The following is a 71,887-nucleotide window of genomic DNA, read 5'->3' as shown; positions in this document are numbered from 1 at the left end:
TCATATTTTAAGGAAAGACAGAAAATCTCTGAAATGCACACATTCATTCCTTAGGGTGGCTGTTGTGCTGGACAGTGCAGCTTGGGCTAAAAAGTGAAGCAATTCAGAGCTGACATAATTAAACTGATGAGTATAATTAATCCCCCTCCCACCCCCCCCACCCCTTGATTACCCTAAAGGAGAAGCATTAATAGATGTAAATATGATGAATTCAAAATGCGAGTGGAAAAAGTAAGAGGGTCGGCCCATAGCAGAATTATTTTTCTGGTGTGATGAAGAGGTCAGGACCACCACGCTGGACTCCCAGGCCGATGCTCCAGGAAGGCTGCTCGGACCGCAATGGCCCTGCAGAGCTGTAGGGCGAGAGCTGAGCTTTGCATTGGTGTGCATGCTTTAGGGTGAGTGTGGGGGTTTAGCGTAAACGTATTTTTGCAGTAAGTGTATCTAGGTTTAAAAACAGCTTACAGGTCCAGAATCTTGCATTTGAATTTAAGACTGAGTATTTAACCAGGAAAAACTCTTCCTAGGGTCTATTAAGCGTGATGCCATTTAGCAATATTCTGCTTCCAGCTAAACTGCAAGAAGAGTTAGGTGACATTGGCATCTCCTATGTTTCAAAGTCTAGGCCACAAAAAGAAAAGAAAAAAAAAAAAAGGTGTCTTCAGTTCTTCCATACGAGTATTGTTATGGGGGGAACAACCAGTGTACTCAGCAGATTTTCCTTCAGCATGAGTAGCTGTTTAAATTAATATTACTTTGTAAGTGTTCACAATACTCTTCCCTGTGCTCTCTCACCCATGTTATATTTGTTTGCAGTTTCTGCAGTCAGTGTATTCTCTCCTGTGGATACATCCCACCAGCATTAGCCGGAGCAGCAGCCCCTCAGCGCCCTATCCCGCACCCACGGATGGCAGGGACACGCTGTAAGGCAGCAGGGCTGTCGTTTGGGATTGAGAAACCACCCAAACCCTGCCCTGCTCTACCTGAGGCAAGGCATAACGGATAACACGTTGGCTCCGTTACTACAGCAGTAAGATTTACTTATTTCCATATTGCATAATTCCAGGTGAAAAAAAAAAAGAAAAAAAAAGAGGATTAAAAGAATTGCACAGAAGAAACTTATTGACCTCAAGTGTTGGGGCACAGACATGTCCTGAGTAGCCGGTGCTGGGCAATCCCAGGGTAGACAGGGGAATATCCCCCCAAATTGTCAGCCCCTTCCAGAAACGCTTCTGGTTACAGTCACCGTGGGCAGCCTGCTAGGAGAGGGAGGGAGAAACCATCTACTATTCGTAATGAAGACGTGTCAATATTAATAAGGTGTGTATGTGTCTCTGTGTGATTTTAGCATATACTGTATGGAGGAATGCCAGCTGCTTAAACATCAAGTTACGTGGCATGCACAGAACATGCCCCCTTGTCCCTAAATGTGAGATTTGCGAATATCAGATGGCAAAAACCATAAACAAAGGAGCACAAAATATACTGATAGCTAATTCGACTGGTTATATTCTTTATTATGCTGTCTTTCTTAATGTAATGTGTCTCAGCTGCCATCGGGCAGGAATCCATTGTGAATAAGCTGTCAAGTTTAATTGGGCTATACTGTGAAAATACATAAATAAATCCTTTAATAAATAAATAAACCCACCTCTCTCTGAGGCAAAAGGCAGTGGAATGTGCACACACAGAATCCAAGTCTGTTAAAAAAAAAAAAGTTTAAAAAGGTTGGAAAAAAAAAATTCTGCCAGGAACTATTTTAGAGGAAAAACAAAGAAACGTAGTGTTTTATGTGGATTTACAAAATCTGCTTTGGGATGCAGCCTTGCATAAGGTTTCTGCATCTCTTGTTTCAGACACGGTTATTAGTGATGCGCAGGGACGTTTCTCTCATCTGCGAGTCGGGTGTTGCTGTAGCGTGTGTCCGTGCCTGAGCCGTTGCTCAGAGCAGAGAGGTCAGGTCTGATTTCATTGATGTTGCCATGAAGCCATGAGATCTAGATTTAAAGAATGAACTTTTCCTTTGAAAGCTATTACTTCATCAATTAGAAATGTTAGCCCTGCAAAACATTTCCACTCTGCCACGTTCCATTTTCTAGGACGTGACGGTCCGTATTCCCTGGCCCGTGCTCCTACCGATGGCAGCAGGAGCAGTGGTGGCTCTGTTCGGCCGGTGCCCACGCGGGTGGTCGTCACCACCGTCCGTTCCGCTCCTTTCCGTGCGCTACTGGAAGGAATTTGTCAGTGGGACAATATCAATAGGCTACAAATTTTGCGGGAAGCGTGAAAAATGACCTGGAAGGGGATTAAAAACTTTCCGTGGCCTCGGAGGCGACACGCTCTCAGGCCACATTCCTCCTCTTCTCCCTCGCTTCCCAGCTCCCCGGCGCCCATCCTGGACGCGAAGTCTCGGAGCGGGGGCTGCAGCCCAGCGCCCACCTTTCGCCCCCGAGTCTGCCCGTCCCCATCCCCTCTGCGGGGTCTGCCTGCTCCGGGGCTGGCCGCTGCCGAGGGCTGCAGCAACCGAATACGTGCGTGCAAACCCGAATTCTGTTAACTTAAGTGCTTTTTACTGGCAACGTGCTCCGAGACGGCAGCAGCCGCCCCGGAGCTGTATGTGCCGTGAGCGGCATCTGCAGAGAGGTCCTCAGCTTTGGCAGGGCTCTGCACGGACCAGCCCAGGAAAAAAGCCCAGCGGGTGCTGCAAAACCAGAGGCAACCTATTGCTCTTTTCTGTGTTTTACCTACAGAGTCAATGAGAAGTTGCACGACTACAGGGCAATCTTCGTGTGACACGACACGTGTACGACGCAAAACCTCAAACTCCCACATCGCTCTTCTCAATCGCAGAACTTTCAGGAGGCAGAAGCCCTGCAGCAAAACTTCCAATGAATTATTGAAAAGGGCTGAGAAGTGCTTTGTACAGGCAAAAAGCAAAATAAGGACCATATAAGTCTTTAAGTCTATTAACATACAAACGCAAAATAAACAAATCTGTGCGGAGGTATTTTGTACAAAATAATTGTTTCCTCGCTTTAACAAGGTCAAATAAAATAGAAAGATATAAACTTTCTGATGCGCTTCAGTTCACGTTGTTATGCATTCATCAATAGGCCTGTAAACATGATGCATTCATCAATAGGTCTGTAAATAAACTTTTAATAGCACGCTGAGTGTATCCAGAAGAAAACAGTAGTGACCATAATCAGCATAAACAAGATTTGATGAAGATAGAAGGAGAGATCAAAAGGAAAAATTATAGGCTGATTGGGGTGAAATGGGACTGGAGTCATGTGTTTAAACTAGAGGAAGAAGAAAGGCAGGTAAGGTGAGATTGTGGATAGCTTTGGAAAAAGGAAGGAGAGTAAAGCCTCATTTTCCTGGGTAATATTGAAATCTGCTGCTGAAACCAGCTCCAGGAAGAGTGGCTACTACCAGATCATGGTAGCTGATAGTAATAATGTCTGTGCAAACTAGGAAATTAAGAAGATGAACTCTTGAACTATGTGTTTGCAGTCTTTAATAAATTGGAGCAATGACGAAGTTGTAAGTGAGCAACTTCTGAGATGTGGTTAGAAGAGGAACTAGGAAAATGTTTCTGAATTTCAGGATTTGGGCATAGGGATTGCTGAGAAATGAGTAAGTATCGCAGCAGGTGAGATATTCTTTGACATGTGTGTCTTCTTCCTTGACCTACTGTATTATCCCTTAGCCCGTACTGCATCTACAATTCAAAGACCCAAGACATCCTTTTTATAACATTATTGCGTAGAGGATTTTTTGTTTACTTCATTTTTTGCTTTGGTGTGTGCACATTTTTGCGTATGGAAATCTAACTTTTTACTATTATTTGTGGGGTTTTTTGATTTTCCAGTGATCAGCACCACCAACCTGCTATTTATGGACTGCCTCAGTGCGCTTAGGAAATGTGATCTGGTTTACCTTGAAAATCAGTGGGCTTTGGATATCTACCTCCTCAATGTTTTCCATTTGACCTTCTTTAACCTGACCTGGATTTTTTTTTTTTTTTACTGTAGAAATCACATGCACATGTGCGTCTTTATCTAACATGTTATTGAAATGTGATTCATTTAAGCTTTAACTGACGTATTAACTTCCTTTTGCAAAACTGAAACAACCGTCATCGTTTGTATCAAGTACACTGAATTTGTGCTTTGTCACTGTTTTCTTTTTCTAAGCAAACGTGACTTTGGATACAAGAAAGCGAATTGCTGCCTAGACCACTGCAACCAGCGCTCTTGCTGGTGGAGCCAGAACTCACCTTTCCCTTGGCAGGGCTGGATTAATCACCGGTTACCCAACTCACAGACACGGGAAGACAAACACACACAGAGCATCTGAAATGCTCCCTCTCAAACAGCCCTGTACTCTTTGAAATCTCTGTGTGGGGGAAATCAAAGCGCAGAACAAACACTGTTTTGATACGGCTTTGAAGATGATAACAGCATCTAACAGAGGAAAAGAAGGCTTTGGGTCTGCAAAAAAGCAGTGATTGACATGACGCACAGCCCAAGAAAAGTTTACCTCTTAATGAGCAGCAGGAACCTCTCCGAGACTGTTTTACAGGACTGAAGCTTTCCTGTCCTCTTGTGCAGCTCCCCCCTCTTCAAAGCAAAACCATCATTTGAGGCAAATGAGCACCTGTTTGGATCAAGATCCCGACAGGAGGAATCTCCGTTTGCTGAAGGTTTGTAACTTGTTCGCCCTTGTACGAAGCTTTCTAGGAAGTTGCTGTGATGCTCAGCTCCGGTGGCAAAGCCTGTCTGGGAGCTCTGGGAAGTGCTCCAGGAGGGAGGGGGTCAGGGACAGCCCTGTGGTTCAGCAGGGGCTTCCTCAGGGGCTGCAGCCCAGATAAAAGCTCAGGAAGAGCTTTTGGATGCACAGAAGGTGTGGCATCGATGGGGTAACTGGCTGACTTTAAACCTAAATGTAGCAGCAGGCAGGGAGATGAGATCTTCAGATCTCAACTAACTCTGCACTGTCTCTGGTACTCAGCGTTTGTAAAGTACAGTAAGTATGAAAAATGGACACATCATGGTATTCTGATTTTCACTGGTAGAGACAAGACATTAAAAAGATCCCTGGGCTGAAATACATTGTCCACCTTGCTGCTATTGGGCTGCCCTTGTCAGAAAAGGTTTTTTAGACCCTTAGATTGAAAATGCATCATCCTTACGTGGGATGCTGCGACGTGGTTAGTCCACGTGTAAGGGCAGCCCGGCTCTTTGTAGACCTTTTGACCATCCATGAAATCACACCATTTCTCGGCGGGACAGGCAGAGACATGGGGACGGTGTCTCCTGGGGCTGTCCCACCTCCAGCTCCTGCCAGTGCCCGACACAAGGTAATAAGCAAGTCCATTTGGTATTGCAACAAAACACACAGGTAGATTTATAATGATGTTTCAAAAATGAAGCCTTCATTAAGCATCTATACTGCTGTCCACAGCAGCTTCTCATGTCTGAGGAGGTGTCAGAAATGCTGCAAATTTCCTCTCTGGTGTACCTAACAACAGCTGAGGATGATCAAATGTCTTTAAGTACCAGCTCCGTTGTATCTTTTTTCTCTATTTAAATCCTGGAAATGAAAGTAGCAGCACTGGGGCTTTGCTGCCGAGTGCTGCTCCCAGTATGCAAGTCAATTTTGTACTTGCAGAATTTCCTTTTATTTCACCAGTCCCCTCAGCCTGTGGACCGAGAGGGATCATACGCTCTTTGAAACACGCATCGACATTTGGCACTGAGCGCTGTGCTTGCCCTTAGAGGGGAGAGCAAGGAGTACAACGGCAACAGGCAGAACCGAATAATTTTTCGGTTCCCCATCACAGGCTTCTGTCTTTCTTCAGCCACCTTCTTCCCTACAAATGTATCTGGTTATGCAATGGGAAAATCTAACTTGGCTTTTTCAGTCCCATTAATGTTGCACAAGTTTCAGGGAAAATAAATCCAGGTTCAGTTTTCTGAATATAAGGCAGTTTCGCCAAACATCTTCTGTTGCATATTACAAATTTTACCTTCTAAATTTATTGAAATAGCCAGTTTTAAGACTTTCAGAGAAATAGTTCTGACTTTAAATTGCACTTTAAACTATAGTTCGTACCACTTTAATTAAAGTACTTAAAATAGCAACGCATTATTTAAACTTCATGAAACAACGCAAAATCTCCTTCTCTGGTCTATAGGCTTCATGCTTGGGTTCCTCACATCGTGATGAAATACTGTCAGAGTCCAGGACTGCTTTTTAGTATGTGGACACGGTTAGAAATCTGAAATGGTTTCCTCTTGCTGCAGATCTTTAACCCTCCTGCCAAGCTCTGCTCACCCCAGGCCTCTGGATCTGTGGGGTCCAACATGAATCACGTTAAATAGCAGAAAAATCACAAGTTGAAGCCGCTTCCCCACATTGGCAAAGCTCTGCAGTGGCAGCGGGTGTGCCGCATCCTCCTGCTGGGCATCGACTCTATCCTCTGCTCCAGCTGCTACAGCGGAGTCTTAGCAATGGCAAAAAACGGTTAGGTTTTTGGTGGAGGGAAACTGTGTCCTGCCTTTTCTGCTATGGGTTTTGCTCGTTCGTTTGCTTGTTTGCAAAATAAGCAGAGCCTGAGATAAGAAACTTCTTTTTTAGCTCTTTAGAAAGAAAAAAATCCCAACAAAATTTAAAATTATTTTGGTTGTTCTAAAATCTAATAAAAATAATTTCCTTCATTTTTTTTCTTTCATTCATACACTGAACTATCCATCACTAGTGATCTGTCAGATTTAGCTCTTTTGTCTGTTCACAAACTATCAACACAATTGATCATTCTTCATAATTGTTTGAGTGCTTCACATGGCCATACCTGAAGCAGTAGAAGTTGTGCAATCCTTTTTAAACACGGGCATTGCATGTTTGATGTTTCAAACTACATTGTTTTGATTGGTGCAAATGGTCACCCAAGTGGCGATGTGCCAACTGGCTTTAATTTTAGAGTTGAGAGACTGGCCCAAGCGGATCGGGGACCATTGTACATCCTGGGGAGAGAGGAAGGAAAGACCATGTGTATGGCACGAACTGGAATTTTGGCCACAAAATGAGCACTGGAAATCACTGCAACAAAGGTATTGTATTCCTTCAAGGAGAGATTATTGGAGTAATAAAAGTAAAAGATTCTTAAAGTATCAGTGTCATTCCTACATGCATTTTACTTGCTGATTTTAATGATAACCAGCCCCTTTAGCATGAAGCAGAGGAAATACGTGTTTTCATGCACTATGGAAAAAAGAATGATATGATATGATATATGAAAGGGAGAGGAGATGGGGAAAATGAAGGAAAGGAAGTCAAAAGTAGAATGGGAGAGAGGAACAAACCTTTAGTAAAATGAAGAGTTGTTGATATCTTACCAAAGGGAAAAAGAAAAAGAGAGAAAATTGAAGGGCCTGAGAAAAAAACAAACAAACTATGGAACATCAGAAATAGCTCCAGCTCCAGATCTGCTTATTCACCATGTTCTCGGTTGGAGGCAGTGATCTGTAGACCAGAAAAAGAGCTTTTACAAATATTAATATTTGACATTTCTTTTGCCATGGCACCCAAACTCCAGTGAGACAAATATGCTTTGTTACAAAATATATGAAAAAAATTCGGGTCCTATCTACAAATTTTCCATCTGTTCAGCTCTTCTCCACATGTAGGACTGAACATTGTTATCTCTGCCCACAGAAGTCTGATATCTAATCTGTATCATAATTGCTCCTCCATAACTGACTTTTCCAAATCCTTGCAGGCCTGAAGGGGTTGGCGAGAGGAGGACCAAGCAATGTGGTAAAGCCATTAATACTAAAAAGAGATACCCTGGCATATTACATGCCCTAAGCCTGGAAAAGTTGTCCAAAGGCATCCAAAAGCGTCCAGATGAGAAATGAAAGGCTACTGGCCTGGTTGGACGTTTTTCTGAACATCCCACCATGGTTAGGTTTCCATCCTTTGGAGGTGTAGAGAAGATCCAACATATTGATGTTTTTGCAGGAAATGACCCTCCCAAATAGGCTGTCCTGGGCAGTACCTGAAGACAGTTTCTGAGGGCTTCAGCTCTTTTCCCTCCTGTTTCAGACGCTCCAGCACACATACAGTTTTATTTTACTTTCTCTCTTTTGCTTTTACAATCTTCTTCCTCACAGTCTGGGCATGACAGCTATGTCAGGAGGTAAAAGACAGACGCCGTAATTTAAACTGATGTCTTCTGCTTGATAGTGTAAGCCACTAAAGCAGATGCTGATAATCAAGATAATCAAATCAAGATACTAAGATCTGAGGGTTTCAGACACGCAGACACACTGAACTAGATGAGCAGCCCTGGCATTTATTTTGCTAACTTCAGGCTGGCTAGATTTTACGACCTTTTCCAGACACATTATTTTGGGACTAGGGAAAAAATTGCTGTGAATAGTAATGCTGATCCTTAAGAGGGGCCTAAGCTACCCTTGAGCTGGTTTATCTTCTTTGATGTGGCTCAGTGGAGGCAGAGATTCATTTCAACATCTTCCTCGTAAGTGCTGGGAAAAAGAAGATACTCTTGACAGTGGCTAAAAGTACAAGGTATTATGGGTCCTGTGGTGTCCCTGGAGCATCCTGCCCAGGACGCTGCCATCAAAGAGACTTTGCATTATGAACTGGCAACTTCTGGGAACAACTTTCTTGTTCCCAGGAGCTCAGCAATGTCCATCACACCTGTAGCAGTGGAGCTGCTGAGCAAGAGCTGCAGACTCTGCTCTCTAGAGGTGAATGCAAAATCCCCCAAGTCCCCAGTCACCCACCAGGCAGGAGCTGAGCAGGTCTTGGGGCTGCTTATGGCCATCGCTCCCAGCCCTGGCTGCAGAAACACTGCCTTTGGGGAGCTCAGCGGCACGAGCAGTGCTTGTGAGACCTAGGACCTTTATGGGGTTTCAGTTCCTCCCAAGAGAGAGTTGTTGGTTTGTTTTTTTTTTTTTTTCCATTTGTCTTGCAGGGTATAAGAAATGCAGGCCTCTGAATTTAAAAGTATCGATGGTGCACGTCGGGCGTGTAGTGCCATGGCTGCTGCTGCGCAGTGCCACAACACGTTTGCACAGAGTCTGGGAGAGACCTGGTTGTCCCCTTGCAAGCATGAGCACCAGGGAATGCAAAACTATTGCATTTCATGCATTGAGACAGTTTCTATTTTCAGTTTTTATCCGGAGCCTTAAACGTTCCTTGCTTACATTGCTAGCATGATATTAAAGAGTTGCTAACCTTGCAAGCACCACAAAGCACAAAACCCTTCCACTTTTTCATAGGACTCCTCCTCCAGCCAAGCACGACTCCTCCCAACCCAACGCGCAGCAGCTGGAAGAAACAAAACACTAAAAGTGCTTTCTACACTGTCAGAAACAGTACATATTTTGGCCTTATCAGTGAATTACAGCCAGTTCTCCGGCTTGATTAGTCTAGCACTTTGCCCATGTATCCATCAAAAATGTTCCTTTTTGCTGATGAGGTTTACTGCCATGGCCCTGCTGAAGTACAGGGTGGTATGTCTCTGCATCCAAAGCAATATTGCACAGTACACTTTGAGATCAAGATTTCAGCCCCCAAAAGTTAATATCCTGAGTCCAGCCACTTCTAGCCCCTGGTTCCCTTCTCATACCTGTGCACACACAACCAAGTATGGGTGGAGATGAAATCTTGAGTCAGGCCAAAGTCTTGACACACATTTTCATTCAGGTGAATCTCCAGGACTTGTTTTTCATCAGTAGTGTAATCTCATTATTTCATGCTTTGTAAATTGTAAGTTGCAAATAATAAGTGAACAAATAGTCTGCCTTGTTTACTTGTTCAGCGTACAGGTAGCCAGGATAGTTTGTACGAGGGGAAAAGTGTGTAATGTGGGAAATAAGGCACATCCACGAACACAGCAAATGAGTAAGGATCTGCTTTGTTCACTGATTTGCCGAGAATACCCTGGTATTATTATTTATAGCTGTTCAGCATATACCAGGAAACATTCTTTTCTATGTCCTGATGAAATAATGAAGTTTTACTAATATGTGAACTCACTAGAGGAGTCTGCGTTAGCTCCTGAGAAGGGGCACAGGCAGCTGTGGACTGTGCATCAGCCAAGCCGAGCGGAGGACTCAGCCTGGCAGAGCTCCCTCTGCGGTGATATCAGGGGAGACAGGCAGAAAGGCTGGATGCTCTCCTGGTGCGGACTAGAGTCCTTCCACAACCTTCAGCAATTCAACTCAAACCAGCCAAAGAACTGGCTACAGGTCTGGTTTACATTTTACCACTCTTCCATTTTATGTGCAAATTCAGAGACCTTTCGTGCTCTGCCTGGTGGAGTCCCTTCTCCCAACATGGATTGGCAGAGACAGTGTTGTCATCTTAGTTGCATGACATCATACCAAATATAGAGGAAGTAATTAATTTGGGATCCTAAAGCTTGAAAAACAAACAGACACACACCCCCCAATAGTGAATAGTGTTGCAGATGTCCTTCTTATCCCTGTTTTTATTTTTTAAAAACAACATTATAAGATGGGGTTAGGAGAGTTTGTGTTAGATGAACTTTGTGGCTGGACCTATAAAACAAAATTTCCTGTGTCTATAAAGAATCGCAACTAATGAGAAATAAAATAAAAGCAATCAGAGGTCTTCAGATCTTAAGCTGCTCTTTTTATCTCTCCAGAGTTTCCCACTGGGGTGAGCAGATAGACAATGAGATGCACCTGCCCATCACTGATTTGGGGATAGATCAATGCAGGGCAACCAACCAGATCTCTGCTTTGCCATCTGGTGGGCTGCCAGGTGCACTATAAATGTTATAGACCCAATATCCTGGGTAGTCAAAATGAGATTTCTTCTTCTGGCATTTGTCCTAGTGCTGGATGAAAGGTACTGCGTTGGTTTCATTCCCATGGTAGTTGTGGGTGGCTGGGAATGACCTGACCTTTACCATATGAGCTTTTTAATATATCCAGATAGGAGATTTTATGTGAGTTCTGCCCTTGCTGTTTAATAGTGCATTTCTGTGCTGGTTTGAAAGCAGAAAACAGGGTTGGGATGACTTGAAAGCTGTTGTTTCTGAACCCTGATCTTACTTTGGAAATACATTAGGTTTCAGTGGTAGTTGTGTCTTGCGACTTTCCACTTGGCTGTGAGTCAAAATGGACTAAGAGGTGTTACCACTGACACCTTCAGAGAGTCAGAAGTTTGTTTCTCCTAGGTGGCTCCGTAATTTTGGTGCAGTTTGTGCTTTTTCTTCCCACAGACCCAATCCCATATGACGAGCAATGAAAGAGCTGCATAAGAGTAATCTCAAGCACCCCATTACTCTTCTCTTGAATGTAGACAAGTGGTACATGAAAGATATTTAACAATTTCTCAGTCCTGGCAAAAACCCAAGATAAACATATGTAATGATTTTCAAGAGGAATATCTGACATGCTAGGCCAAATCAAAGCATGATATTTCATTTCTTGTAAGTAACATGCTGCTTTTTTCATATCTCTGATATTATCTACTGTCTGAAGGTAACTAGGACACTTTTTTGACTTAAGTGAAGTTTATGATGTTTTGTGCTTTTGAGACAAACTAAATGTATGCATAAGGTTGTACCCTGAACAGGGACATTGCTGTGAATTGATGTCTGCCTGGAGCCCCACTTTGGTGGTTTAGGCTCGGTGTTTCAAGAGATTGGACAAGATTTTGCAACATTTGTTTATTACTGCCTGAAGTAAATTGACAGAGTCAAGGTATCCAAGTAGAGAAAAATTCCGCATTTTTACTAGGGTAAATAAATAGGCGTTTCACTTAGTTTTTTAGTCTTTATAATCTTTCCTTGAATTGTGATTGAACTTGAAATGACGAATATAAACCTGCAGTAGGCTTCAGCAGGCTGGAGGTCACTTCCAGCTCTTCAGCTGAGATACTGAAATCTGTAGATACTGAAGATACTGGCTCTTCCTTTTCTCTTCAGTACTTCTGAAATAAGGCCCACAAACTTGGAATAAGTTGGCAAGAGTGGCTTATTTGAAATAAATAAATAAGCACGCCACCCTCTTGCCTGTGGACAGAGTGAACTTTGACCTGAAGTTTGCTGGGAAACACCAAATGGGAGATGATGGGTTTTTACTTTGCAGGGCTGTTCTTTAGGTGGAAGGCTGAATTTTAATGGGAACAAATCTTATGCAGTGACTTGGAAATTCTATAAATCCCTTTAAGGTGGTATTCATTGGTCATGGTTAGTACTGAAGTGCATTAGCTGGACGTTGACCTTCTGTCCATGCAGCAGGTGTGGTGTTGGCGTTGATGAGAAAAACAAGCTTGCAGTGCTCTTTAGCTCATGAAATCTGCCCAGGAGAGATGTGGGGTTTGGTCAGGACAGCGGGCTCCCATGGCGTTTATCGTCATGTGCCTTCCACCCCTTTCTCAAAATGAGTTGACCATGTTGTATTGAGGCTGGTGTGAAAAGTTGTCCTGACTTACTAGGCTTGGAATTAGGAAGTTCTCGTGCTCAGAAGTCAATCTGTAAGCCAAAAAGATCTATAACCATGAAGACTGACAGCCGTAAATGTTGTATATTCAAAACTTGTGAGTTCATAAATATTTACACATTTGCATGATCACTACTGGCAGCAGTTTGCCTTTGCTAGCTTAGAAGAGGCTAAAGCAGCTCAGCTGCTGGGACGTGAGTAGATTAGCATGGCTGTGAGCGAGGAAAATTGCTCTGGCTCTTCACTTACTCCTTTTTGTGTTAGCTTGGGGTTGCTTTTGCTGTGTTTTATGGGGAGTTATACTGCCTGAGCAGCCTGCGGCAGGTGGACGCATTTAGGGCTGATGCCTGTGGCTATGCTGAGCCCCTGGCAGGGAGGTGGTTAATCTATTAATTAGATAAAAACATTTTAGAGTTTTTTTCTGAAAGGGTAAAGAAGTATCTCTCTAATAATTATAGCTCTCTGAGTGTCTCGGATCACCATCCTGTGTACCTACACATCTGTAGGTTTTGAAAATGGGTGTTCCACCTGCGATGCACGTTTCCAGACCTATAGCTCAGCAGATGTATACCTGCATGGCTCGTGGCCTTATCCAGCCTAGGTGTCTGGAATTGGGTAAAGACAAGACAGGCTGGATGATATAACTAAAGGAAAGGGAGGGGCTAATATTTTAATAACAGCATCTTTCCAGTGACCCACCTGAGCGAGGTGGAGGCTTTCCGCGCGCGGTGCTCCCCCAAGGTACTGCCGGCCTTCAGTCGTCATCCCGAGAGCCAGCGGCGTGCCGGTTCTGGAAAGCGTCTCAGTGCGTAGGAGGAAACCCACATCTTGTTGAAATTTGCATTATGTCATTTTACATGTGGTTATGTCTTGTGCCTAGTGATGCAATGTAACCCAGCGTAACCCCACTTGACTTTACGCAACAGGAGTGTCTCTTGTGCCATTCACCGCGGAGAGCGGAGCTCTGGAAGGAGGCGTTTGGGGCTTGGAAATGGATCTTTAATGGGGGATTTCGAAGTAGATACCTGCTATGCTTACTTTAATTTTTTTTTTTTTAGAAAGCATTTTGACCTATGACATGATTTTTTTATTTATATACAGGATTCTTAAAGTCTTTTTTTTTAATTGGGATATTCACTGTGCAGAATAAAATCAGTAACTATATATTTTTCTGCTTTACCTCCATGTCTAGTTTATGTCTGGCAATGAAAAATGGGGTCAATTTATCTAACTGAAGTGTGCCGATACCATTAACAAACATTACAGAAAAAATATCTAATAATAGTACAATCGTTTCACAATTTTTTGTTTTGTAATTTTTGTGTGTCGGATGCCACTACAGTGCCTAATGACAACAGTAAATGCAGGCAGTTGGGAAGGAGAGCGCCTGCTAACCTTGCATTTCCCCCCACCATGTGCACCCTTCAAATGTAAAGGAAAATGCTGTCACGGCCTCTCGTGTGTTACCCTGCCGCAGCCCCTACAAGGCTGCTGCCACTGTTGATAGCGTGTATTAAAAAAAAAAAAAAAAATTAAAATATTGGCTTCAGAGCAGGAAAAGCTGGTGCCGGAGGAAGAGTGCGGGGCATCCTCCTCCTCCGCCACTGAGCATCACCCTCTGGCTGCATCGGGGGCTTGTCCTCACCCCTCCTGGGAAAAACACCCGTGTGTGTGCATGTGTGTGTGTTTAACCGGGCACTCCTGCGTCGGACCCCGCGCTCGGGGGGAGCCTTCGGCCCCGGAGCTGGCGGTGGTACTCCTTCCCTTCCTCGCTGCAGGCTTTCCCCGCGACCTTTAAATGCGAAAGGTCGCGGCGCCGCGGTGGGAAGCTCGGTGGTGGCTGCGAGCACCAGAGACACCTATAAATAAATAAATAAAAAATTAGAATAGCTTCTGATTATAAGGGACAACTCCATGTGAATCTTAATTACCGTAATTGGTTCTCAGTTACTATGGTGATTGGTGGGCGCTCCAGAGATGCCTTTGATGGGTGATAGATGTTTACTCCTACATGTATCGTCACTGTTAGAGCACAGCAGCCCCATCAAAAAAATCAACATTTACCTGTAACTTGTACCTGGTGCTGGAAGATACACTGCCTGTTGACAACCGCGGTAAATACACGAATATTCAAGCTGCTATTTAATGCTGTAGGTAGAAACTGTGATGGCTCCGTCGGTACAGCCATCCCCTCTCCGAGGGTGGCCGGTGCTCCGGTCGGCACACACCGTACTTCCCGGGGAAAAAGCTGCTCGAGCATGTGAATGCCAGGGCGGTGGGACTTATTAACTGGCATCAGCACAAACAATTAGCTGAGATGAGATATTTTGTTTTGTTTTGCCTTAGGAGCTATCCCTAATCCCTGCTCCTGAAATAAGGAATGACCAGCTGGGGAAGGGTCCCCGGCCGCAGCCTTGGCCCCCAGCTCGCTGCCGGCCTCGGGGTTCATTTTTGGAGGAACCCGGCTCCGGTACTCTCGCTGACAGCGAGCACAGCTGGGGGCTGGCAGATGTGGGGAGAGCCTTCAAAGCGTTTAAAGCTTTCTATATTAAAATGACTCTATTGGGCTGCACGGGGAAGTTATCAAGCAGCAGAACTTAAAATGTTAGTTTTTGTAAGTGAGGATTTCTGTGCCTGATCGCTCATTCCCTCGCTCTGTTCCTCTAAGGCAGAGGATGAACCCACAATATTATTTTTAAGCAGAGCGAAGTTTCTAATGAGAAGCAAACAGAAAGCCAGAGCGCTACTTCTACAATTACAGTTAAAATAATCCCCTACACAGTTCAACAGCAGATAAGTTCATATGTGGCTTTTATTTCTCTGCAGCCCATGGCAAGTCCTGAAGTAAAAATAAACATTTTGGCATGTCTGAACAAAACTCGTGTTTATCCTGAGCTAAACTGCAATTAATGAAGTGACAGTAAATGATGCTGCACCTTCGAACACAGCGATGAAAACTTTGATTTGCAGCATTTAACAGAGCAAGCACCATCAGCCTACGGGAACTGCAGCTGGTTTCACTTGCAGCGTTAGAGCTGATTAATTTGTGCTATGGCCACGAAAAGCCATAAATAAATGACGCGCAGGATCTTTCCCCCCTCTCCTTGATTTCCAGAATTAAAGATGCTCTTTGGGTGGCCGTTACCCCGGCCCCTGGGCCAAACCCTTCCCTCCATCGTCGGGGGCTTCGAGCCCCGCAGCTCCGCTCCCCCCGCTCCCTCCTCTCCCGCTGACTTCCAGCAAAGCTCCGGCGAGTCGGGGAAAGCGCGAGGCACGTGCCCAGGCTGATAGTAGCCAGAGCAACTTGCCATTTCTTTAAAAAAAATAAGGCCCGAAGTTTGGCGGAGGGGCTGGCGGGGATTCCTAGAGCCGGCACAGGGCAGCGCCGTGGCGGGGTGGGTCGGGGTCGCTGCGCGCCGTCGGAGCCTGCCGCGGTTTGCAGAGCCTTTGGGGGGCTGTTAGGATTCCGCCGGCCTTCGGCTGCCGTTCTTCGGGCGTGCACCCTACCATGGTCTGCGCGAAAGCACCGGCCCGAGCAGTGTCCCCCCCAAAGGGGTTTTTTGGGTTTTTTATTTTTCTTTTTTCCTCATGCTTTTAAGGCTGAAGGGAAAGAGTAGGGTGTGGGAGCAAAAAGTTGGGGATGATTTCAAAGGCAAGCAGTGGCTTTATTTTATTCTGCAGGGAGAATGGCAGCGGTGTTAGAGAAAAGGAAAAAGTTCCGACCGAGGCTTGTGGTATAACCGGGGTTTTAAATCCCAGATAACCCTGTAAAGCAAAAAAGCAAAAATCACAACCGTATAAGTTCATTGCTGGATCACAAGTTTTTATGTAAATAAAAATAAAATCAGGTATAGATAGCAGTGAGTTATGGTGAGCAAAGACATTTTTATTATTCATAGATAAATCCAGCTGAAGCAGCGATGTGCCTGTCACCGGTAGCAGGCAACCACCTTGTTTCTATTTTTGTTTACAAACCACGCGGAGGAAGCCTGACAATTCAAAACCATGTGGTTTTCCATGCATCTTGCCCCGAGTATTAAAAATAAGGATTAAAAGAAGGGATTTAGTAATGCATTTCATTTTGAAAGCTTCTTAGCCTGCCTGAGCTCTGCAAGGGTCTTCCGAGTCGCGTCTGGGCTGGCACAAACTGCGTGCTAAAAACCCACCAGAATAAGGACCTTTATTTCTTCTAGAAACGGCAATTATTAGGAAAATGACAGTCTCCTTTTTCTTTCTTTTGCTTTCTAGCAGTGACAATAAATCTTAGCTTTTAGGTGTTTTTTCCTTCCCAGACCCTGACACAGCTCCAGTACAATCCCACCTGGATCCACTGCCCGCGCAGGCACTTGGGTGCTGGTGAAGGGAGCCGAGCTCACGTGCGTAGCCCGTGTTTGCCTTCACGGGAGGAGCCTTAACAAGAAATAGCTCTCTCCAACACACGCTCCATCATTTTAAAGTTTATTCCGAAGGCTTAACTCTGTAATTCCACCACCACCGCCCCCCCGGCCCCCAGTCACGCTCCTGTTTCGACAGCCGAAACTATCGATGCAAAGCATCTGCTCAGAGCGCGGGGAAGGGCTCGGGCAGCCCGTGCCGCAGGGTTGCGGGAGTTAACGTCACAAATCACAAACTGCAATGCAAAAGATATTAAGGGGGAGGGAGGGGAAAAAAGAAAAAAAAAGCAACCCCAATAAATCAGCAGCCTGAGGAAAACCACGAGATGGGCACTGTGGCTGCGCTGCTCCGTGGGTGCCAAAGCAACTCGCTTTCAAAAATCCTGCGAACGCAAGAAACGTGGTTCAGCGGGATTTGCAGTTATTGTCAGTATCTCTGCCACCTGTGCGTGTTTTTATACATCACAGGCGTGTGTATACACATATTTGTGTGTTTGCCATATGTACGTATTGTGGAAGGAGGCATTACTGTTGATATTGCTGAAATTCTGCTTTTAACCAGACGTCGAATTAGAGCGATGCTCACCCACAATTGAAACTGAATTGTGAAGTCATTCAAATCTGTGACTTTTGTTTTGTTTTCTTGAATGAAATAATTGAACTTAGTCCCTGAGTATTATTATAGGGCAGGGAAAGGATGATTATAGAGGCAGCACTGGAAAACAAAGCTGCCGTTATGTGTTTAATCCACTCGAGGAAAAGGGTTCTCAGACTTACTGAACTGGTCTTGTTGCTCTTTTAAAAGGACTCATTTTTAATTTTTTTTCAATAGAAATTCCAGTTAATTTGATTTATAATATGGAGCGTTAATAGAAGAGAATCATAAAAATACCCTGCTCCGAGCGCACCCGGTGTGTGCTGTGGCACTGCGTCGTCTTCTCTTTAATTAGCGTAGAACTGCCGGACAATTGTAAGCACTAACAACCTCCACTAAAAATCAAATGCACTTTGTCCTGCATCACATTAGCATCTAAATAAAAGTTTTTCTTTAAGATGGTCACTGATACATGGAAAGAAAAGAACCCTCTGCTTTTTTTTTTTTTTCCTCCCCCTTAATTTTATTTTATTTCCGGAACAACGACTGCCAGAATATAGCAAGCAATGTTTTAAGGGGAAAAAATCCTGGCTGTAAATGTGCACAATATTCCACATTATATACATGTCATTTCTGAGCACTGTTGGAACGATGCAGTGTCAAATCTGTATGACAGATTGAGGTGAAAGCTGGGAAGAGAGAGCCTGTGAAGAAACAGCCCTGACTGAGTCAGGCACCCTATAGAATTTATCCTGCAGGCTATAAGTAACCAGTTTCATCACATAAAAGGAGGAGTGGAAGAGGGATAATTGTCTACTAATTTGGGTCTGGGCGGCGTGCCGGTCTAACAATGCCATCTAGCGCTGCTGGACCCTGGGGACCCCGGGGACCCTCGCCTGGCCGGGAGCCCCCCGAGCGTCCAGCCCAGCCTCCCCTCCCCGTCCTGCAGCGGCTCTCCCAGCCTGTCCCCCCCCCCGAGGACATTCGCCTGCCTGCGCCCCACTCTGCGCGGGGGGCTTGGCCAGGGCTCCCCCAAAAAGGGTCGCATCCCTGCCTGGACCAGCCCCGGGTGTGCTTCTGTGAGCTGGAAAAAATAGCCACCAAAAACTTTTCAAAGAACCGGTTTTGGGGATGGGGTTCCCACTGCGAAGAAGCATATATTAACAGTTCATATTGAAATTATCTGCCTTTATGGGTCAGTAGGTGCGTTAAGCAATTCTCTCAAGCTAGGAGTCTCAAAAGAAGGCAAAACAATGGTTTAAGTGTAATTTGTGTGGATGCTCTTACTTCTCCCTGTGCATGCAGTACCGGCATGTGAGCACGACTGATGTTTGTCAGAAGATTTATTTGGGACTGGAAGGCAGGAATTACCATGAGGAATAGGGAAAAGAAGGCTGGCAGTCCTAACTGCTGAGGAGGCTAGAAGCTGCATAGTGGTGCGCAACTTTCTTTTGTTTATATTTATAATTATTAAAAAAAAACCACCTTAAATTTTCTGATTCCCCCCTCTTTATTTTCTCTTTGTTCCCCCTCAGTAGTCAGAATTTTATGGTAAAACATCCAGGCTTCACAGACCTGGGAAGAAACTCCTGGATGCCCTCCTCTGGGAGATGGAGAAGTTCCTGGTCCCCCAGCGAGGGACCATTAACACCCCCCGCCCTTCGCATCCCTGTGGGGGTCAGCTCATCCCGGAGGAGCACCGAGAGGAGGGTGTCCGAAATAAGCCTGGGTGCAGGTGGGCGGCCAGGGGGACAGCACCAGAGACATGGCTGTATCGCATATATTATTCAGGAGGATAAAAAGAATTAACTTTATTAAAGCATGACAATATCCTTATCCCAAATTCCGGCCAATCTGGGCAAAACCAGGCAGTCGCTGGTGATGGTTTTGAATTCTGGGCTTCGCCAGCGGTTGGTGCGGTGGATGAAGGCGCTGCCATCGATGAGCGGTATCGGTGTGCGTGGTGGCGTTTCCCCAGCACTGACCTGCTGCTGGGGGGTGGCACAGCACCTCCCTCTGCCCCCAGCACCGGCCGGCACGTTCCCGTTCAGGGCATCGCAGGCGCTGGGGAGCAGGATTGCACCTCTCCAGGCACCTCTGCCACCGAGCCGCTGCCGGGGATGTTCACGCACAATGCAGAGCGGAGAGTCGTTGCTCTATCGAAAGTGCAAATCCTGCCTTGCGTTCGCCATGGAAATGAAAGAAAAAATCTTCCACAGGTGCAAGCAAGTGCAGGAGGGCAGGGAGGAGCAGGAGCGAGCAGTGCACATCCACAACGGAGTGACTTTTCCCAACATCATTTTTTTTTTAATGTGTTTTTTTCTTTTAATAATAACAACCTATAACTAAGGCTGTTAAACCACAGTGATGTAGCATACCCTCTCATCTAACACAGACATACCCACAGCCGGGAATAAGGCTCTCTTGGAACCACAGGCGGCACAACCACCTCCTTAGTCTGGGTCAGATTTTGGGAACTGAGCTGTGGCTGGGCTGAGCTTCCAGTACATGGGCTTGGGTGAAAATCCAAGCTTTCACTCACTTTTTTTAATTTTATTTTTTGAAAGAAGTTATGATATTGATATGACTTGAAAATTTGAACAAATAGCATCAGATTTTGGCAGGTTTTTTTTGTGGCGTGGGTTTTTTGGTGGGGTTTTTTTTGCCTAAATCCGTAGCCTCTGAAGCAGTCACTCTGGCAAGGCTGAAATAGGTCGTTCATCTCAGGAAGGTTTTTACATCCAAACGCTTTTCCACATGGAACAAACAAAGGAAGTTATTTGCTTTCTTTGGTGCTGGGGCCCTCTCGCAAAGCCCAGTGCTGCCCAGCGCCGGGTGTTTCGGCCGCGTCGCAGCCCCACGCGCGGGACCTGGGAAACGTGGCTGCAGCCACCGATGCACCGAGCGATGCGGGGGGCAGAGCAGGGCAGCTCAGGGGGTCTCCTGGGAAATCTGCCCGGCTTTTGTCAGAAAGAGGCAACGAAACCCAGCAGGTCCCTACAAGACGTTTTGGTTTCATCCAGATGGCATTTTTCTGTTGGAAAATGTTCCATTTAAAAAAAAAAAAAATTAAAAAATCCTGATTAGTCCTGTAAATACTAACAGTTCCCAAGCTCCATCCAAATTCCTGCCACTCGTGTGTGTCCACGTGCTGCCGATGAGCTCTTCCAGTGAATATTGTGCAAATCGTCTTTACAGAAGTGATGCGAATGCAACAAAACCTTCTCTGGCATGCTCTTCTGCAAAGCAGCACCAGCTGAGTGCGTGGCAGTGTTATTTAAAAGAATATTCTTGGAAGGAATAAATCATCGGCTCTATTAATCCATCCCAAGGTCAGGGTGAGGACGCAGCCGGAGCGGTGTTTGTGGGGGCTACGGCAACTTCTTTTAGCTGTCTTGGAGGAGCTGGAAACAGCCGAGAGTTTATATTGCTATTATTTATTATTTTATTAAGAACTCCAGAGGTACTGCTTCCTCAGAGAGGTGGATGGATAAAGCGATGCTTAGAAGTGCCCTTAGATTAATTAATGTAGCTATAACAACTTTATTACAGAAACAGCAAGTGAAAGGCTGATATGTACCATTGCTTATCACGGAACACTTAAGCTACAGCTGTAATTGTTTATGTGAACATCAATCTTTCCTACAGGTTTGGACTTGGTTCAATTCTGCAGCTGTTTCACAAACCAGAACCTTTACTTCCCCGCGATTTTTTTATTTCTGCTATTAACTAACCCGGAGAAGGTTGACAAAGGCTAACGGGTCTTCCCTCTTGCCAAATGCAATTCAGCAGCCTGTGGATCACAAATGTGTAGGCAGGTAGGTGCGAGTCTGTCCCCTAATGAACCCCAGACAAGCGATGTTTATTCATCCGCCGTGTTTAGCACAAACCAGTTGTCGTCCTTCAAGCCGACTGTCAGCGGGGTGGATCCAGGACACGATTTCCTAGAAAATATTTAATCGTTTGCAAGAGAAATAGTTTTGGTTAAGTTTGACGTTCGAACAGATGAACTTGAATAGATGAAGTAAGCAAAGACTCAATAAATACAGTGCTAGGATTGTAGGCACCAGGCCAACAAAAATAAGCATTGTATATGGTGGGTATATCCAGTCGGAGGTTCCAGAGTCCTTACCATACCTGATCAGAACTGTGGCTGAGTTGGACTGAACACCCGCTAGCAACTTGGCAGAAAACTAGAAGCCGATAGACATAGTAATACGCAATGTGTTTGATCTAAAACCATTTTCTTAATAAATTAATATTTATGATCAATGAGAGGGACTTGCATTTCTTCTTTGTCAGTTCTCACCCTGTCGCAGCCATGTGTCATTATTAATTTACTGATATCTGCATATTTTTAGAGCCTTAGTTTTTCTCCCCCTCGCACTCTATTTGTACTGGAGATCAAGCGATCGATGTGCCTGTCTGGTGTCACAGGTTCGTAAGGTGCCACCGCGCTATTGTCACAGGCTGCAGCCCGCAGCTCCGGGGAATTGCGCATGCACAATGCTCCGCGAGTCCGATCATTAATTACTTCGTTTGCGAGCTGAGCGATTACCAGCACTGGGTTCACATGCACAATATCCCTCGGAGTTAGGGTGAGCGCTGGCGAGCAGAGCTGCGGGAAGGGGTGCCGGCGCGGGCAGCATCCCCCCCGCAGCGCTGCCTTTATCCCAGGGTGCCTGCCGGTCTCCGTAGCCATCTCCTCGTCACCTTGAGCGTGCTTCCCGGCATTCCTTTGCTTCCTGCTCTCCTGGCTCGTCCACCAGACCCTTCACATTTGGTGTTACCTCCACGGTCTCTCTGTCCCAGCCTTCCCGGCCAGACCTCTTCCCTCCGCAGTACCCAGGGTCAGTGGGAAGCTTCATGGGCCAGCTCTGTGGGCTTTCATCAGGTGCTGGCTGCTTTTTCCCCACCACATTCTCCCACCTGGTTTAACCACATCGCAGGGTACTTCAGTGGCCACACGTGTGAGCTTATGGCCAACCGTGTGCCCGACGGCTCCTGGTCCGAGTCTCATCCTCAGCTTTGTGCCCCCCTTCCTGCTGCTGGACCCTGAGGGTCCGGAGGGGCCTGGGTTTGAGCCCGGTGGGATTTGAGGGCTCATCGCACAGGACGGGGACCGTCTCTTGCCAAGCGGTGCGCAGGCATCGAAGGAAAAGTGTTATTTAACTTTTCACAGCATCCAGTGCTTTTGCCCTATAATGATATTTCTTCATTGCCTCCATTTATTTTCATAAAAACAATCCTGAAGGACAGCTTTGGGAGGGAAGGGAAAGGAAGGGAAGGGGGGGGCTGTGTCCTGCAGCCCCCTTCGGCCTCATTCCTGGTGCTGCAGCTCCATCTAGCCACCGGCCCGCGGAACCTGCCCGGCCCGGCCCCGCCGCAGGGATGCGGGATGCAGGATGCGGTGGGATGCGGTGGGATGCGGTCGCCGGGTCCCCCCCGCATCCCCGGCCTCCAGCCGGCCTTCCCCTCCCTGCAGCCGCAGGGAGCTCATCACCCGCTTCTGGCTGACTACAGATTGCTGTAATTAGTCCGTATCTTTTTTTTTTTTTTTAATTTTCCAAGTTTACACAAGTTTTCTGAACTAGCAAGCTGTGAGAAAGCTGTGCTGTATCGCAGGCTCGGGTAGGCACAGGAACAAGCTGCTGGACTTTTTTATCCCCCTAATGTTACAGATTTTTAGAAAGAATTTCTTCCAGACTGTGAAGAGAGAAATTAAAAAGCCCTTTTCATCTGCGTCAGAAATGCACAGGCACCAAGTGTTGGCAGGGGCTGCACAAGTCCTTACCACCCCTCGCTTTTTTGTAGCAACGTAATTAGCGTGTTTAGTAGATCACTCCAACTTTTAAATCCAGATATGTCTTATGCAAAACCGTATGGGGTGCCACCACTGCAAAGAAGTAGAAGGACAGTTTAACCCCCTCCGGTCAATCAGTGCTGGCATTTTCCACAACCAGCTCCCAGTCCCTGGATCTTGCTCTAAAGTTCTTTTGCTCATTGGAATAAACACGTAAACAATCTGCTCTGTAAGACACTGTGAAACTTTCTATACATTAAATAATGTAATTCAGTTTAAATATCAGTTCATTATCTGTTGCTTGGTAATATCTTTATCACTGGCAACTGATGGGAGCTGATTATGATGAGTTGCAGCTCACTCTTATTAATTGCAGTTGATTAACGTAGTTTAATATTACAGATACCCTTTCTCCGCTGCTAGATTTTGTTGTTTTTCAGCGGCTCTGAATCCGAGGTGCATGGGGAAATACCTCCCTCTAGTGCTAACGTCCGTATTTCTTTGTGGAATCAAATCTAATGTCTTGGATAGCGTGCAGACTTTTTATTAAGTCTGATCTGGAAAACGCTGAGATTGTTTTTGATGCTATCTTCTCAGGCTTGGATCTTATGGCTCTTCCTGAAAGGGCTAACGCTACTTTGAAGTAAAATACCACGTACTTAAAAGGCCAAGGGCAACGAAGGGAATAGAGACGCATAAAGGGAGACTTATCAGATTAACATTGCATGTCAAGGTATGAGAAATATAGGACGCCAAAGTAGATCCGGAGGGAGAAAATTGGTGTTCTGCTTCAGGTGATCCGAGTTACAATTGAAAGTTTTCCCAAACTCCTGACTTCTCTGAGAAACTTGAGGAACCAGCAGGGAGGAAACGCAGGACTTGCCCCAGCGCTTCCCCAGGCTCAGCAGGGAGCTGGTGGGACTGGGGACTGCTGGGCTGCTGGCCCCTCTGCCCGTGGAAACCACCCGGGTACCGAAGGGACAGGGCTGTGGGTCTTCGGTCCTACCGGGAAACAGGGAGCCTTTCCTCGGCGGGGACGGCTCAAACGTACGCCCAATTCTTGGCGGAACAAACCCCTTAAACAGTAACCGGCCCAGATCCTCCCAATCTAGCCAGCTGGTTTGGGTCTACAAAACCCTGCGATGAAAACTGGGGATGCCGTGCTGCTTAAACTCGAAATTGCTTGCAAACTTTTGGTACGTTCATTAAAAATGTTCTAATATGTGTGGGAGTTAGTTAGAAAAAACCAGGACGGGCATGACTGTCGATGACTGTGGAGTGACTGTTTCCTGCCATTAATTTCCAAAGTTATTTCTTATACAGGATGAAAATGCTTGCTAGGTTAGCACTCTAAGTTAAGTGTCTCAAATGTGCATTTAATTTGGATTTAATAACACTATTTTTCCTTATGAAAACGCAGTCAATTATTGAAAGCATTTCTTGAGGTTTAGCAATTATTTAAGAGGTGCATTTACAGTAAAGTAATTAACTCAAATGGCATGTTCATGGAAATAGTATATTTAAAACAAATTTAAATATTTGTTAGCGGAAGAAAATATTTTATACTACTATAATTTGATAATCTTCACGTTCATTGTCTCTAAAACTTTTTAGTGTCATTTAGCAACTTCATGGAGAATTTTCAAGAGCCTTGGGGGAAAAGGCCCTTGGGGTTATAACAACAATAAGGACTTTTAAATATGATACAAGCAATACAGAATTAGGGGGAAAAAAATGTGACTGGCTCCAGCTATAACCATCCATCCCTGGCTTCTTTCTAAACTGTTTGGGTTTTTTTCTTATAGAAAAAAATATAGAAATATAGAAAAAAAATAAATTACATGAGAAAAGATAAAGAAAAGACAGGGGGGAAAATACCCAGAAAAATTTATTTTACAACTATTTGGACACTCAAGAACAGACAGTGATCTTTTTTCCTGAATGGTCATTTTCTTTTTGCCCGGTGCAGAAGAGAAGGCCTGGGTCAGGCAGAGAAGTTGGTATATGTTCCTAAACTCTCTGTGTCGCACCCGTTCCTTTGGGGCCCTGCAGCTGAGACCCCCCATCTGCAGCGCTCCCCTCCTGCAGCGGCACCAGCCGGAGGGACAGACCCAGCTGCATTTTGTTGACTTTCTGGCTCAGTTGCTCTCATCTTTGACTTTCTCATCATTTCGTCATTGCTTTTCCCTGCCCCGCACGCTGCCAGTCTCTCCCAGTCCCCTCCCGAGCTGCCCTGGGTGACGGGTTTACCTGCCCGCGGCGTGGGCTAACCCTGGCACGCTGGCTTGCCTGGTGGGCAATGTGAAGGGCTACGCTGGTTGCATGCTCCTGCCAGGAAGGCAAACAAAATATTAATTTTTTTTAATAGTAATACTAATAAATGCGTAGAGCCGAGGCACAGGAAAAGCCATTTGCAAGAGGACAGTGTGCCCTGAATGAGAGGGAAGGCAGGAGGGGAGGCTGGCTGTGGTAAAGCAGGCATGAAATGACCTATTAGGGAGATTAAAATAAACCCACTTCAGCACAATGGGTGTAGGTACATCATTACATTTATTGGGCTTTACATTTATTATTAACATAGATATTTCTCATTACTGCCTGCAGACCTAAATTAATTTCTCTCCTTTATCCTTTTAATTCTGGCATGGTCTTTCTTACGGCGTCTTCGGCTAATTCAAAACAAAGAAACTTTTCCTGACAGAATTAAAATGGGTGTCTCAGAAATTGCTACCAAAACTACCTCCATCGGCATGGGGACGGATGCTGAGTTCCCAATTTAACTTTTAAGGCAAGTCCCAAACCGCAGCTGAAACCGGCACAGCGCAGCGGTGGGACGGGCTGCGGGGTTCAGAGGTGCACGTGGGACGAGCGGACGAGGAAACTCAACGTTGCCTTGAGAGGGAGGGTTGGGACATCACAGATGGCAGAAGTTGACTTTAAAGCACGAAGCCTCTGTGAAAACTGATTCCCAGGAGCCGTAGGATAAAGCAAGCCCCGGAACGAGGGCCCGCAGGAGGCTGCCTATTAGAAAGTACAAAGGGTTTTAAATCAATAGGGTCTCGTGTTAAATGCAGATAAGCTGCAGCGCAGCCCGGCGTTGGATCTGTGAGTGGGAACGGTGCGGAGGGAGCAGGTGGGGCGGCCGAGCCCACCAAACACGGCACGGCCAAAGGTCTCCACCACCCCGAGCCGCCCAGGAGCCAGCTTCTCTCGGCTAAAAACGCAGCCAAACCTCTTGTATCGGCTTTGTCCGTGCTGTCAGCAGCCCCGAGCGTATTCGGGGATTCTGAGGAGGAGGGATATAGCTGTAACACAGAGTTACGCGATACCTCGGTGAACACACTAGGAAACACAGAACTCCAGCTGCTCTTACGCTGTCCCAGGCAATAAAGGCTGACGCTGAGTCAGCGTCTTGTTTCTGCTGCCTGTACTTCTTTCCTTTCTGCACCTGTTTTATAGAAAGAATAGTGTTTGGGGGGTCGTTACTGCTAGGAAACTCACTAATTTGTTCAAATGAGCAAAAGAAGCACAAGCAGAGTCTGAATGAGTTCCTTACCCCATTTGAGGGTTTATTGGGAAATGCCACATTATTCATCCAGAGTTGGGCAATTGCACTTGTAATACCCAGCAACCTGATCCCCAAAGGCATGTTCCTTGTGCCACGTGCTTGAGTGATGCTGTGTGTGGACGTGAGCTTTCTTCTGCATGTTTGCAAAGCTGCGTTACTGCGGACCCAGCCCTGCTCTTGGCCCGGTGAGCATCTCCTGGCGGTCCTGCTGCCACCCAAAGAGATTTTTTTTCCAATGCTTGTCTGCAATATAGACTTCAAGACCTCTGTTTTCTGAATCTTGTGTCTCACAGCAGGAATGCATATGGGCTTGCGTGGGATGAGTTGCACAGGCAGTTCCCACTTGGAGCCGGACAGCGTGGTTGGCTTTCTGGGGAGGGGGTAGGTGCCATGAAATCTCCTTTGCGGTGGGTCCAGAGCCCCTGGGGCCAGTGATAGCCCCCAGCCCCTGCTGCAGCCCCTGGAAGGTGGGCTTTCCGAAATGCTCGCTGGCCGTTGCGCGGCCCCAGGGTGCCATCAGAGCCCCCCCAGCCCGGCCGAGCGCTGCCACGTCTGCTGGCCCTCATTGCGGGGAGGGGGGAAAAGGGGTTCACCAGGGCGAGGACCCCCGCGCTCCCTCGGGGGGCTCTTAGAGCAGCTCTGGCCTCGGTGCCCACCGGTGCGGAGACTACCGCAGGCCCCCCCTGCTCACCTCGGCCGTGTGCGAGGGCAGGCGGGGGCTGCTGCCCATCACCGTGTCTCTGCCTGCGGGTCTGGAGACCCTCCGAGGGGAGTCTGTCTGTCTGTCCTTCACCTGCTGATGGGGGGAGGCATTCCAGGGTGTCCCCCCATTGCAACCCACTAAGGGGAGCTCTAATCACAACGATAAGCCCTGGGCTTGGGAAGGGATTTTTATTTTTTTTTTTGTGGAAATCTTCCATATTCTTGAATTTATAATTTAGACTTTAGAGGACTGTCCTATTTGTAGAGCTAATTTTTCGAGAAATTTTGGGTCCTGGTTTTTTCATTTGTTTTGGTTTGTTTCCCACCCCCCTCTTTTTTGGCATAGGATTTGAAGGCTATGATGTTTTGGAGCTTTAAACTTTGTCTGGACAACCAAGTGGCAAATTATGGGGATGATTCTATTTGGGGGTCCCCAGAGCAGCAATACCGTAGAGATCAAATAGATTTGCTTAGGACTATTTAGGCCATAACCCTGTAAACGTAACCTCCGCGGGGTTTTCCATCACAGGGCTGTGCCACTGCGGCACAGAGGGAAAGGAGCCTGGCTAGGCTGCGGCCGGGGTCACCCTCTCTCCTCGAAGCATCGGTCGTAAAGCTCCTCTCCTCCATCAGGACGAGAGCGTGCCTCCACCATTATGGGGCACAAAGGTCTTTCCTTCTGGTTTTGCGGTTTGGTTGAAGTGGGGTGTTTGTTTACATTTATTACGCATGGAACAAGATGCAACTCAGTGGCTGGTATTAGAAAAGTGAAGTAAATCCTATGTAGTTTTAAGGTGCCATGGAAAACTTTTCCAATGTATTAAAAGTATGTGTAGGAAGAAACAGAGCAAAGTCTGACTGTTCATAAGCTCTGTCTGGCCGTGAGGACCTACGGGGTGTTTACAAAACACTGTTCTTCCCCCGGTGAGTCATTACAGCTCTTGATACGCCTGGAAACTTTTTCAAAAAGGCTCAGGTTTTGAAACCACTTAAGTGTAGCCACTCTAGCGCAGGAGCCTCTCCCAGACGGCAATATTGTGGTTTAGGGCTTTCGTTTTTACCCCTCAGGCTTATTCCCAGAGAGCAATTTGGAAACAGTGTTATGTTTATAGGGGTTTCCCGCTGGGAATTTTCCGAGGATGCTGCTCTGAGCTCTGCCCGGTGCCCACCCGCCGCGCTGCGGCCCCAGCCCCTGCGCCCCCGGCCCCGCATCTGCCCCCGCAGGTCCCGGGTTTTTCCCGGGGGGGAAGGACCGATCCCTGGCAGCTTTTGGCTACGAGCTTTATTTTCTCTGCTCCAGCTGGCAGCTGGATGCTTTGCCCCGCTAGCCGGGGACAACGCAGTGCAGGCAGGGGTGGACTGGGGTATTGGTCTGCCCGACGCCTGAGAGTAGGAAATCTGGTGGAAATCAATGGAGAGCAGAAACCTGACCTAACTTTCCTCAGACATCGTTTTCTGCCGTGTTTTAATTAAACACTGCACGCAAGCAACCTGCAGTCGAGCTCCCGCAGGTGCAGCCTGTGCGTTCGTTAGCAGCGCCCTGCGACGAGCCAGCGTGCGTTTTGCAGAATGTTCACCGAACGGCACTACGTGGGGTTTGAATTGACTTTCACCATCGTCTACGCAAATTTTGGGTGTCGGTGCTTGCGCTGGTTTGTAAAACGCTTTTTGTGTTGCTGCCTCGAAAGGTTCAATCTCGCCTGCAGCCTGTGGTGCGCCGGAGGTTGGGAACGGAGAGAACCGAAACCTCAAAATTCCCTTCAATACAGCTGCTCGCCCCAAAGCAAAGGTACGAGCTGATCACGGGTATTTGCAAAAGCAAAGAGCGAGACCGTGCCTTCACAGCAGCGAGGAGAGGAGCAAAATGGGGACTACTGCTGGGGATGCTGCAGGCTCAGCCTCTCAGCTCACCTGGTACTAGAAACTGAATTGCTTGCCTGGTTATCTCCATCTAGTATTTAAATAATTAGCAAGCAAATCTGTGCGTCGTTGGTTGAGAGAGATTAAGGGGACAATATTGCTGTTAGCGCAGAGCCCTGGGGTTGCCTGCCACTATCTTTGTTAGTCACCAAGCAGGGGATTAACCTGTAATAACAAAGCCGGGCTCACAAGATGATAATTTACGGATTTGCTCTGAATGTAAGCAATTTCAGCAGCCTGTAAAATTACAGAACTTAACGTGTTTAGGAAAGGTTTTAGAAAATGGTTGGAAAAGATAACTATGTAAAGGACGTGAATTAGGATTAAAAAGGCATGTCAAGAGAACATCGTTTCAGAGCTTTCCCCTGGCTGGCGTTCAGCAGCACGTCCTTGCAGGGTGACTTCTGGCCCCTCACAAGGCTGGCACGGCTGCAAGCACCCACGTACCCAACTCAACGTAAGAATGACTCAGAACACATGCGATAAATAGCAAATATTAAGTCACCCTGTGTTACGGTGCAGTCGGCAGCAAAACCTGAAGTCCTCCTGCCACCCCCGGCTTTTAGGGGGCAGATATTTTTGTATATAGACATATAGATAAATACAAAGGAAAGGATATTAAGGGTGCAGAATAAACCAGAGTAGATAAAGAAAAGCCACATTAAAGCTATCAGTGCAACCCCTTGTGCCTACAGAGCACGGCACCGCCTGCAGTTACAGGCTCTCCTGTTATCTTTCCTCCTGCCGTATCAGCTGGCGTTTGGTGGTGGGCACAAAGTGGCGCAGAGATAAGGGGCCAGCTCCTTCACGCGGAGGACGGCTTTCCCTCAGCGCCTGGCCAGTGTCGGGTGAGCTCTCCTGGCCTTCGGGTTACTGGGTAAAGGGGACGGGGAGTAAGAAAATGGCCTGTTTCTTGGGGGACCCCCCCCACCCCGGTTCGTGCACCCCTTCCAGAGGGTCCGGCGCAGGTGCTGATCTCCGGACAGGGCTGGCACCGGCAGGTTGGGGTACCGGAGGAGTGGGATTCTCCTGCTGGCAGGTCAGGCAGACAGAGCCCCAGAGCCGCAGGGTGGAGGGGGGGCCAGACCTGGGAGTTACTGTGCCAGGTCCGTGGGTTGGAAAGGTCTTCGAGACCGCCTTGGCCCAATAAATATTATTAACAGTCAGTAGCTGAAAATTAAATTTGTTCTGGTGGAACAACTTAAAAATGGCATGCTCTTTCCTCTAGTCCAGAGGCTTTTCACATGCTGTAAAAATGTGTTATTCGTTTTACAGGGTCATATTTTATGAAAAGCAAGAAAAGTTTTTGTTCTCTGAGGACCAGATTTTGCTTTCAGTTTTCATTGGCTCCAGCTAGATTTGGCCAAAACAAGGACCTCTGTTCTCACCAGGTCTAAGGGGTAGAAGTCACATTCAAACCCTTACCTTAGCCCAGGTAATACTGTTCTTTTAGGGCTAACTTCTAATTTTAAATTTCCATTTTAAATTTGAAGGTAGTCATTCTCTTCAGTCTGGAGCGCTTCATCATCAGTCAGCAAAAATGAAAGTCAGTACAGCAAGAACAGCTGAGTCTGTCTCCCCATCCCTGGAGCACCACATTGCTAGGTCAAAGGGAAAGCAGGGTGGGCAAAAAAAAATCATCCTGCACTACAGATTTTCCACTTGAAGTGCCTTGTTTCTGAGGATACGGTTTGCTTCTGGAGTACTTGACTTAGCCCATGTTAATGGCGGATTTTTTTTTCACTAATTTTGATGGGAATTGCACCAGGCTCTGCAGAAGCCAGAGTTGCCCTCTTGCATCTTCTGCATTTTCTGGTAACTCACTTGTAATTAAGCCATATCTGAAGTGCTCAAGAGCAGCTCTCAAATTATTTGCAGAGCATCACATGCTTCCTTTTGGGCTATTTTCGTCGTCGTTATCCGTGTACAAGCAGCGTCCCGCTCCGCGCGTGGTCCGTAGCTGGGGTGGCAGCAGATGCGTGGCAGGCAGCCCCGGGGACGGGGGCACGGCAGCGGTGCCGAGGGGACAGGGGCTGGGGAATTCAACGTGAAGCCCAGGACGCTCCCCACAGCTCCCACCCAGGAACGGTGCCGGCTGGGTGTAAGCCGGGTAGCCCTCGCAGCAGGGCAAAGAAAGGAGATTTGATGTCTTTAAGGCCATTTCTTCCCCACAGGAGCTGTGTCCAAGTCCTGGTGTGGGAATAGCCGCAGGAGAGCGGTGAACCTCAGCCACGGCTTCACTTTCCCTAATGCTTCATGACCTTCCAAGTGACTTTTGCGAAGCACTTTGATGGTGAATAGTGTCTTTGCCTCATGGCCCTCAGCCTGGCAGAGGGGCTGCTCCGGCTCCCGGACACCCTTTCCCGGGGACCCCCAGGACACGGTGCTGGGGGGACGGCACGGTCCCCTGCCACATCAGCCCTTTCACCCCAGAAACACCAGGCTTCCCTTTAGACAGCTAGTCTTGTCCTGGAGTTTATACTAAGTTTGCTCTGTTCATTGAAAACTACTTTTAATTAAAGTGTTGATCTGGAGTAAGAAAAAAAACCCCGGAGAGCAGTTGCCCAGTTAATTGTACAGCTCCATCCAAACTTGCCTACTCAAGGGTACGTCCCCATCCCGCTGCAATGCAGAGCAATTCATGGTGGAAAAATGGCAGGAGTCAGCTTCCCAAAGACATTAAGACATTTGCAGTGCTTTGGGACGTGGAAGCTGGGACGAGCCAATGGACCATGGCTCGTCAGAGTCCTCTAAAGTTCGGCCCAAGGACTTACGGCCACCCCTCTGCCTGCGGACGGGGAGGGAAGCCGAGCCAGCAGCTCAACCCAGACCCGCCGCCCAGCGCTCCTCACCAAAACCCCAAATGCTGGGGATTCAAGTCGGTTTTGCAGCGTCGTAGTTTGCCAAATATAGTTTTTCTATAGTGAGGAATATTGATGAATTTCATCTGCCTGCGATTAAAATAACATTTCAAATGTGCTATATATAGACTTCTTTTTTCCAGTTACTAACTAGAGCGGTGGTTTCACAGGGGGCTGGTGGGAGGACGCTGGAGCTTTCGGACCCTCGCCACAAACTCCCCGTTGGTGCGTTCACCGAAGGTACCTGCCGGCGGAGCACTCCTGGCCGACCGCTGTGACACCCCGTGCCATTAAAACGTCATTAAAGGCTCTGAGCGGGCTTTGGGCTGAGTTTATAAAAGGCGCGGGCAGCCCGCCTTGCTGCTGGGGTGAACACCGCAGGGTCCGGGAGCTGCGCTTTGGTCGCTGCAGAAAAGCCGTTTAAATAATAAGTTTTCTGGGAGGACAAAAGGGGCGGCAGCACTTCATCTATATTTATGGTGCCACAAATGCATGGCAGATGGCACCGCTTTTGTGTCTTCACACTTTCAGTGATGTTTAATTACAGGCCTATAAATAGCTGGGTTTTTGACTTACGGTCAGATGGTCTTTCATCATGGTGGGAAAATAAGTAATAATAAGCATATCAAGAGAGCGGCTTTTTTTTCTCCCTTTCCCTTCAGGCAAGCACCCCTGTAATCGTGACAGTGGATTTTCAGAGATGGGGGTTTCTGCCAGATTTCTGCTGCACTCTGCTCCTCTCCAGCCACCCAAAGGCTTTAATTACAGCCGAAGGTTTGTATGCTAACTGGAGTGTTTATTATACAGAAAAATTCTGGGTTTGATGAGATAATAGCTGGGCCCATGGGCTCTTGGGTCTTACCCGAAAATAACCTATGTGGCAAAATGAGAACAGGCTGGATATAAGTCTAGTGCTTCGTTTGTAAAATGCCATTGAAGACTTTCCTGGTCTGCCTTCACTCTGGAAAAGAGCAGATGGGTTCCTTCTCGCCTGACCCTGTTAAGTCTCATTCAAATGAAACCAACACCAACAGCTTGGCTTTTGTAAGTGAACATTGCAGCCCCCTCACTAAAATACAATTTTGAAGGAAAATCATAATTGATAGCTTCCACATGCTCACAGCCATGTGGAAAATATGTTTTTTCTTGGAGAAAAAACCTTGGGACAGGGAAGAGCAAGAGGGTGGAAGCAGATTTCCAGGCTCAGGAGCAGGCAGAGGGCAATCAGCCCCAGAACATCTTGTGCTTTGCTTTTCCTCCTTCTGCCTTAAACGCTCTGCCACGTGAAGATCGAATAACTGTAATTAGGGGAAATAACAGTCAAAGCGGTGTCTTCTTCGGAGACGCCCCAGCTTTGTCAAAAATAATGCTCGTGCTTCATGGGGAGGCTCGTGTCAGCAGCAAACGTGATGCTGCTGGGGACCGCGCGGGGGCTGCGGGGAGGGCTGCCGGAGCGGGGGGAGCGCCCGGGCAGCCGGGGCTTGTGTGCTGCGAGCGCACCGTTACGAGTAAAACCAGCAGCTCCTGCACGAGGTACTTCATGAAGAAAACGAGCTGTCAGAACAAAAGCGATGTAACGCTTGTTGTCGGAAAAGTGGGGAGAAAGAAACTTAGATTCAAGTTAAGTGGGAAGCCAAGTAGAAAACTAATTTAAAACCAACGTTGAAGCTTTTCAAGCTGCTTATTTCTCGTCAACGTGTAAATTTTGAACGTTGGGTAAAGCGCTGGTAAAATCAGCTGTTCTGCTTCGATGGCTACAGATCGCACCAAGGACATAATGCCTTGGCACAGCAAACGTCTGGTTAAAACCAGGGGTTGGGGGATCGTCCCAAAGGCGATGCGTTGGCATCGCGAGTCCCTTGTCCTCGCCAAGACCGGAGCCCAACCCCTCGTGGTTCAGTGCAGGGCAACGTGTTCTGAGAGCAGGAACACATAACCGCAGAGAGGGAGATTTGCAGTTTAATGAAAATGTCCTCTGAGCTGTGAATTGCAACATATAGTTCTGAGATTATATGTACGAGTTTACCCATATTTATTAAAGCATCAAAACCTGAAATAAAAATAATGGAATTACAATTTCTAGGCAAGTTTAATTTTATTTTCTGTGTTTCGCTGCAGGTAGCCACCAAACGTTTCCCAATGTGAAAGGAGTATGAGGCAGGGTGTGACTGATAGAAGTGCGTGCGTTTCTGTTGTGCTGCACAAAATGAGGTTTCCCAGTGAGCTCTAACCTGAAGCTCTGCTTGTCCTTGGGCAAATATTGCCGTGTGGCCCCTTGCGAGCTCCTCTGTTTCGCTGTCTGTAAAATTGATGATAACTCAGCTCACAGTGGAGATAAACTCATTAATGCTTGGGAGCGTTCAAGTTCTCAGTGATGAGTTAGTAGGAAAGACCACAGGAAAATAAAGAATTCTCTTCCTAGCTTGTGATGACAGGCAGTAAATAAGGCACGGACCACACGAGGGATGATGTACCTACAACGTGCGATGCCTCGTGCTGCATGTGCTGCCCTATAAGGTGGGTAAGATGTAATGAGCTCCCTAACCGTGTCTTCTGAGTGACTGCTATTGCGAACTGATGGGGTCTTTGCAGGATGAAGTGTGGGATCATGGACGTTGCTAACAGCTTAGCAAAGCACAATACATTGGCTTAATTTGTTGGTCAGACCTAGCCAATAATTAGCTTGAAGATATTGACTGTAGAATGATTACGCTAAATCTTCGTCAGAAGCAGGCGGCCGTAATTGGAGGCTGTAATTATAAATCGTCGGTAGCTGGGCCCGTCCTTAGGGAGCCCCACTGACAAGGGAAGGGTGATCTCCTCTTGCCATACACGTCTGGTCTCCTTCCTGCAGTGGCTGGTATTAAAGATCCATCTAACTGAGTGTCTTTACGATATTGACTCATTTATATTATTTTGGATTTCCTTTTTTCATAAATCTCTTCAGATTTATTTTGTGGGTTGGTTTTTTTTTTTTCATTTAGCTTTTTTTAGTGTCAATAATTGCCTAGCAGCTGGTGCTTAGCTAACTTTGTGACCATAATTTTCTGTGCTTAGATAATTATGTCACTCCTGTTTCAGAAGAGAATCCACTTCACTCTTGGGCTAGTGCAGAGATGATGTGTTTAGTAGAATATTGTGAGAAATCACACGAATTACTCCACAGGGAGTAATAGATAAATATTCAAGTATTATATTTAGTAGAGGTCTGGCTTGGATAGCAACCTGCTGTATAAAACTCCTAAATCTGTGCTTGTGAATATTATGTCTTTGTGTGACGGACCTAAGCCATCCCCTGGCAAGGTCTTGTCTTCGTTTCCATACCAATTGCTTCACTGGTACTTACTTAGTCCATGCCTAGCAGCCTTCTAGCATGTCTTTGGTTTTTAGTGAACATGCGCTAAAAAGCGGCCACTACTATGCTAAAATAAACCCCTTTAAATGCCAGTGTTCTGCCCTGTGCCCCATTTGGGTACCCAGCCTCTATATAACATAGCAACAGTGAGGAAGGATAAATGTCAGCTGCCACCAATACAAATCGCAAACCAGTTTTCTTCCATTTAATTTATAGCAGAGCAGCATGACCCATCGGAAAGATCGTGTTTGAGGATGAGCTCCAGCAGAAAACCACATCTTATGAATAATATTCTCTCTAAGAAGAAATATAAATTGCTGAAAATGCCTGAAAGGTAGGAGAGCGAACATCAATTTTTGATTTGTACCTTGATGAAATAGATTTCTTTCCAGGAGATTGGTACACATAAAAACTAACCAGAAGTTCACCTGCCTCCTCAATTTATTTAAAAAAAAAACAAAACCAAACAAAACCCAATGCCTTAGATAGAGTTATATTGCTCCCCTTTTAATGCTTACCTTACTCCATGACAGATCTAGCACGGTTTGTGACCTCCACTTTGAAGACTGCTGTTCATACCCTATCAGCACGTGCGCTGCTATTTTAGGTAGCCCAGAATGAATATTCATCTTGTGTCAGTGTTGGACAGATCAAAACCAGAACAACCTTAATGAACAAGTACATTGATGTGGCTTGATACTCAACAAAGTGGGTGTTTGTCTGAATCGGCTACGTAGAACAGCCGAGAGCCGGGAACAAAGCAAAAACGTAAAACATCTCTGTAGTGATTAAAGTGACTTTGAAATCTTAAAGTAGTCTCCTATTAATTACAGGAGGCCACTAATTGCATTGGCCTCCAAACCTGTAATTCAGAGAGAGAAAGCATTGCAGGATGTGTTCAAGGCAGTACAGCCTTTGTTTACAACAAAGGAAGCTGAAATAGAGCAGTAATAAATATAATACATACAAATACGTGATAACCCCACAACCAAAGCTATATATGACACAAGGAAAGAATGACTCCGACGACCTCGTGTACAGCTGAAGTGCAGGCTGCCTGGATGCCCTGTGAAGCCCAGACTCTGCCGGAGGCGTGAACACAGGCTGAAACCCCAAAGGCATGTCCCAAAACGATAATACCGCTCCCAAAGTACAGCAATTCCTAACAAAGAAAACTGCAAGTTTTCTGAAAGGAGATAAAAGCTTTGCGAGTAAGATATAGTTGAGTTTCTAAAGAGTAAGAATATATAAACAGTTTTTAGGATATTTTTTGCCCGTAATGTCCCTGTGCCGAGGTATCAGTGTGTCATTCCCTAGGAGTCACACTGCTCTGACACCAGGCGCTTTTTTTGACGCAACCTTGGTCAAGTGCAACACTTTGCAAAGCAGAGAGGAGAACAGTGAGGATGTACCACTGAAATTCAGAAGTCAGGAGAACCTCAAGTTCAATGTGATAGAGAGGTGGTTTTTAAAAATTATAAGAGACTGAATGAAAAAAACCCCAGCATTAATAGAATAAATCAATGTTAAAAATCAATTTTAAAAAAAAGAGGTAATTTTTTTTGAGCTTGACATTTTAAGAAGCAACCTCTGCTGTACCATGCAGGGGAGAGAGCAAACTTTACCTGCTCTGTACTTCTCTCCGGGTTTCGTAACAGCTCAGTATTACCTAGCAGAGTTGAGCATGAAGCAAGTTAGACAAGAAATTGCTGGCTGTTTGACAACATAAATGAATGCCCTAGCCATGAATCCACTTGGGAAAAAAATTTTGACACCAGATTGCACATTGAATTGACATATTAAATAAGTGTTCAACAAATAATTACAACAGATAGCTGTTGCTGGTTTAACTCAACAGTATAAATTGTTAATAGCGGTATTATTTGCTAGATAATTGATTACGATAACCACGCGCGGTGCGAGGAAAGCCACGAAGCTGAGCTTGGGTAGCGCAGCGCACCGTGAGTGATGTCATGCTCCAGCAAAACGACGGTACCCAAAGCCGAAGGGTTTCTCATCGAAAATACAGGTAAACGAACGAAGGGGGTGGGAGAGGAGCGCGGCGTGCACCCAACCCCCACAGCGCTGCTGTCTCATCAGGCACCACGCTTAATTAACGGGTATGGATATGCTTGTTGGTCAGCATATGGGGGTGGGAGCAGGGGAGGGAAAGGCTGGCTAACGTGTGATGACATTAGATAAATAACTACTGTTTTATCCTCGCGCACAGTGGCTGGAAGATGGGCTGATAGTATTTTGCAGTGGCATCTCGCTATCGCTGTGTGTGCCAAGCCATCCCTGTCATCGTCTTCACGCTCTACCCGTCCTCTGCTTCTTGATCTCTTTCCAATGAAAAAGCACTTTAGTCCAATATTATATTTAGTACAATATATTTAGTACAAAGATATTCAATCTAAATATAAAAAAATTCTGTTATGCAGCAGAGCAATCTCTCTTTGATTGGGATTTGATTGATTATTGCTTTCCCTTAGAGAAATTTTATGAATTGCCTTGTTAAAATAATTTGGAATGCTAATTGGTAATGTTTTCACATTTCGAAGGCACAGCCCAAACCTGTGTGTCTTGCTGTCACTGCCTAGAAACTGATCTTTCTGGCTTGGCAGCATTTCAGGGCCAGGGTGTTTTGGTTAAAGAAGAACAGCCTGTATCTTTTTTTCCTAGAAAAATCAGATTTTCAATTGCTGTCAAAACTAATTACTATGCTGGGTTTATCAGTGCGGCCAGTTGACATTTTAGCTATGGCATTGGCTCTCTGGCTTTGACGTTAACAACATCTCATGAAAATGCTAATGTGTTTGTAAGAGATGATCCTGCTTATTAATATATTTCACTGATTTGCAGAGTATGTTGTTGAAAACATGTATTCCCCCAATCAAAGATAAACATATTTTATGTGCTTTATATGACTCTGCTGCTAATCAAAATTAATCAAGGCCAGATCTTTTGATTAGATTTTTTACTGTTGTGTCTACAATTAGGCTAAAGAAGACGCTCTAGTCTTTAAGGTATGTATATTCATTTTATATAGGCTTTGGGAGGGTTACTTTTAAATGTATATGGCTGGATTTTCCACCACTTATTCTAGCAATGGATTTGCTAGATGCAGCACCTAAAAACCACTGGACGAGAACTGGAAACACACACCTGACCCACTTGCAGATGATATGCAGCCACTTCACAGGTGCTGGGGCCTCAGAGGTAAGTTCGGTTGGGTGAATTCCTACAGTGGCATTAAAGGATTTAGGTTGGATCTGAGAACAGGATGTTATTTTATGGGTATTGGCTTAAAGGAGAACACACAACACGTTTGGAAAGGCGGGTGTTGCCATCAAACTTAGAAGGATGCAGATCCCAGATGATGGCACCTACCCCGTTACGTGTAACCTGCGGTATCGTACCTACCATCGCAAATGCAATTATAGAATGGGACGTATTTGCTCATGAAACAAATTATACAGTTTCTTTTTCTCCCATAAACTTGCAAGCTCTCAGCAGGAATGAACCACGAGGCAGATTATCCGACGGCAGCTTTATCCAGGTTAACCTCGCCACCGCTGCCCTGACCGGGCTGATGGGAATGCAGAGCCCGCTTGGCAGGGGGAGCCCCAGCAGGAAAGGATTGCCCCCAGCACAGGATGGACACACGCGCCTCTTCCAGATACCCTGGGCTTCCTTAGCACAGGGGAATCGGTTTTTATTCAGTCATGCAGCGAGGTGAAGGAAACTGTGAGGATTTCCTATGGTTGAGATGTTACTCTCCTACTGTTTTGTGCTATGGAGGAATTATCGTTGTGCATGCTGGAGCCAGCAAACCTCATAGCAGAATCATTAACAGTGGAGTTGCTCCAAAAGAATTTATATCACCCGATCTGATGAAGCTTTCAGGGCCCATCTAAAAACTAAATATCTAGTTTTTCCAGTGAAATGAAACACTAAATGGTTTGTTTGTTTGTTTGATTAGGAATTTCCTGATTTTGGAGTGTATCTTGTTCTACAAATTAAATTTAAATTAAATCCATAGACATTTTCACTAAATCTCTGATTTTAACGGTCATAAAACACTTTTTATTTTACTAAAACATGTTCTGATTTTAAAAGTAATTGGATTTTGAGATTTATTTTTTCTTTCTTCAGCAGCTTAGCTTGGTGGGCATTCTATTTTCTACTGAACTATTACCACTAACTCCACTAGCATCATGCATAGAAAATGCAAACAAAAAATATAAGTAGTCCTTCTATATGTATATAAAATATTATATATATATTATATATATGCACATATCCCTTAATATACCCATGTAGAGGGATCTGTAAATAGCAGAAGATGATGAGACAACCTGTTCTGGTTGAAGATGTCCCTGCTCGCTGCAGGGGAGGGTTGGACTAGATGACCTTTAAAGGTGCCTTCCAACCCAAACTACTCCATGATTCTGTGATTCTAGGATTACCATGGCAGCATTGCATTCTGTGGCATATGGGAATTACTACCTCTTGGAATCTGGTAGCTCCTGGTAACTGGTATGGCTGTCTCTGGCAGCCATCATCCAGAGATTTTGGTGGGACTGGCCACTAAATCCTGCTTGGGAGTGAGAACAGTGCCTGAAACAATTTCTCTTCAATTTTAATTATGTTCTTTCCTCCGTTTCTTGAAATTTAAAGAAACTTTTAAAGAGGCGAAGTAGAAAAAATGTGAAAGGTCCACAGGAACTGCCTGCCTTCCTCTTTTTTCAAGGAGGGAAGCCCAAGGAGCTGGTATGCCAGGGGTTCATTCTCTCTGCAAAACCAGGGCACCCCTCGGCCTCTGAAATTAGGGGAGTCATTTCATTAGTGTGGCAGCACATGGACTTGATGCTGAGGGTGAAGGCATCACCTTACACAGCCTCCCTGGTGAAGCAGTACCCTGAAATTCCCATTTATGGGAAGCAAAACCGGTGAAGTGTTATGAGGCAGCTCCTGGCAGGGTGATGCTCCGCGTGGGATGTCCCTCTTCATCAGCCGGGAGCTGCGACCTGTCGGAGTGCTGCATTCCAGACTAGCAAGCCTTGGAAAGGTTCAAGGGTAGTGGAGAAGTGATATATGGCATGTGTCGGGAGTTTAATTAAGGAGGGAATGATGCAAAGTCCCTCAGATCATTTAAACAGTAACTCAAGGCGGTCTTCTCTTACAATAGGTAATTACCAAAACATTTCCTTTATATATTCCAGAGGAAAAAAATGAGTGTACTCATTTATCACCTGGTTAATACCAAGGTTTGCAATAAATATGAACAAGGCATTATCAGGGTGAAATGTGATTGCTATCTTCCTGACACTTTAATTGTAAAAATGAGTCTTTCAAAAATCAATCTTGTTAGGTGTTTCAAAGCAGAAATATTTTAAAATATTAATTACCTCACACCAGTGTAAAAATATCTGTATAGTAAAACTACAACTCAAAAGATGAAAGAATAGTATCTGCTAAACAAAAAAACAGCAGAGCACTGGTTAGCCAACCTTGTTTGTACCAGCTCAGATCAGAGGGAGCAAACGTGCTGGATTTAAAGGGGATAAAATGCATTTTTAAACACAGACTTCCATTACACAGTGACTAGTGATTTGCAGCATGTCCTTCAGTTCCTAAAAAATAGAGAACAGGTAAGAATGTCATTATCTGGCCACAAAGACAATGAGTTCAAGCCCTTTCTGCTTTGCTGCACACAAACCCAAGCTGAGCTCTGGGGGAGCCATGCACGGGATTGAACATCCCGTGTTGCCAGCCTGGCGCTGGGAGCCTGCAGAGCAAAAAGGCCCTTTCAGCACTCTTCTGATCCCAAATCACAGCCGCGAGGAACACTTTTTGGCCATCTACTTTGCGATATTTTTTTCTTTTTTTTTTTTGAAAGCGTTGTTGGTTTTGTACTTGTTTCCTAGCGAGACAGCTGGAGTTTCTTGTGCTGGCTATTGCACCGGTTTGCTACGTTCAAAAGCTCCTAAGAGTAGCTGTGCATGCATCCCTTCCCACGCAGAGCTGCCTGGGTGGGCAAGCGATGGCAGTGCTATACAAATATGCAGTCATTGAAGTCCACTCAAAAAAAAAACCCCAAACCAAAAAACAACAAGAAGAATCAAACACAACTCCAGAATGTCCCAGATTACATTTCCAGTGCAGAAAATAATCCATTTGCGGTGACACAGCCAGTAATATTGGAAAGTGATGCTCTGGATTAAGATGCTCGCAATACAGCTTTGAACTCAACAAGGTGAGTGCTCCCCGAGGAGGTGATGCTGAGGGGCTCATCTCACCTCCGTGGTCCCATCACCTCCTCCCAGAAGAAGCCAGACCCTTGTCCTCTTGCGTCTGGTGGCTTTGCCGTGGTAAAGACCATGCCGAGGGCAGCCGTTGTCTCTGTCTTTGCAGGTACATCTGCAGCCAGCATTTTGATTGTCCTGCTTTCTTGGTAGAGCACCTCATTTTTTTTAATTAAGGCATATTTATATAAATTTAAGTAAAAGTGCATAAATGCATTGCATAGATCACAATGAAGAATTGCGCACAGTTATTTTGCCAAACAATTATACATGAATATTTTTTCCCCCTCAGCGAAAATAGGTAGCTATAATAAAAAATACAGAAGTCTTGAAATTTGAACCCCCTGCCTATATTGCAGAACAGTAATATTTTGTATACATTATATACCCTATTGCTATTGCACTGTCCCCTCTACTGCTTGCTTTATTGCAAAAAGGTGGTGTGACAACAGTCAGGTGTTCAGCTGTCAAAACTCCCATATTTTTATCATTTTTTTGTTGTTGTTTAACAGAGAACAAATGTGGGGGAAATATAGAAATGATGAGCACTTGTTCATCAAAATTAGAGTTTTATTTCCATATTAGGGTGTAATACTCTTAAGATCTTTGACTATAACTAATACGAAACATGCAAACACCTGGAAGAAGCTCTGAAGGCAATTGCGTGTGCACTGTGCCGTGGGGGAGCTCAGTGCGAGTAGCACAGGGCTCTGGCAGGTGTGGGCAGAAAGCTAGAACTCCTCATGGGACACTGAAAATTCTAACTATAAAGACATTCACAGTATTGATGGCCTTCTTTGGGTTTGGGTATGTCATTGGTAAAGGCAATGCTATTACTGTTCATGTTGTTTAATATTTATCCCTATTAACAGTAGATGGTTCCTCAGGAAAACAGCTGCAAATCTCTTGTTTAAATATGCTGGTTTTACCACTTTATCTAACTTACACACACATTTGCAAACTATACCCATTAATTATGTACCAGAAACCTTGCCTGTGCTCTGTTTTGTTTGGTAACACCATGTTTACACCGCTGCTTTTTGAGCTGTTGTAACACAGGTTGGCACAGCCCAGAGTGAATCTTGCAAATACTGGGGAAATCGAGCATTGATCTCTACTGGGGATGCTTGCTGCTTTCCTTCTTTATTACCATTATGATTAAATGCTTTAAGAGGTCTATTTTTCCTATTACTCTGCCAACAGAAGCCATAAAATCTATTTTAAATTATACTATTATCTACTTATCTTACTGTTGTCTGGAGAACAAATACTTTCATGTCGCAGACGTAAATTAAAAATTTCACTGAGGCTTCCCAAACTCTGCCTGGTTTTTGTTTCCAGCCTCTTCAGTGTTCAGTGCTGGAGCCTCACGTGTGTTTCACACACCTCCTCGATGTCACTATTGCCCTAGGGAGATTCATCTCCGGCATCTGTGTCACGGATCCTCAGAGACGCTGCTGGGAAAGGAAAATTTAACTGTGCGCCGTTACTGCGGGGGGCCCCCCTGGCAAAGCACACCTCAGAGCTGTGCCAGCATCCTTCGGGTTCATCGCTCAGCCACAGCAACGCCTGGAGGTCTCCATACTAGCAGAATTTGCTATATTAGTAGCTTTAATCAGCCGAAGCGTTCTTTTATGTTCTTTTCCTCCCCGTTTTGGTGCAGAGAAAGCCTAATTAAAGACGGCTTCCACGATGGCTGGGTGGCACTGGAAGTCAGGGTGGATGCTGTCCGTGGGTGCTGGACCGCCCCCTGCCCCAAATGTCCCGTGGTGACACCAGCCTCAGCAAGAGCTGCTGCAACCCCACGCGGCACGCCAGTGTCCTCGCCGGGCACGTACCCGCTTAAAAACGTTCCTTCTAGCGTCTGCAAATCAGGAATCCGTGCGTCGTTGGTGTAATCATACAGCTATTCCCCAAATGACCCTAAAGGAGGTGATATATTACACTTCTGGCTGGGAGAACCAGCGCCCGGCGTGGGAATAGACAAGCTCCAGCCCTTAGCGGCGGAGCAGAGGGGAGCGGGGGTCTCCCGCGGGGAGAGCTCTGCGGTGCTTTGGCGGGCATCGCTTTGCCCCCACCTGTCAGAACATTTCCATACGCACCACGGCTGCAAAACGTGGCACTAAACCCTGTAGTTACACCTCCGATGTGGGAGAGGTTTGAGTGGGATACCGGTACCCTCGCCGGGGGCGGCGGAAGGGGCCGGGGACTCGTCTCAGCCCTTAACCCCTGGAGTCGTCGCTTGGTCTCCATCCTACCCGCTGTTTCGGAGCAAGGGCTGTCCGGTGCGACCCTCCACGGCACACCCCAAGCGACTGCAACCGGGGACCCCCGTCCCCAGGCTGGGATGATGGGTCCCCGCTCCCGGAGGAGGTGATGGACACGGTGGGTCCCATTCAGCCACCGCTCGGCTTCAGGGGCTGCGCTTTGGGGGTTTTAGCTGGCAGCTCGAGCATAACGAATGAAACAAGGTTATATTTAGAGCTATGAATAATTCTGCATTATGAATGAAAGAACATGTCATGCGAGACCAACACAGAAAGGCACTCTCTATGTGCAAGTACTTTTCTCCACTCCGGTGCTGGGTTTCCTTTGGGAAACAGGACTGTTATTCATTTTTGCTTGATTCATCCATATGCAGAAAAACCTCTATAAAGGTAAAACCCTCTTATTCTCATACATAGAGAATGAGCAAAAAAGTTATAAATACCTAATGATATTTAGATATTTCATACGTTCATGGCTTAGCACTTCTTAGGTCTTGCATTTTCTCCTTCCAGTCCTGTCTCAGTCTGTTTTCCCTGGAGTACAGGGACTGCACTTGGAAAACATGAATGTACTTAATTAATATGATGTCAGCTCAAAAATACTGCCCAGGATTGCTAGGGAAGGTTGTTTAATTTGTGTATCAAAACTAAAGAACTGAAAAGAGAGGTATGCTGACTGAACAGTTAATTCACTCAAAAATTTTTTATGTAGTACAATTAAGTTATGGCCCGTCAGGAGAAAGAAGTCAGGAAAGACTACAAAACACTTAGCTATCTAAATTCAAAGTTGTCTGTAATTCATAAATTGGCTTCCCATGATAGAAGATGTATTTCAGGATTTCTCCTAGCTATAAAAATGTAGGAATGGCATCATAAATCAGGCCACGGATTCCCGGAGTCTGACTTGCGGTGATCGGTTCACACAGGGGTAATTTGTTCTAGAAAACACTGAATGCAGACGACGTCCCGTGTTGCCCGTGCAGACCTTGTACCCAGCCCCTCCTGAGTCACCGCAAGCGGGAACCGGTGCTGCGATGACCTGTCGACCTTGAAAGATGCTGCCTGATTTCACTTGGCGAAAACGTAAGGCTTCAAGGAAATCTCCCACCACGGCCCATTTTTCTGGTGTTCATTTTTTCGCGCTCGCGGTATTCTCAGGTTTAGCACAGAGAGGATGGCACCGTCCCCGTCCGCCCACCAGGGACCACGGCAGCTGCAGCCATCAGCTCCCGGGGCCGGAGCCGCGGGGCTCTGCTCGCTTAATGCTGCTGCGGGACACCCGCGCCCACCGCCCCCGGGTCTGGTCCTGCCACCCCAGCTCGCCGGGCTCAGCCAGTAACACTGAAATATCTCCCTTTCCACCTCGTTCAGATCAGCTCAGTCCGTTTTCCATCTGTCTGGAGGAAACCTGCAGGTGCCGAGCTCCCCGCACGCCTACCCTCTGGGTTAAACCAGTGCATCCTGGCTATTTTGGGTAGGGAAGGAGAACCCTGCAAAGAAAAAACGTGGCTGGACAGCGTGAAACCTGCCTGGGGAGGAGATGTCAGAGCTGCAGCGTTAACCCTCGCAGCACTGCCGGCATCCGACAAAGCCCCAGTGCCAGCTGCCTGCTGCCAGCTCCTGGAAGGCCATGAAAGGGTTACTGCTAATTAGCTAATTAGTTCAGCTGCTAATTAGGAACACTTGCCCCTGTTCAAAAACAGACCCAGGGGTAGGGGCTGCCCTGGAAGGGGCAGTCTGGGACAGCTGGGCTTCGTTCAGGCTCCGTCCTTGCTGCTGACGTGGGGAACAGGTAGGTGTGTGGTGCCTGTGGGACGTGGGGAGGAGGCAATGGGGATTTGGGAAGGGGTTTGGGTGGCTGGACGCGTGGTCGGTTCTGCTTGACGTGGCCTTGGAGCTGGTGGTGGCTGGTGGTAGCCCCCAGGCAGCTAGACCAGCCCTGGGGGACTCGCCGGCCCCGGTGAGCGAAGGGACAGCACTCTCCTTGAGGCTGAAGAGAAGTGCAGCTGGGTGAGAGGTTGCTCTCCTCGAAGGTCTGTGTTTGGGTGGTAATGAAGGTGCTGGGAGGTTAGAGCCATGCAAGAAGGTGACCTCCGTGGAGACAGAGTGCCACGTGCATGCAATTCCCTCCTGGACGCAAAGCGCTGCTTCTGTGGATTTTGTAGCTTGTCCGATGTTTGAGATTAAATCCTTTTAATGGCTTTCTGTTACTGGAAAAAATGCTGTGCGCCTCACTGGTGGTTGGAAGTGCTCAGGAAACTGAACCCCATGTGCAAAGTTGTGTTACAGCTAAGAGAGGCTTGCAGTGTAGCTTTGCATGTAACTTGTTAAAGCTTTAGAGCTGAGTTTGCAGACCTGCTTCACAACCCTGATAAATTTTTTTTTTTGTAGTGATTTGTGTTGTCGTGACCATAATTGGAGCTCTGCTGCAAACTGAGCGAACTCAGCTAATGATGCTCTGCCATTGCGGAGGAGTTGGCAGGTCGGATGGGGAGACAAGCTGGGGGTGAGGTCTGAGCAATGTGGATGGCTGGTTTCTGAGGGTGCTGGTGGAGGTGCAAGAGGAGAGCAAATAACTTCTTGAGTTATGGTGACATCCCTTAGCTGCAGTCCTCTGGATAGGAGGTAGGGCTGGAAATGGGTGTCCTGCCTGTGTCACGCGCTGGAGCATTCGCGCTGCCTTTAGGTCAGTATTTGCTACGTGCCTGAGCAAAGCGATGGTGGGAGGAAAGCCTGAGAGAGGGGAAGGTGCTGCCAACATAATTAATCTGCTTGTGTCAGGGAACATAAAATTGAATTCTCAGCTTTGTGAGGGTGTAGGTTTGGGGTGTTTTTTCTTTGTTTTTTATTTAAAAAATAAAAGGAAAGATCGCAAATGTTTTTTCTTAATGTGTTTAAGTATCTGGGTATGAAATACCCTGATACCTCAAGCTACACCAGTCTTGCAAGAGCTTAAATGTACTTAGCCTCCTTTTCTTCCAAAGTATGTTCAACACTTTGGTCTCCCTAGAAACTCTTAACTTTAAGCCAAGGAGGCTTAAAAGCAGGAGCAGCACAGCTGTGGGTGCTGCTCTGCTGCTGCAGCTTGAGGGGCTGCCTGCGGTGCGCCAGGTCCCTTCTCATTTTACAAAGGACTGAATCACCACCGAGGTGTCGGAGCAGGCTTACAAGAAGCGCTGCTTTCTTAAACAGGCTTTGTGACATTAAGGAAATCTGTAAGAGCTGCGTAGCTGCTCCAGGTGGCAGAGATTCGGCTTTGAACCCCAAGCCTGCCTGCCCGCAGCAGGTAACCCGGTTGAGGGTGTGCTGCGGTTTTGGGGAGCTGCAGCTGGAGACCTGTGGGGGAGAGCTGGAGGGGAGGTTGTCCTGGTGCCCTCCCTGCCCCGTGGGCTACTGGTTTAGTTTTGTCACCTCCCGACGGGACTTAAAATGTTCACGTGAATGCATCCGTAGAAAGCCTGCGGCAGCTTGGCTGGTTTATCTCCTGTTGTCTGGACCAGGAGTGTGCACGTGAAGGGTAGGTTTCCAAAGCCTTGAGCGGTTCCAGCCTCTGGTACTAGATAAATGCGTCTGTCCGTATAACTTCCCCAGCCTGTATTGAAGGACTGCTTAATCTTCACACATACAGCTCCTAAAAAAAATTGAAAAAAATCTCATTATTTTGTAGTATATGGAATCATTCCAATCAAAAATAGCTTGTCTAGAATATTTGCTGAATTTTCCAGGTACAAGTGGAAAACATAATTACCAGCTTCATGTAAAAAATGAAAACACTGTTTAGGCTAGAGGAGACTCAATCTGTTGAAGTACATTTCAATCTCCTTCTGATGCTAAATAGCTATCTGCATTGCAGATAAAGCTATATTTGCATGCAGACCTGGATGTTGTCATCTCTCTTTCTGCAGTTGTTTTGATTTGAAGTCCCTTGTACAGACTCATTAGCTGCCTAGAATATCTTAGTCTGTAAGTATCTCTCTGGAGGCAATATTCAAGATCTCTTGAGGACCTCTGATTATTTTATATAAGTGTTTTTCCTGCTTTGGTGAAGCTTACTGTCTTGGTCACCTTGATTTAATCTAAAATGAATGCAGTCAGTGTAACTTAATTGGGAGAGGTGAGGAAGAGGGGAGGAGGGGATTGATTGTAGGCTTAATTTCTAGGCAATGCAGATACAGTTGAATATACCCTGGGAGTCTGAATAAAAGTGCTTTGGACAGTTTACAGGCCTAAAAAACCAAATAGAAGAACCGTCCTCCTTTATCTCTATGGAAAACCACAAGGTTTCCATCCTGTGTGCTTCATCATTTGTTATTCCTAAAAGTCCAGAATCTACTTGGACTGTAATTACTTTACCCAGAAGGACTGTAACCCTTTCCTGTTAAGGCAGGCTACTTCTGAGATATCAATATATACATATAAGGATTTTTCTGAGTACTAAAATGGGAATTATGGAGTGATATTTTTTCTTGTATTTCTGTAGCAATATTTGGTCCCTTGATCTTAAGATGCACTTACAGGAACAGAGACTTTAGCTTTGGATAAACTTCCACTTCTAAAATGAATGACTACAAGTGTATTCCCCATAATTCATGGCTGATTTATTCCACTTTCCACACTATTTGAACATACATGCTAACAGGACTTTAAAAGAAGACAGTCATGCATGTAGACCAGAGGTCTAGATATTATAGGAGTCTTCTAGGTTTGTGGGTTTGGTTAACATGACTGTTCAGAAAATAATTGAAATAGCTAAAGTATTTAAAATAGTTAACTAAGTTTAAAATAATTAACTGTCCCAGTGTTAAGCGATCCATGTCCTTTCATGTTTATCAATTTAACTTATTTCTGTGGTCTAGGCTACTCACAGTTGCAAAATGGGCAGATCGTTAATTTAGCCAGTGTTGAGGTTTGTTAGCAACATTGGGTAAACTATACTTGGACATCTCTTGGGTCTTAAAATGGTCTGCAAGCTACTTTAAAATGTCTATTTTTTAAATGCAAACCTACTTATATTCTCCCTTTTCTCAGGTTCAGTGCTCTTCATACCAGTTATGGAAATAAATATAAGCTGATTGCGCGTTTTCATGGTGAAGTTATTTTTCTGTGCTTCTAGTAACCGTTTGGTGTGAGGATCTGGGGTCTTGCCTCGCAGACCCTCTCACTTGCCCGAGCTGCTGCTTTGTGCCCCAGGAGAGGGGCTGCTCCGGGGGGAGCAAGGGCAGAGCTGCTTTGCCCTCTTCTCCAGGTGTCAATTTTGTAAGGAGACGTGAGGAATAAGGATATGCTCCTCATGTTCAAATCCCCCGTCAGCAGCTTCTGTAATGAGAATTTTCCCCTTGTCTTCCTCGGTGATTAACTCTGGACAACGAATGTTGCTTACAAATGCTGGGAGCACCAGCTTGGCTCCTGGATTTTGTACTGAACTATGGCATATTGCAAGCTGTTAACGAAGGCACGCAGCACATGTACACAACTGTTGCTGCAGAACATTAGTAATCAGATTAGCCCCGAAAAAAGCAGGAAGAGCCCGTGTTCATTAGCATGTAGTTCTTCAGCTGAGTAATTAGTCTGTTTGTTAGAATAGCCCTTGGCTTCAGAGGATGACAATTCCTGGTGAAATCTCCTGTACAAATGGGAGCAGTGCTGGAGCAAACAGGATAGCTCGTTAGTACCAGAAGGGATTGAAGCAAGTCTTGGGGTTAATTGCAATGAAACCCTTTTGTGGTGAGCTCCACCGCTAGCGACAGCACATGGGGACTGAGGATTCCCAGTGAGCTCTGGGGCTGACTTTGCGGGAGCTGCCTCTGTAACCTACACCTGAAGTTAGCTGTGCCCATAAGTCTCCCTTTTCAGTAAACAGGATGGTACATGGATTGATGTCTAGTCCCTTAAACAAGGATGAACTGCCTCTTATACTAATGGATTTTCTGGTTTATTATGTATGAACTCATGTGAAAAACATTGGTTTATGATGTTTTGACATGCATGGGTCTGAGGGGGAGCTGCAGATCTCAGGAGCTTACTTTAGTCCTGTGCAGGTGGCCGACTTTGCTAAAGTAAAAATCAGCTCATTAACTGCCTGAATAAAAACAAAACAAAAACAACCAAGCAAACCCCCTTAGAATCTCCCACCTTGGGCAGGACCCCTGACGGGACCTCTCTCTCGAGCCAGGCCAGCAGGACCAGGCTGCTCACTGCCTTCTCCCTCCCCGAGGATGGAGAGGTTGCACCCTCTGTCCCGGCTTTTGGCCACCCCGTTGGTGAGAGGTTTATTTTCCCTAATATCTAAGCAGTCTCCCATGCCCAGGTTTTCCTGCTTCCCCTCGCCATGCACCTCGGGATGGGTCTGGCCCCATTTTCCCCTGCCCTCCCCTCTGACAGGACACGGTGAGGTGCTACGGCTGCTCTCAGGCCATGAAACCATCACGGTGGGGATGGACCACTGAAGAAACGCAGCTGGGTGTTGAAGCAGACTTCTTAAATACAGGTTACAAGTGTGCATGTAGACATTGATCGCCCCATCTTCGTGTCTTTGGAAACTTCTTGCCTGTGTCCCCTTTAATTATTAAAAAAAAAATAATCCTCAACATACCTGAAATAATTCTTCAAAAGGTAGTATGGTTTGACTCTTGGAAAAGTTGCACTAATGCAAGGTGTTTCATTTCTTTATTTTAAACTTGGTGAAAAACCTTTCTGTGATCTGTGCTAAGCTGTGAGGTGCTTTTCTTTGTTAACCTTCTTTAATTTGGGTTTGGTTTCATTTCCAGCTGAATAGTTTTGTACTTCTGAGAAAGATTTCCTGAAATCCATCACCAGTCTCTCTTCCCCTGTGGTGGATTTGTCTGCTTCTGCAGACACAGATCCTTATCTGGAAGGTGAGAGGGGTGGATGGACAATGTTGTCCTGTCAGCGCATCCCTGGATTTCAGCCGCAGTCGGCGTGCGGCGCTGGGGCTGTGGGTGTGTAACAGCACACACTCGGAGCCCCCGACTGCTCCCTGCTGCTAAAAACCCGATGTAAATGAGATACACTGCAACTGGAGCAAATGCAGCGCACGTCAGCACGTACTAAGGCAATGTTTTCAATTCCCCGTTTCCCCCCCTTCTGCCCCCACCTTGGTGCTATATTTTCCATGCGTGGTCAAAGGTGGCGTCTGAGTTCTGCACCGCTTTTATTTTGTGCTGAGCATAAAGAGCTGGGTACAAAAGCAGCGAGCATGGGAAGCTCAAAACAACTTGGCATGTGTCTTCAGAAGGACTTGGTTAAAATACCGAGAAACGCGATGCAGTCTGCTATTATTTACTCTGTTTATAATCAGTTTGCCATCTACAAAATGAAGGTAATAGGCTAGTAGTTTTCGGATGAAGCTAATAGACCTTACAAAAGAAATTGTAATTTTTGCTGGATGTAAAGGGCTATTATCCTTTAGATTAAGACCAGCTAGTTGCAACTAATGAACTATATCCCACATAATGTGCAGGATGAACTCTTACTACCACTATATAGAGAGCTTTGGTTAATCTTCTAATTATTAAATGAACAAAATTATTCCTAATAGCATGTAATTTTGTGGTCAAGCAGGTAATTATCTTTCTTGCATGAAACAATAAAAATCTTCTTTGGTGTAAATCAGCATGTGCAGTTATTGACTTCAAGTCTGGGTTTCAACTCATTTGTCTCTGTCCTCACTTAACCCTGAACCAAAGCTCAGTGGCTCAATGACTTGGGCTTCTCCATGGCTGCTGGTGCTTGTGCTTAAGCTTATCTGATTGACCTCAGTCCTGTCTTTTATTTATGCTATTCCTGATGGTCCCAACCCTTCTTCCTCCTTTTGTTTTCTAAGGGCCATCTTCTCCTAGACATAAATTCCCAAATATATATATATATAATTATTAAGGTCTTTAATATAAACTGTGGTAATAGCTCTTTCCTCACAAAACCTATCTGCAGAAGTTGCTCATCATAAGAGCTCTGACACTTGGATACCACTGAATCATGCTTAGATGTCTAAAGCCTCCAAGTGTTGGGGGAAAGCTTTGAAGTACATGAATGTACTCCTGAAATACAGAATAGACTCTGGATCTTTCTAAGTGAGGAGGAGGTGGGGCAGCGAAGAGTCTGAGCAAACAAACTAAAACCAGCAGCAGCAGCAGTTTTGAGATGAAGAACCAAACAGGTGCCAAACGGGAGGATGTCTGTGGTGAGGCAGATGCGGTGCACCAACATGACGTGTGGGACATGGAGATCTTGAAAAATGCTGTAGCTTCACAATAATATTGTATGGGCTAGACACAAAGCACTTGCTTTAGGAAGCTGGTGATGGGCTTGGTTTTGGTAAAATAGAGCCAGGGCTGAGCCTGAAACAGCTGAAATTCCGGACCTGGGGTACTTTGCTTCCTGCAGCACACAAATTGCGGAGGTGGTTGATGACAACTCTATGTGCCTCGCATGGGATGTGTGTGTGCTTCATACCCGCGTGTGGGCAGGGGAGGAAGGTGGAGGCACCAGCTTGGGTCTTGGTTTAGGGAATGTAGTAGAAGGCTGCTGGTTTGGGAGCTCTGGGGAGTGGGCATGGAGCAGGAGCTGCTGGATGAGCTTACCCTGGCTGGCAAAGCGAGAGGTCGTACCTGCTGCCCCAGCAGTGGGAGATGCTCCCCGAGCTGCCTTTCATTTTGTCACACACAGCTGAGCCTGGGGCTCCCTTCGCCAGGATTTTGGCTTCAGTGCACCTTTGCTGTGTCAGACCAGGACCTGAAAAGTCAGACTGCCCTTCACAAACGCAACCCCCACGCACCACAAAAAGGCCAAGTTCTCTTTTTACGTTCTGTGATAATTCAGTATACAGGAGAAAAAGGCTAAATGGCTGATTTGGGGTGCTCTTTCCAGCTAAAAGAAGCTCTCCCTGGGTGCAGAGATTTTGTTTGTTGAGGACCTGTGAGCAGCCCCCAGCTGCAGAGCAGGGGGCCGGGGAAAGCAAGGGGAGCCCTCCCTTTGCAGGAGCTGGCTGGAGGAGAGGAGGATGTGCGAGGGAAACACCGTTTAGCTCAAAATTGGGCCACCCCCTGAATGGTTGCAAGCTGATATACCTGAAATCAGCAGCAGGACTCCAGCCTGGCTCTTGGTGTTTAGGAGATGCTGAAGATGTAGTTCTTGCACTGTGCGGTTTGGTCTTGTTTGACCTAATTGGTTTAGTTTTGGGCAACTGCTGACTTTATCCTTATTAAAATTTTATGCTGCTTATAAATAAGAAATGACTTTCTAATAATAGTCTCCTTCTTTGCTTAATTAAGGTACTTTCATTTAATGACTGCTGAGTGTTTTTCTGCTTCCTGGTTTGTTTTTTAACACCTTATCCTAATGATTCTATAGTTTGAGGGATTATGCTCAGGAGGAAGAACTTTCTTGTACCAATTAGACAGAGTCTCCGGAGACTGTGCTGTGAGCAGTGACACATGAGGTGTTACCGAGGGCTCTTCCTATTAATGAGTTGCAGATGCATCCAAGGAGTTATTCAGGGAACAGGCTGGAAGAGGTAGGCAAGAAAATAAAGGCAGATGATTACAGTAAACATGACTTCTTGGGCAGCTCCCCTTTCCTCAGCAAACAGCCTAGCAAAAGATGGAGCTGCTGCTTTTATGAATAAATCAAAGGGAGGGAGAACCACAGAAGGAAAACTAGCACCTTGAACTAAGGAATTTTATAAGTAAAACACTGTAGAGTATTGCCTAACGTCTTTTAACAGCCCTTCTCACGAGCAACAGGCACACTGTTGCATAGGTTTGCCACATTTTATTTCATTCCCTTTAAAAAATTGCTTTAAAAATACAGCTGCTTTAGAAATAGAGATAACTTTAAGGTGACACTTTTGTAAATCTCTCTATAGAAACACTAAGAAAAAAAATAGCAGGATTTAAAAATACCTATATATTTATTTGCACTAAAACCTGCAAGTGAAGCAGTTATTTCCCTGTGGCTAGAAGAGGTGCAGCGACTTGCCACGGCCCCAGCCACGGTGGCGGTTCATTTGCTGAACGTCAGCTCAGGTCTCCACGTGTGGGGTTTGTAATTATCTCCCCGCAAGGTGCGAGAGGAGCAGGGCTGGGGCGGTGGGGTGGGTGACAAGGCACCTGCGCTCGTGGCTCAGCGTCGCTGCTGGAAGCCTGGAAAGTGAAAATTCACGTCGTGCTGCCTGCGGCAAGGGTGACATCGCTCCCTTCGTCGGCACAAATGCTGGCGAGCGCTCTCGCGGTGGGAGGGTAGCCAGCAGTGTGAGTGTCAATGGAAAGCCCCTGGTCCGTGCCCAGCTTTAATTTGTGCGAGAAATTAAAATCCTAAGAGGTGATGCTATGGACAGTAGCATCCAGAGCTGGGAAGTGTTGTCCCAGCTGGAAAGAAGACACTTTGCATTTTCAAAAAAACCTGAACAGTAGATCTCCAAAATAGACTATTCTAAACCATTTAAAGGCAGGTTCAACCTCCTAGTAGCATACTTTATCATCTTTGTTAATTATGCTATTATTTCCACAGTCTGTGTTCCCACTGGAGAGACATTGTGAAGACTTTGAATAATGCTGTCTAGCGTTCATGTTTCCAAAAATCTATTTATTGTTTTAACTCAACCTCAAATAATCTCTGGTTAGTTTGTTAGGTGTGTACTGGGAAAACCGTTATGAAATGTATAATGAGAGATTATTTGCGTACTTCTCTCTCCCCAAATTAATAAAACCATAAATTGATTGTTCAGTTGCTCTGGTGCACAGCCAGGTCACAGCCCCTGTGCTGCGGATGGAGTGTCCGCTCTCCAAAGCTGCTCGTTTTGGAGTTAATTTAATGCTGGTAAAGCAAGCGGTGAGCATGGCAAGCCAGAACCAGAACCAGGCTCCTGCACCGTGCCGGCTCCGGGTGCCTCGGGGGTTCGGTCACCCTCCGGTCCCCCGACCCCGGGGATGCTGCCCGCGTTCAGCACAGGTGAGCTGGAAAAGTCTCGTAGGGAACGTGTTCGACCTCTCCTGTGTGCTTATGGTAACACAGCCTCGTCTTCTCCCCTTCGTTAGGAAATGCTGTCTAGCTCTGGAAAGGTATGAACACAGGGAAAAAGTTGATGTTACAATAGATTTCAGCAGGCTGATGTTTTTGGAATAAACGTTAAGTCTGTTTCTAGGCAGTTTTCAGTATACTTTTATAAAAGTTTAATATTCCATGAGAGCCTTTTTGTGGACTGCTGTCTGCATACACACGTGCATGAGCAAACTGACATACGCGTGTACACCTGCAGCCCTAGGTTTGGGCACAGGCTTCTGCAAAGGGTGCTTCAGCTGTCCCAAACAAGAATGGAGGTTTCTGTAACTCTGCCTTTTCCCACTCTCTTCCCTCTTCAGGAAACTTTTTTTAATAGCAAAATAAAAAGCCAAGAAAAGCAACTTCAAAACCCTCAGTTAATCTTCACTTTTAAAGTAGGAGCTGTTAAAGGCATTATTGCTGCTCTCAGGATGTTTTTTGTGAAATCTGTTGCACCTTGTGTTCCCTCTGCACCACTGTGGTACTCGTTTGGCAAATTCTTGAGCTAAGATTTAAGGGGATTTTTATAACTTTTTACAAACTACAGTGTTTCCCCAGGGTGTTGGGAGTCAAGTCCATCTAGTGACAACCTCTGGAGCTCTCCATCAAGGGGTAGCAGAGATGAACTTTTTAAATCTCTATACAGGATTAAAGAAAAAGTTGGTTTGGGTATTTTTTCCTCCTAAAACCAGCAGCAGCAAAAGAAACACCCAGCCAGCAACAAATAAATAAATCTTATTTGGACCAATACTTTTAACTGAGAAATAGCCACAGGAGGTTACCAGCTTGCAAACTCCACAGCAGCTTTCCCTTAGCAGAATACCTCCTGCACTGCTGAAGCTCTGCTGCTTCAAAGCGCTTGCTGTTATGTTGCATTTTGAATAGGGTAACACTTGGTCATAGTAAAGTAATATAGTGTATAACATGGAATTACACCTAGCATTGTAGGTTGAACAAAAAAAACCCTGCTTCCCACAAAAAAGGACAATTCTATCATTTTTCCATAAGAGTTCAAGGCTTCAGATGGTTTAAAGGAAATATAAACATATGCAATGTCTTGCTTTTCTGCCTTTCAAATGCAAAAATGTTAGTTAAACTGAAGTTCTGCCTACAGAAATGGTGAACTCTGCTCTGAAGGCTTTAACCTGTGGGAACCTCATGAATTCTGCTCCCCTTAATCTCTGTGCATCCCTAATACTGACAGTGTTACTAAGGTGTTTTTGTAAATGCGAATTCTTTTTTTTCTTATCTGTTACTGAGTGCCACCTTGTCCAAAGCCAGTCTAGGAGGGGAGTCTGCGCATTTGCCATTTCTCCCCCACGGATTTCAGCTGGAGTAAAGTGCAACCTGCTGTGATGTTACTTTGTGTTGGGAAACAACCATTTCTAAGCTAGGTGAGTTTGAAGGCAAGAAGTAATTCAGGGAGCGGGGATGCCCAGCAGGTCCGATGCTGCAGAAGAGCAGCTGCCGTGGTGGGGGCTGCAGCCCCCGTTAACGCTGGTTAACGCCCAGGTTTCGCCTCGGATCTTTCTCCCGTGCTGGAAAGAGCTATTCCCGTCTCCCAACAATAGTCCTAATGCCAAACTTGACATCTTGCCTGACAAAGCCTGGTGATTAGGGGACTTGTTTGGGAGAGCTGGCCCCTTTCGGATGTCTCTAATTGCACCAGGGAAGCAATTGTAATGACCAAAATATCTCTTCCCCAGCCCAAGAATACTGCTGGGCGGTTGCTCTCCGAAGGAGAAGTGACTCATCTCTGCGCTGTAAGAATAGCTTTTTGATGTTTTTCTATTTTCAGTTGCCAACACTGATGTAACTTTTACAGAAATGAGTTATTAAGAATTACCAAATAAAAGGATTTTTTTTCCCCAGAAAATACAAACATCTGAATCCTCCCTGTAGAGAAGAAGATCATCTACTAAAAGTCTTCCCTTGGTCTTTGAGCTGACTGGAGAGAGTACTTAAACTTGTGTGTGTTCCCCTTTCAAGAGTCGGAAAATAAGTTTAAAAGTTTACCGAATTATTTACATTGTACTACTCTTTTCTATATTGAAAGAATACTGCAAATAATGAAGACAGGTGTGAGCGGAGCCCAACGCAGTACGATAGGCGATGCTGTAGCACTCCCGCTTCGCTCTTGGCAGGCATTTACACTTGTGATGCACAAGGAGCCTGGGGACCGCTGAGCGCAAACGCTTTCTGCCCTGAGCCAGGGAACATCAGCGCAAGCAGGCTGACTCCTGGCAGCCAGACCCCTGCGGGTGAACATCCCTTTTTTTCCTTTTTTTTTTTTTTCCCCCCCTCACCTACTTCACGGTGTGTGACTTTGCTAATGAAAGCCTGCTAATTAAAGGTTGCTGCCTGTGTCAGAGCCAAGGGGATGCTGGGGGTCTGGAGCTCCCACGCAGACACTGAGCTGGCAGTGGATGCTGCCAGCGCTGATGAAATCAGGGCCACCCTCCTGCTTTAAGGACACATTTGCAAATGGGGGAGTAATGGGGAATATAGAGCGAGGACGCAGTATTGCTGTCTGACAGCACTGCTGGGTCCGGACAGATGTTGCTGGAAGCTATTCCAGCATCATTTTGAAGGAAAATTTGTTCTGAGATTCTTGAGGTTATTTAGTGCTCTGTTCCTGAACTGGTTTGGGTGCATCAGCTTTATTGGGTCCCTGCTCTTCAGGATTTGCATCTGACTCCAGCTGCAGAAAGCCCCGTGGGGCCAAACGGTCCCCAAAACGGCACCCGTGGGCTTGTCGTGGCACAGCCCCGCGTACTCGTGGGACCGGCTGGAAAGCTGAGGCTGGCCTCGGGGAAAATCTGGCCCAGGTTTGAATTTCTGCTCCTTTCTTTGCCGTGGCATTGTACTTAGTGTTTGAGAATCATCCCATAGGTTTGAGTTATTTGCTTTTGACTGCAAGAATAAGGTGCGCTTTTTTTTTAGAGAACATATCATCAGCAACTTTATTTTCCTATTGCAAAACTTTAACCAAATGATTGTGTTGAGTGTGTTTGGGAATCCTGAAACTTGGTACAGAAAGTGAATCTTAGCATATTAAAAGGAGGTAAGATTTAGCTGTAGTATTTTGCTAACAGAATATGCAAAGCCAAAGCAGTCGTGTGGCTGTTTGCAATGAGATTTGGAGCTGGTTTTCAGACTTTGAAGGTTATTTTCAAGTATTCCTCAATGCACCTGAGCCGTGTCCCACAGGCCACACAAACTTCCAGGATCTATACATCCACCCTGTAAACTATTATTTAGTGACTGCTGCATTCATATTTCACCTGTTCTCACCTTCTGAGCATTTGCTTCTTTAGGATTATGAAGTGTTTATGTTCTCATAGGAGGGATTTTGACCACCCACTGCTGATCCTGAAGTTGATGCAGAAAACAGCCTTATGCAAAACAAAGCCCCCAGGAAAATAAAATAGCAATTCTCAGACTTCTTCAAATTGGTGTAATTTAGCATGTAGGTCAGGAGGCAAACCTCTAAAGGAAAACAAATATTATAATTAAAGAGTAAGGGTTACATATTTTAGTTTTGAAAATATAATAATTACAATAATTATGTAAATAATAAAATGTATTAAGAAATTGCTCCCCATCCTGCGGTTGTCAGAAAGTCAGCTATAAAACACGGTGCTGTGGCAAGTGCAGTTTGGTGTTAGCAGGTAACTCCAGCTAAGCCTACCAGAGCTTGCTTTCCACCTACATCGATTTATTTTTTGAGGCAAAGCATGTAGCCATCTCATCTGTGCCCATGCCTCCCTGGGACCTTGCAACAACACCCCAAGAAGTTCAGACAGAGGGAGAAGCATCTGGAAACGCTTCTGCGTAATAAGGGCATCTCGTCTCCCTTCGCTCAATGGAAGGGAACGGGCAGTGGGGGAAGCAACAAGGTGCCGCTGCAGCCCTGGTATTTCTTAAGTAAGTTTAAAAAAAAAAAAACACACAAAAAAAAAAACCAAACCACCAAAAAAAAAACCCAAAACCATCATGGCTCTGCTTGTCCCATTGGAAATGGCATGCTGAGGCTGTCTGCACTGGGAGCTGTGCCCGTTCCTCACCGAAGCGATGTCCCAGCATGGTGAGACAAACTGGCAGGCAAAGCCAACCGTGTTCAGGCTGTAAAATGCATAGCGACAGATCCCAAAGCTGTGTTACACTTCCACACAGAGAGAAAACGCAATTTCACCTTTATTCACATTTTGTCCTTTTTTTTTTTTTCTTTTTACAGACAATATGCAGAAGCATTTTAATAAAAATCTCAGCGGGGAGATGTGAGGATTTATTGGCTGCATTCAGACCCTGGGGTATTTTGCACTTGCTGTGGCTGCTCCCAGGCTCCAGATCAGGCCAGTAGGAAAGAGGGTGATACTTCCAGTACCCCTAGAAACTGTGCTGGTTTGACATGGGCTGAACAGGGGGTGGTGGTGTCCCCCAGAGCCCCCAGGAGCTCTGTGCTGGAGGGAGGCAGAACAGTAAGTCAAGAGAGCAATAGAGTATTTCTTCTTTCTCTTCCTAATAGGTCAATTGATGGTGTATCTATATTTTTAGTGTTATTCTGACCCCCCTTTCCCCTTACCCAGGGTCTAAAAGACTATAGGAGTGATAATTGCTCTCATTTTTTCTCCAATTTGCTAGAGTATGGAGTGATTTCTACAGGGAAAAGTAAGTAGACTATGCTTCTTCAGCTGAAAAAATGACAGAAAAGGCACCTGAAATGAATGAGCAGGATATACAAAACAGTCAGTGTCACAGAGAAGGCAATAATATGAGAAATAGGAGGTATAAAATTCATATGAAGCCCAAGGGAAGATGTGGAGGAAGATTAGGTTTTTTCATCCTCTGTAATGGAGATGCAAAACTCATTGCCCTAGCAGATTTGTTTGAAAGCCAAATTCTATAAATGACTTTAAATAAATAAATAAAAATCGGACAAACTGAGGTTGTTCAGCCTCAGTGTTTGAGCTCCTGGTGAAGCTCTCCAGACAGCGGTAGGAAAGTGAGAGGGTGAATATTTGGGGAGGGCAAATGGAATGTAAACCTTTAGCTGCCTTCATGTACAGAGGAGAACAAAAGCTGCGGCATTTGACTTAGCCTAGTTTTTCACTTTATCAAAGGCCAAACTTGGGTGGAAATTCGTTTCAGGGTTGGAGCAGCTTTCAGCAAAAGCACATAAGTAACCTGTAAATGGAGTGTGGTTAGGCTCCCTGGGATGATATGGTGCGGTTGGTGTCACCTGAGCTGGTGCGGGAGACCTAGAGGAGCCCTTGGGGAGCCCCCTGCGATGCTGGGGGCAAGAAACGGGCAAGTACTGAGATGTCCTTCCAGGAGCCATGCAAGGAGCTCACTTCATGGCTTTTACATGTCCAGGTATTCCTTTCAGGCTTGGGACCTTCCTCTTGGGAAGGGCCTGCTGATGTTACATGGCAGTCATAAGTAAAAAAGAAAAAAGGCGTTCATATTTTTGGGAAAAACATACATGTCAGTTGAGGTTGTAATTGGGAGCAGTGTTGGCTACTACTTTAACTTTTTTCACTGGTGCTAACTAGTAATAATTTTTCTTCTCTATTTCCCAGGCTTATGATTATTCATTAAGCAAATTTTACCTGTTGACAAAAAAAGATCAGAATGTTGCATTGTTACATACATGGCCCAGCAGAAAACGCAAAGCGTGAACATAGGAGGAGTCCAAGGAGATACACTGAGCTATCTGCGCGAGATCTCTGGCACACGGTATTATATGTGGATCTCTTTATGTTTTGCTTCACTAGTGAGCCTGAGTAACTTCAATACACGGCCCGTATCTTGAATGAGAGGTATGACTGCTGACAACTCCAGTCTTTTTGGAGTTGTTCTTTCTTTCTCCTGCCCCAGTGCCGTGTGTTTTCACGCACGTGGTCTCTTCTTGCCTGTCACCCAAGGGTGGTGGTGGTGGTCCCCAGACCCTCTGCCTGCCCCAAGGGCTGCCCACCGCCGTGACCTGGGAGCTGCTCCATGGCTGCAGAAGGCTGAGGAGCACTTTGCTTTTGCTAAATATTTTGACTATGCAAACTAGACCGTTTATTATTATGTCAGTGTCCCAGTCTTGCCTTGTTTTAATCCACAGCCCTCAGGTCTGGCGCAGCGGTGGGCTCGAGGGAGCAGAAATCCCCGCCATAGAAATGTCCTTGCAGGCAGGCTCCCTACTGGCATTTGTGCTAGGTACTATGATGAATAGCTTTCCAAACGATAATCTGGTATCTGGTAAAGTGCACCATGCAATACAGGAATTACATCACTTGCAAAATACGCCCCATTATAAATGAGCACAATTCGCTGCAGTGCTTCACATTAATGGAACATTAAACACTGTCCTTTTTAAGCAAGGTTGTTTCTATGGCAACCGGACACGACTGCTGGGACCTGGCGTGTCTCTGCTCCGTGCACCGACGGTGGGAATTCTGTTCTGTGCGTTTTCCTGGTGAAATAGGCAGTGTGGTGCAGTCGGGGCATGAGATGGTGATAACCTTAGAGCTCCAAACCTTGTCTCTCACACGTAGTCTTACACAGATGCCCACGTTCTGCCCACTTGCTCGCGAGAGAATTGTGCAGTTTTTGGAGGGGAGTGAGGTGTAAAAACTTGCAGTCCCACCATGGGCTGGTGGTTAGTGGTGTGTTTGAGCTCTCTGTTGCACCTTGCCGTGATCCACCCGTTGCTCCAGCGCCAGAAAGTCCCTCCAGTTGGAGACCTCAACCCCTCTGGCCATCACTGCCCATGCTAGCCTTCAAAATGCCCTAAGCTCATTTAAACAAAACAAGGCCAAAATGCTTGTGATACCCCTGTGTGTTCCCCTCTGTCTGTTTGGTTTTGCTTTTTTTATTTCAAGACTGATTTAAAATAGCTTGAAAATGGCTGTAGACTGCAGGTGACAGCGCTGGACTTGGAGCTGGTGGTCCTCATTTGAAAGGGAAAAATAGAAATGCTTATTAAATGGCTTAAGAGGTCCTGATGATTAGAATGAACTAATTAGTGAATGCAGTATCCATGATGGGCAGTAAGTGCAAAACTGCATCATTTTATTGTCTATTACAGCGAGAGTAAGTAATGAGGTTTTGGGGGTGTAACACTGCCACAATGACACCAACTGCAGTTCCAAGTGCATTGTGCCTCTTCATCACTTTTTTCACAATAATGATACAAAATATTTATACAACAACTCTTCCTTCTACAAACTTGGCAATGGAAAAAAATCCTTCCCTACTTCCTGAAGCTTTTGAAATATGCTTTAATCAGGATTGCTGAAGTACTGCATATAAAATACAGCACATCCGTAACAAGAAATTATAGATGTGGAGCAATGCTTTGATAAATCACTGCTCCCCTTTCTCAAAGGGCTGAAGAATATGCATGGTGTATAACTGTAACTGCTTTTCCCTATGGTGGATACTTTATGGTCTTGAAATGGAATGTGAATTACCTGCAAATATCTAATGAGCCTCAGCCCATGAGCTGAAAAAAACAGGGCAAATAAATCTTTCCCAAATAGCACAATTTAAGTGCCTCCTGGAGTACGGAGCCTTCACACAGCTGGCAAAGTTCAAAGTGTGTTCCTATATACTTCAGCTTCTGTGCCAGTTTTTAACTCAAATTATTTGTGCTAACTGCAGTGTGGCTTAGGTGCTGAAGGCGGGGTTTGTCTCTGGGTGTTTTTTTTCCTCTTTAATGCCAGTTCTAAAGGCTTTTTTGGGTGGTTTTGGTATTTTGATTTTTTGTTTTGGGTGGTTTTGGTATTTTGATTTTTTGTTTTGGGTGATTTTGGTATTTTGATTTTTTTGGGGGGGGGTAAATGCATTTCCATTAGCTGTCACAGTCAGTGCCACTCTCCAGTTAAATTAAACCTGCTCCATCCCTTGGTTGTTGTAAAGGTGAAGCCGGTTCTGGATCGGGGGGGAGCTGCCTGCTGCCTGCGGGACCAGAGGAGCAGCAGGAGGGTGTGCGTGGGATGCGGTGCCCAGCAGGAGGGTGTGCGTGGGATGCAGTGCCCTGCTCTGCCTGGAGAAGTGGGAGTCTAAAGGCAAGGCCATTAGGTTATGCAGTCTATTTACAGTTATTCACTAACTAGACTCGCCTGTAAGCCCCAAATCTCAGTGGTTTACAACTATCCAGCCTATTGAATGGTGCCCCTTGTCCTCATGCTTTGTCCTTTTTTTCCTTTTTTTTACAAACCTTTCACTGAATTGAGACCTGTCTCTATAGAAACAGATTCTGGGGTTTTCTGCAGTCATTTAAGTGTTTCATTTAATAAATGTTCTGAAATGTAAAGGCAGGGGGGAGATAAGGAATAGAGAATGATTGGTTATAAAGTTCTCAAATCTATGAATTAAGGGAATGCTTTACCCTAATGGAGGGGGAGGAAGGGGAAGAATAATTACAGTGGGTTATATATATTTCATCAACATTTTAATATGCATGAAAGAATGGAAGTATTTCAATGACTTTTCAACCAATAGTGGCCATCTCAAATGATCAAAGTTTAATGGAAAATAAACACACATGTAAAAGAGTATCAGTCAGTGACAGATTTATCTCCCTGCTGTCAGTGTTTTCTCCTCACCAAATGCAACAATTCAATGTTTCTTCGGTTAAATCCTCTACACTGTTTATTATACGTTGTGTTGTTTGGAGTACTATCAATTACAGATTTCCTGCTCAATTCCCAGCAAGTGGTGGTGTTCATTTCCATACAGACTGCACTTCCACCACAGAGGGAGAGCATACCCAACCCTTATTTTCTGTGGGAAACTGAGTTAAACCAACCTGGCTCTTGGGTCAGCCTCGAGCATCCCCCAGTTCTGCAAAGGGAGGCGGGAGGGGAAGATCCACGAGGGCTGGGGACCAGAGGGGCTCCATCCAGAGCGGCTGTTCCTGCTGACCTTGCCATCCCCAGCATGGCAGCAACCGTGATTCCACACAGCAACTGTATCTCCTTGGAAAATACTTGACTAGTACCTCATTTATTCTTCCTTTGTGAGCTGATGCCATATGAATATACATGTCTTTAAAGGGTTTAAGTTCCTAGGATGTTATTCAAAAGGGTGAGATGACTACATTTTGGCTTAGATTAATCTTTTTTTAGTGCATACTTTTAGCAAGTGAACAGAAATTCTAATAAATGCTTTTACAGTCTATACGTTCAAAATACCCCCCAAAAATAATTTAATGCACTGTTCTAGCTATGACATTAGCAGGTACTGTGGGGGCAGCTGTTTTACAGAAACAGTCCCGCTCTCTTTAATAGCATGATGAAAAGTAAAATAAAAAATACAATGTTTTCACTGCTGCAGATGACTAATTTTAAGAAGTCTTTATATGCTATGTTGTCTTCTGCAGAAAGCAAGGTCTTCTCATCAGAAGACTTTACGTTATTGACAACAATGTCTAAAATAAATATTGAAAACATTTATATAAAATTCACCCTAGAAAGTAATTTCTTAAAGTTATGCCTTGTGGTCCACTTCATTTGGAGTAACACAAGTGCCTTGTTCTCGCTGGGTTCTTCAGTAAGAAGCAGGTCCTGTCCAAAATACCTCATGGGAGCAGAAAGACTTTGTCTTTCCTGGGCTAAGAAATAAAGCAGCCATTTGCTTCAGTTTTAGCTCTGCCAGACTCTGTGAGGAGCTGGTGCTGCCTTGTTACAGATGCACGACAACCAAATCCAACAGGTGTTAAAACTCAGATTTATTCTTCAGTAAAAAGTTAGTTAGAAGTCCGGTAACATTTTCTAAAACCACAGGCTCAATGATGTAAAAAGAATTAATACTACACAGCTGACTTAAGAATCCTTAAGATTTAAAAGTGATGACTTACTTAAAACGTGCCTATCACTCACCTAAAAGCCGAGGGCTCTCTCCCTCGAGGAGTTACTCAACTGCAGACCCACTGCTCCAAGGAGGACCAATTCCCACGGGTCCTCCAGCGGGACCCCTTTTGTTTTCTGCTGGTGGGATGGGATGGGGAAGGCGGGGGGGGGGAGTGTACTGCCACATGCCTTTCACCCTTGAGTGACCATACCAGCCTATATGCCTGCTGACTGCCTTGTCCTGATGTCCCTCTTTCCCAAAATGCTTTTTGAGGAGGTGAAGTGAAAATCCCTGTGTTTATTGGTAAGGAAGTAAACTGGGGAAAATAAATATTCCAATCAGAAATGAGGGGAAAAAAAAAAACCAAAACCAAACAAACCCCCCAAAACCCCAAACAACCCAGAAACTATTGCTTCTGAGTGCTTTTTTAAAAAATTCTAGCAAAGCCTAAAGCCAATTCAGAAAACAGCAAACCAAGGAGCTCCAAAGCCTTCCCGACCCTGTAGGGCTCTGAACGGCACGTACGCAGCAGTCTGAAAGTACTCGGTGTGAGCTATTTCTCAAATTACTGTTATTATTCCAGGGACGGGAGCTGACGGCGTGACCGTCCGAGCCTGCTGTGGGGAGGCTGAAGGGCCCCCCCGGCGCCCCCCGCCTCGCTGCTCTGCCTGCCCGCCGAGCGCCAGCCCCCGGGAGCCGCAGGCGGCCGCGGTCCAGCCAGCGTCTCTGGCCGCCTCGCTCGTTGCCTCCTGACAGCCGCAATTGCTCTCCGAGTAAGTGAGCTGATAGAGAATATGCTTTAACTTTTGATGTGAAATTTCTTCTCTTAGAAAACGTATGCGTCTATCAGAGTAATTCACCAAGAGACAATCACCTCTGCTATCAAACTCGCATCTGTATTTTAGCCCTGAAATCACGTAGCTCGTAGCCATTGCATTGCCTTGTTCAGTCTGCAGAACGGACGAGCCTTTCTCCTCCCGTGAGCTCTTTACCTTGCCTTGGATGAAATCTGGGAGGCTTTCACAGCAAAGCCAGGTTTTTCTAAGCTTAGAAATCCTTCTGGTAGCTTCCTTCTGGCACCCCTTTAGATACATCATCTTTTGCTATAAGCCAAAATACTTGCAAACTATTTCACTTCAAAAACCTGATCTTATTGTCTATTAATGAGTACTCTAATCCTGTTTTCCTTCGTAACCTCTTTGAGACTTGGCACTTTGTGGTGCAAACCTGCTGAGGCATGGCCTGTAATTGCTTCTGTCTGGTTTTGAACATTCCAGTGTTTTTTAACTTTACATACTTTGGGTTTATATTTTAACATAAAAGTAGTTGCTAATGGTTAATACTGCTAGTTTTTCTCTCTGATTTGCTGGCAAGCCCCAGTGGATTAGTCTCCCCACCAGTCGGAGATTTCTGCAGTGCCATGCTCGAGCTGGTCTAATTTCCACCATGGCTCTAGCTCAGCAGCTCAGTAACAAGTCCTCGGTATGAAAGCCTCTTCCTTCTCGAATGGCTGAAGATTTGTATAACGGGAGGAGGTTTTATTCATGGATAATGGTACCATCAGCGTACTAGCTCGTCACAGCACATGATAGGAGTGCATTGGCCAAATAACACCTCTTCCCAAGAACACTCCTGGTGTCCAGAGGCTCTCATGCCCCATTTGGACAGCCCCAGGCTGGGAAGCCTCTGCCTCTGAAATGGATGTTGAAAGTTGCCCAGATGTCCCCTCCCACCCTGTCCGCTATCTGTGGAAATCTCCAGAATTGGCTCCTATGCTGATTAGCTCATGGCTAGCCAGAAATCAATGTCCAAGTGAACCCAGTATTAACCATGTTGGTTATTAGGGAACTCTATTTTACTACATGGTACTGAATGGTCTGGGGTTTTTTTCCCTTTAAAAAAAAACAAACCACAAAAGCATTTCCATAATAAACTGATTTCTTATTGGCCAATTGTTTTCTTGACTGTCACAGAAAACATTAACACATCTTCAGATTTTTTTTTGTTGCTGTTCTCTGGAGGATACCTTCTTCCTCACATTTTTGTAATGGGCTTTGTGCTCTTTATTACATGTGCTGGGATTTCATTTCACAGGCCCCATAAAATTTCTCTAGGGATAATGGTGGTGATGATATAATTAAAGGATAACATAATGTAGTTTGTTTAACTGTCTTCAGTTTGCTATGAAATGAAGAGACTGAGTTTTTCAAAGTAACTTCAAAAAGACCAGTCTCTGGATTAAAGTCCTGCTCGGGACTTTCATGTTCTGGCATCTCCTTCAAATTTTGGCAATTCCAGGCTGAAATGACTCTGGGCAGGTGCTTCTGGCTTTGTAAACTGGGACTTGGGTATTTTGCTTCCTCTAAATACTTCAGTGCATTGCCATCTTCGGGGAATGAAAGATTTGCTGCTTCTGACATCCCAGTCTATTTTGGGGAAGATGCTGCTCTTCAGTTGCCATCTCCCTTATATGCTCAGATTTTTTAAAGGCCTAAAGTTACTCCCATAAAGATTACACAAATGGAAGGTCTCTTCCTTGTATTTGTAATGCATTTAAATGCACGTTAGTATATGCAAAACGGCATGAACTCTACCTTAGAGCAGATTCCTGAACAGCCTTAACTTCAAGCTGGGCCCTTAATTGTGAGCGGGTAATTCCGGTGGCTCCGAGGTCGTACGCCAGCTGTCAGATGGTGCTGTCTGACTGCACAGGTAATCAAGGAAAATACTGGGAGAGTTGCAGGTGGTTAGTTTGGTACTCTAATTACTGTCCTCTGTTGACTGTGCATCCTGTAGATTTTTCTCTATCCTCTGTTTCAAGCAGAACTTCAACAGAAACTTCCGAGACTGCCATAGCCAGAGCTGCACTACTCTCTCCTCTTCTGGCATGATAGCCTCACAATAAAAAAGCAGTCAACTCATCATAGTAAAAGCAAGAATTTTTTTTTTCTTTTTAAAAATAAAGCTTTTTCTAAGTGTGCACTCCATACAGAAAACAAGGATGTTCATGGGATTTCTTTTGCATCCGTCTCAATGGTGGAGACACTCTCTCCTATCCAAGTAATTTCACCTGTTTCTCACCTAGAATTAAATGGCAGCTTCAGACATGACTGACCTTCTCTCTGCATCTCTCATGGATGTCAGAGCTTTCCTTTCTAAATTATATTTTGAAATATGCATTTCAAAAGGAAGCACTCAATTTTTGTTTGGCGCTTGCAGACTCCGTTAGAATTTGCAAACTAAGGTTGCCTTCCCTGAAGGAAACAAATTTTATTTGTATGCTTCTGATAGAGCTTGAAATGACAAGTAAATAGGCTTTGGCCTCATATACATTAGCACGTTTTAATATTCCAGACATTACCATATAATAGCTTCATAAAATTCTTTCAATTAGATATAATTTGTGCAACTGGAGCAGGCAGAATAGATGCAAATGACCAATAAACCAGAAGATTTAAGATCATCCTCTGAAGTGATGGATCTTGTGGAGTTGAGTTCTTCAATGACCTATTACTTTACTTGTACAAGGAAAAAGATGAGTTGTTAAGTCAGCTTTACTCCTCATGGCTCCTTAGAGAAAAGGAAATAGGTAAAGGAAAAAAATAAAGTTAAACAAGTCTTCTAATGGGCTGGTTTAGTAGGTATTATTTCTACCAGAATGTATAGGCCCTCCCTGAAAATTTGGATTCTATTGTATCCCACAAAGAAAAATAGGGCATAATATATATTAATGTGTCCTATAAATAAGGGGAAATAAAATTCACAACAGAGTTCTCTGTAGCTGGTAGTGGGAAATCCAAAATGCACATCATGGTTTAAATGTTTATTGCAGATGTGAGCCAGGGCACCAGCAATGACAAATATCCCAGCAAGATCACTTGGGTTCCCAAAGGACCAGGCTGTAACAGGCCACATGTAGGAAACTCCAGCTCATAAAATATCTATGACAGAATCTGAAGTCTTGAACTTTCTAGGTAACAGACCTACTTTTAGCAATAAAACTCCTTTAAATTTGTTTTTACTGAGGAATTGTGCTCAAGTTGCCCTGTGACACTGGGCCATGCTGGGGTCGGGGACAAGCCCGATGCCTGTTCTGCCCCGAGAACTGAAGCGATTCAGACGTCCTGGGGAAATGGTAGAGAGAAACCTTTTAACTAGAAAAAGGATATGTCTTTTTAACAAATATGTTCTATCCCAGCCAACAGGATCAATTCCCAGTTATTCCTCCACACTCCAAATATGACTCACAGAAAAACCACAACTACCTCCTTGCTCTGCTTGAACCTTGCGCTCCTGCCCTGGGCCAAAAGCTGTTAAACCGAGGGAAACCTCTCATGGAAGTGCCCGATGGAAGCGCACAGAACAGCGGTGAAGGCGATCGAGCGCCTGCCAGGTTTGTAACGGCTCCCTCGAGGTCAAGCCTATGCTTCTGGTGGGTAAGGAACAAACCCTTGAGAAGTTTTGTTAAACTACAATTTTGGAGCATAAACTCTCTGGCCGCTGCGTTCCGCTCTGCCGGCTGCCCGCTGCGCCCGAGGTCTGGGGGCTCGAATGGGGGGTGGAGGGAGGGAAGGGGCTCAGGAGATGGTGCAGAAATCAGGGATGCTGAGGACACGAGGTGACCCCTGAGGACCCTGCCGTCACGACTAAACCGGAGGTTATCGAGGTACCTCTGGGGTGACCGCGCGGGGGCCGTCACCCAAGTCCGCACGTGGCTGTTCCTGTCCCATCACCCAAATCATCGACGCTGGCGAAGCTTGCTCTGATGGCCTGCTGGTAATGCCAAAAATATTTTGCTTTCCCTGAGAAACTCCAGTGCTGTGTTTGCAGCCGTACAGAAAACTAACGAGCGCGCTAGCGGGGAGCTGCTCTTTTGTCAGTTGGATGTATCGTTCTTCTGCAAAGCCCAGCGCTGGTGTGGCAAGCTGGAGTGACAAAATGTGAAATAGCAGTTTAGGCTTATTTCAAGCATGGTTTTATCATACTTCTATTTGCCAAAACGGTTTGGATGGGTTCCCAGGGGTCTGGTGTTGGAGGTCTGTCAGGGACTGAGTGAAGCTGCAGCCATCCAACTCGGCGCTGATGCCTCCTAAGCACGGTCATAGATCGTGGGGTGGAGGAAAAACAGCTCCAGGGACCGGGAACAGAACGCTACTGGGGGTGCTTTTCCAGGCACAAAATGTCATTAAAACAACACTGCAGTTACGCTTCTAAATGTTTACCCCAGGTGTGAAGTTGCCCCCAGCAGCACCACCAGCACAGCCCCGGGGACCCATCTCCCACTGGTACCCACCCAGGAAAACATTTTTGGGTTTTACTGAGGAGTTTTCCTTCCCTAATCCACAAATACATGCTTTCTAGACTCTAAAGCTTATGCTCAAATTTCAGTATGAAACTTGCTGCAAGGTATATCATCCTGCACCTGTATAGGTTTGCATGTGGGAACTTCACATTAATTTTTCCTCTGTTACAATAAGAGCACAATGAACAGCTGCTTTTAAGATATGAGAAGAATAAAAGGAACTTAAAGACCCAAGTATCTTAATTTTTCAGCCCTAATTGGTCATATTTCAGAAGACCTATCAGTGTCGCATGGCTGTGTTTTGGTAGTGAAGTGGAATTTTCTATCTTTAAATGCACAACCACTGGTTAACTCGCTATGTTTTTTCTTCAGTTATAATTTTTAAAGAGCACCTTATTTTCACTGAAGTAACTCATACACTAAGCACAGTGAAAATTTTTATGTGACACTAATTGTGAAATACTTCCATTGCTCGCAAATGCACACTTTGTATTGAGAATGTTTTCAAACGTAACAAAAGGGGAAAAGAGGAATGTCCCGGAGTGGTCTCCTCCTGCCTGAGAGCACCTGATCCCTTTACATTTGCTGTTAGGGTAAAACCAATGCCCCGTGCAAAGTTAAAATTTGCATCCACATGTGAATTTCCACTTCCCTGGGTTGGCAACTGTGTGTGGATTTGGGACGTATGGCTCGGCTCTGTCTGGATATCCACAGCCACGCCTGAACCTCTCCAGGGGAAAACGCAGAAGGGTCAGGCGGCAAAGGGAGCTCTTCAGTAGTTTCCAGAGAGTGAAAGGCAGTAAAGGCAGTGAGGTCATTTCTTATGCTGAATGGATTTACAAAAGCAGACATCTGAATCGCTTATCTAATGATCATGGCAAGAAAAAGTCTTTTCAGCAGAAACATGGCTTCTTCCTTCCTGTGCTCATCACTGGGTGCGATTAGTACCTATTCTGATCAATACTGGAAATGCCTTGGTATATTCAGTTATTTAGGCTAAATTGCTTCTCTTACAGCTGGACCACATATTCTGTTTCATTAGGTTATGCTGCTGAATCCTTACCAGGAAACACTTTGTCGCTATATGTTGGTACATAAAACTGTATAAATGTTTCTTTGTAGTGCAGGACTGCAACCCAGCCCGACCGCTGAGGAACGGACTTTATGTCCTTCTGAGCCCCGCAGAGTAAATAAACAGCAAAACCAAATTTCCACCACTTAACTGATGTAGAAAACGAAGTCACCATCTCATTCCTGTCGGCGGCCGGCGTGTTCCCTGGCAATCAGCCTTAACCTCCTCCCTCATGACGTGCCTCGCAGAAATTTGGGGGAGCAGAGCCGGGACTGGTGTGCGATGGGCTGCTGGGGACGTGGCCGGCTCTGCGGCCGCCTGGTC

The 71,887-nt window shown here is 45.6% G+C and overlaps 1 long non-coding RNA gene across 2 annotated transcripts; it reads left to right on the top strand.

Moving 5' to 3' along the window:
- The first annotated feature begins 35,928 nt into the window (after window positions 1-35,928).
- Window positions 35,929-39,764, top strand: LOC142031686 (uncharacterized). 2 transcript variants are annotated; one of them, XR_012650591.1, is made up of 5 exons: window positions 35,929-36,044; window positions 37,601-37,739; window positions 38,710-38,736; window positions 38,817-38,929; window positions 39,217-39,764. It is a non-coding gene; the product is annotated as an uncharacterized LOC142031686 (long non-coding RNA). The 2 variants fall into 2 exon arrangements; XR_012650592.1 differs by lacking the exon at window positions 35,929-36,044 and adding an exon at window positions 37,115-37,171.
- Window positions 39,765-71,887: the final 32,123 nt, after the last annotated feature.

This window comes from Buteo buteo, chromosome 5, assembly GCF_964188355.1.
Source record: "Buteo buteo chromosome 5, bButBut1.hap1.1, whole genome shotgun sequence".
In the NCBI taxonomy this organism is placed as follows: Eukaryota; Metazoa; Chordata; class Aves; order Accipitriformes; family Accipitridae; genus Buteo; species Buteo buteo.
The sequence above is the reverse complement of the archived record's forward strand: the minus strand, read 5'-3'. Positions and strand labels throughout refer to the sequence as shown.